This window comes from Mobula birostris, chromosome 15 (genome assembly GCF_030028105.1).
Source record: "Mobula birostris isolate sMobBir1 chromosome 15, sMobBir1.hap1, whole genome shotgun sequence".
Lineage (NCBI taxonomy): Eukaryota > Metazoa > Chordata > Chondrichthyes > Myliobatiformes > Myliobatidae > Mobula > Mobula birostris.
The window spans coordinates 69,742,315-69,814,403 of NC_092384.1; the positions used below are offsets into that span (position 1 = coordinate 69,742,315).

Sequence of the window (72,089 nt, forward strand, 5' to 3'; positions counted from 1 at the left end):
GGTGCTTACATCTGACGAGGTGGCATAATGACATATGCCATTCACGGTTGTCTTATATGTAACTGGATTATGTAAACAGACAAAAATGCTTAATCAAACAATATATTGCTGATGAAGTCCTGCCCTGATGAAGGGTCTCAGCCTGAAATTTCGATTGTTTATCCCTATTCATAGATGCTGCCTGACTAGCTGAGCTCCTCCAGCACACTGTATTACTCTAGATTTTCAGCATTTGCAATATCTCTTGAGTCTGTATTGCAATATATTTCTAATATTTATCAAATATTACTGACCATTTTTAATACATTACAAACTGGACTTCCAATTGACCTTCAGGCTTCAGTCTGGAATTCCGATCAACCTTTGGGCTTTGATCTCAAGTATCAACCCTGGACTCTCAAATGATGATGAATGAGAGCCCAAACCCCAGGCCTTGAATAGTGGACTCACCAATGATTGGACCCAGAAGACTCGGCTTTGAACTCTGATCTTGCTGTTGAGGTGTCTCAGAATGTCCTCACCAGTTAGCTGGCCCATCATCAAATCATGCCTTTTCCGCTGGTCCTCGAACACAGAGGCCTAAGTTTTGGCCTGTCCTCTAATTCCCCCACATCTCTGTCCCTAAGCTTTATCCTGACCACAGTTTCCCTGCCTGTCCCCAAAATAATTCTTACAAGCCTAAAAAAATCCTAAAAAATAGCTAAGCTCATTGAGGTTCATCGTGACCTCAATGGAGACTACAGCTCGGCACCATTTTGAGTTTCAAGTTGAATTGAATGAAGCCACTCAACACAACAGTTCTCAAGTCTACACACACCATTTTAGTTTCTGGAGCCTGGCCTATAAGTTAAGGCACTTGTTTCTATGTGCCCCACTTGCTCTGACCAACTTCCGTACAGCGAGGATACCTTCGTTTTCACTCCGACCAGAAGCTCAGGTTTCAGGTCCAGGAGTTCATCTATAAAAAGTTTGTAAGCCATCTTATCTCAAAATGGCTTGAGTTTCCAGCTTCTTTCCAAATCCATACCTTGGCTTAGATTTAGGGGTAAGCCTCTCATAGGGCCTGGCACAAGTTCAGGAATTGCCTGCTGCTAGAAACAGATTTAGTATATGCAAAAAGGAATTTCACAGAGACCAAAAGAAATAATTATACACAGCTCATATTTCACATAGTTAATATGATCCCATGCAGTTCACAGGGTTCAGATACTCGATCTGTAAGTATCCACCATAAACACTTTGGATTAGAGAGAATAATTGTCAAAGTCAGGCGGACTGATGCAACTACATGAGTATTATCCTTCATGTTCTTTGGCATGCCCATATTCTCAGATAGATTTCAAATGGTTAGAGAGAATTCTGAGAAACCTACAATTTTAGAATACATTGCAAAGAACTCAAAATATCCCATCTCAGAGCACAAGAATCCAGGCAACACTCCAGTATGGTACAAGGAACATTATGCTGTCAGGGTGTCTTCTTTCATATGGAATGTCAAACCCAGAACCGTTCTGCTTTTTTGGGCAGATTAAGAGATCTTCTGCCTGTATGTCAGTTGCATTTAGTATCCTGGGTGTTACTTACCTCCCAACCTTTAGCACTAAACCCATTATCTAGTTGCTAGCACACTGCTGTTGGTGTGAATCAGCATTGTGTAAATCAAAAAAGAAAAGTTGTCGGTGCTGGAAATCTGAAATGATGAGTTTGGGTCCAAGTTGTCCCTCATATCTCCTTTAAACTTCCTTCCAATATATTGGAAAAAGATGATGTATAAATATAATTAATGTGGTAGACCTAATGGGTGGTGGAGTGGAGATGCATTTCTACAAAAGGTGTAAGGTATCCCTTCCCTCCACAAGCCTGTAGGCTGTCTCTGAGCAAGGTATAGCAACTGCTCAGCTCCCTGATCAGGGTTACGTGAAGCCATGGGAGCAGGTGGTGGATGGTCGTATGAGCAGCCGGTGCATATCACATTCCTGGCTATGCGACCACTGACACCAGGCAGACAATCTCTGAAGAGTATTGACGATGGATGGGGACATCTGGCTTGTAAAGACACTGCCCAGAAGAAGGTGATGGCAAACCACTCCTATAGAAAAATTTGTGAAGAATAATCAGTTATGGATAGAGAAGGAAAACTGTGATTGCCAACATCATACAACACGGAACATAATGATGATGAATAGATCTAAATTGTTTCCCTTTTCCACAGATTCTGACTGACCTGCTGTGTGTTTCCACCTTTATTCATGTTAGTTGCTGTGTTTCCAGTGGTAGCTCCATATGAATGGCAGTGATGGAAATCAGGGCAGCTGAACTGCACAAAGAGACGGAAAGCAGATAGGGCTGACATGTTGGAAATAGCCTGGAGAATGAAGGTCAGACGTGGCCTTTGCTACACTTTCAAAAGGAGTAGTATAGAGTTAAGCAGACAGCGCAATTGAATAATTGTTTCACAATGACAGGAATCTAGTTCCAATCCTGGACTTGGATGCAGTCCATCTGGAGTTTGCATAATCTCCCTTGGATAAGTGTTTCCTGCCGGTGAACAAAGAATATAGAACATCAGAGCACAGTACAGGCCCTTCAGCCCATGGTGTTATACTGACCTATTAACCTACTCTAAAGTCAGTCTAACCCTTCCCCCTATGGATTCCATATCTTTTTTTCTTTTCAGTCATTTCTTAAATCTCCCTAATGTGTCTGCTTTTAAATCCCATCCCTGACAGGGCACTCCTGCACCTACTACTCTCAGTGTAAAAAAACTTACCTTGGACTTACCCTCTATACTTTCCTCCAATTATGTCCACTGAAATTAGCATTTCTACCCTAAGAAAAAAGTCTCTGGCTGACCACACAATTTATGCCTCTTATCATCCTATATACCTCTGTCAGGTCAACTCTCACCTTCTTTCACTGCAAAGAGAAAAGCCCTAGCTCACTCAACCTATCCTCATAAAACATGCTCTCTAATCCAGGCAGCATCCTGGTAAATCTCCTCTGCACCCTCTCTAAAACTTCCACGTCCTTCTTATTATGAGGCGACCAGAACGGAACACAATATTTCAAGCGTGGTCTAGTGGTCTTATAGGGTTGCAAAATTGCTTTGGGCTGTTTTCTTCTCACAGCCAAGGAATATGCTGGTTGTCAGGTTAATTTGTCGCTGTAAGTGTTCCCTACTATGCAGAATTGCAGTATCTAAAAGAGCTTCAGATTCAGAATTGGGTTTAATATCATTGACATATGTTATGAAATTTGTTGTTTTTCTGCAGCAGTGCAGTGCAATGGTGGTGAGGAAGAAGCTGTTCCTGAAACACTGAGTCTGTGCCTTCAGACTCCTGCATCTTATGTCTAATGGTAATAATAAGAAGTGAACATGTCCTGGGTGATGGGGGTCTTTGATCATGGCTGCTGCCTTTTTGAAACATCACATTTTGAAACTGGCGAGGTTAGTGATGATGGGAATGTGAGGAGATTTAAATGGGACTAAAGTAGGCTTAGTGTAAGATGGGTGCTCATTGATCAGCATAGACTCAGTGGGATGAAAGGCCTGTTTCCATGCTGTACTGTATGACTCCAGAAGGTGTGGAAAACTTCAGCAGAAGTCAAGTTGCAAGACAGAATAATTTTTTTTTTTTATTAAGTGCAATCGTGAACAATAGCCAGATCAGAAATGCTGATCAAGTCAACTACTTAAAGAGAACTCTGATAGGCCAATCAGATGGTTCACTGCTGCTCAGCGACAGAACACACAAAAAAATTGTGTACAATGAATACACACAAGCACAAAGGTAAGAATACGCAAGTGAAATTAGTCAATACTTTATCAGACTCAAGCGAATATAGAACATCGAATGGTATGGCACAGGATCAGACATTTTGGCCCATCAATTGAAAAGCTTCTTAAATGCCATTCCACTACCAAGCCTGACTGCACGTTCCAAGCATTTACCACTCTCTGTACTGAATAGAAGCTGCCTTGACATCTCTTTTAAGCTTTCCTCCAATATGTTGGGAAAAAATGTATGTGCAATTAATATAGTAGCTACAGTTTCCTTAAGTGACCACTTCAGTAAGTACCTCAGCATCATTTGCCACAAGTGGGACTTCCTGGTAGCCAAACACTTTAATTCCCATTCCCATTCTGATGTGCCAGTCCTCTTGTACCAAGATGAGGCTACCCTCAGGGTTTGGGAGCAACATTCTGTCTGGGTACCTTCCAACCTGATGGCATGAATATCAATTTCTCCTTCTGGTAAACAAATTCCCCCTCCTCCCCTTCCTCTGTTACCTACTCCAACCTTTAACTTCTTCTTACCTGTCTATTACTTTCCCTGAATCTTCTTCTCATTCCCTTTCTCCTATGGTCCACTCTCTTCTACTCCAGATTCTTTCTTCTTCAGCCCTTGACCTTTCCCACCCACCTGTCCTCACCTGTCACCTACCAGCCAGTCTCTTTCCCCTTCCCCCAACCTTTTTATTCAGGCGTCTTCCCTCTTGTTTCTCAGTGCTGAAGAAGGGCCTCTGCCCGAAACATTTACTGTTTATTCTTTTCCACGGATGCTGCCTGTCAGCCGGTGGTGTAGCAGCATCCACACTGGACTTTAAGATGAGTTGTCCCGGGTTCGAATCCGGCCAGGTCCTTGCACACTTTCCATCCGTGCAGTGTTGAGTGTTGAACTGGCAACCTGGCTTCGTAAAAAGCAGACAAATGCTAAAGAAACGGTAAGGTTGCCGCCCAGTGCGCCACTAGATGTGGAGAGGAACAACAAAACAATGGAGGCTACCTGACCAGCTGAGTTCCTCCAAAACTTTGTGTGGGTTGCTTTGCATTTCCTGCAGGTTTTCTCATGATTTTGAAGTTACAGGTCTGCGTCAAGAATATGATTCCTATTTGTCTTTAGTAATGAATATAAGAACAATGTATTGTACAAAACATGAGAGAGGGGAGCAGGAATAGTTTTCTTCCCCATTCATTAAGATAAAGGCATATTGTATTGGTGCTACTTTCCTGCACTAATCATATATCCCTCGCTTCAGTGCAAGCAATATGCATCCATCTCTGCTGTGAACATGCTCAGCAAATCACCCTACTAACCCTCTTGAGTAGAGATTTCTGCAAATTCACTACCTCTGGTTGAAGAGATTTCTTCTCAGCTTTGACCTGAAATGCTGGCCTCTTATTGTGAGACAATAGCCCCTGGTTCTCAACATTCAAGCCTGGGGAAACATCAATTCCTCATCCACCCTGCCAAACCCCATAAGGATTTCGTGTGTTTCAATGAGATCTGTTATAACTAGATGGAAACAAATGCAGTATGGAATGTGAGTTTAGTTATATTTGAAGCACGTTGGAAAGATGATCCATTGGGATCATCAGTGCCAGGGGAAGATACTGTTAAGCTTAGTTTATAATTTAGGGTTTGCACTCAAAAGGGCTTAAATATGAATTTACACTCAGTGAGCACTTCCTTGGGTACCTCTTCTACCTAATAAAGTGGCCACTGAGTGTATGTTTCTTCTGCTGTAGCTCATCTATTTCAAGGTTCAACATGTTGTAGTTCAGAGATGCTCTTCTGCACACCACTGACATAGTGTGTGGTTGTTGGAGTTATAGTGGTCTCCCTGTCAGCTTGAAGTAGTCTGACCTTTCACATCAGCATGGCACACTCAGAACACACTGGAGGAACTCAGCAGGTCGGGCAGCATCCGTGGAAGAGATCGGTCGACGTTTCAGGCCGGAACCCTTCATCAGGACTGAAGAGGGAGGGGTCAGGGGCCCTATAAAGAAGGTGGGGGGAGTGTGGGAAGGAGAAGGCTGGTAGGTTCCAGGTGAAAAACCAGTAAGGGGAAAGAGAAAGGGGTGGGGGAGGGGAGGCAGGGAGGTGATAGGCAGGAAAGGTGAAGAAAGAATAGGGGAAAGCACAATGGGTAGTAGGAGGCAGAACCATGTGGGAGGTGATAGGCAGCTGAGGGAGGGGGCTGAGTGACATAGGGGTAGGGAGGGAGAGGGAATTACCGGAAGTTGGAGAATTCTATGTCCATACCAAGGGGCTGGAGACTACCTAGACGATATGAGGTGTTGCTCTTCCAACCTGAGTTTAGCCTCATCATGGCAGTAGAGGAGGCCATGTATGGACATATCTGAATGGGAGTGGGAAGCAGAGTTGAAGTGGGTGGCTACTGGAAAACACAACACGCTGGCAATCAACAAGGCAATTTTGCCTTCAGAACTGCCACTGACTGGATGTTTTTTACTTGTTTTTCACACCATTCTATGTACACTCTTAAAAACTGCTGTGCATGAAAATCCCAGGAGATCAACAGTTTCTAAAATATTCAAACTACCTGTCTAGCAGCAGTAATCATTGCAGTCAAAATCACTTAGAGCACGTTTCATCCCCATTCTGATGTTTGGCCTGATCAAGAACTGAACCTCTTGACCACGTCAGCATGCTTTTATGCCCTGAGTTGCTGCCACATGATTGGCTGATGAGATAGTTGATTAATAAGCAGGTGTACAGGTGTGTATAATAAGTCGCTATTGACTATATTTGCTCGCATGTATATGTATCTTTGAAAATAATTAGTTAATTATAAAATTTCACATGTATATAACAGATGTGTTTTTTTTAACTTCCTTTTCTAAAAGGGAATTCAGTATAATAGACATTCGGTGTGTATTCCCCTTTCAAATCTATGTATGCTGTGGTATGACTTCAGATATATCCGTGAGACTGACACTGCTGGGGTTGCGAGTTGATTGTCCACATTAAAGAGTGTTTGATTAATAAGTGGAAGTTAAATTTAAAAATTGCAATTGCTTATACCGATGGTCTCTTAGGTTTTAGAGACATTCCCTCTTCCCCACCCTCCCTAGTGTTTAACAAACTTTTGTCCCTTCCTAGTTCTGACAATGGGTTTCCACAGTGAAATGTTAGCTCTGCTTCTTTTCCCACAAATGTAGCCTGACCTGCTGAGTAGTTTCCAGCATTTCTTCTGGGTAAAATGGCCCAATTCTGCTCAGATAAATTGTCTTCTGTTTTAGATTAGATTATGAGAACACTCAGTCCTCTTTTATTGTCATTTAGAAATGCATACATGCATTAAGAAATGATACAGTGTTTCTCCAGAGTGATATCGCAGAAAACAGGACAAACCAAAGACTAACACTGACAGAACCACATAATTATAACATAGTTACAGCAGTTCAAAGCAATATCATAATTTGATGAAGAACAAACTATGGGCATGGTTTATATAAAAAAAAAAAAAAAAAAAAAAAAAAAAGTCTCAAAGTCCCCAAGTTGATCGACTCCCGCGTCCCCGATAGCAGGCAGCAAAAGGGAGAAACTCCCTGCCATAAACCTCCAGGCACCGTCAACTTGCCGATGCCTTGGAAGCAGCCGACCACAGCCGACACTGAGTACGTCCATCCGAAAACTTCGAGCCTCCGACTAGCCCCTCTGATACAGTCTCCCGAGCGCCTTTGACCTCACCCCGGCCACTGAAACAAGCAAAGCCGAGGATTCGGGGCCTTCTGCTCCGGAGATTCCGGTTACCACACAGTAGCAGCGGCATCGAAGCGGGCATTTCAGAAGTTTCTCCAGATGTTCCTCTGTACTCTCACGTCTGTCTCCATCAAATCAGAATTGTGCACGGTGCCCTACTTGACAGATTACAGATATCATTCACCGGAGAAGCCGCACGCGCTGCCGTTGCGCCACCATCTTCTCCTCCTCCTTTTAATATGAATTTTACAGTTCCATCCAGGTCAAAGGTAGAGGACAGGCTAAGAGTGGTCTATCGGACCTCCAGGTTTGGGGATTCATCTCAGGGCTAAGTACCCTGACTGGTGAAACAAAATTGTTACAGAAACAGCAATGAAGAATCATCTACATCTGAGTACAATGGTATTCCTGAATCTCCACCCAGGAGTTGCATGACTGACAGTAGTGAAAATCACAAGGAAGCTACTGACATGATGAAGGAAGCCCTGAACACTGCCAGAGTGGTGTAACAGGCAGTAACTAACTAATAACATTATATTTCAATTCATATTTTTGAAGACGTTACACAGTAGTACAATACATTTTCTATGAAGAAGTTGAGTCTGAAGAGACCACGAGAAGCAAAATCCTATGAGATAACAAGGAGCATTAGAAATAGGAGACCCGATGATTTTAAAGGGAGTGTGGGAAACAGGGCCCAGCCAAGTCTAAAGGGACAGCAGAAAATGAGGCTCTAATGAGTTCAAAAAGGCACCAGTGAGTTCAAGGGGAGCATTGGAAATGGGGTCCCAGTGAATCTATAGTGAGTATGAGAAATGTGACCCCAATGAATTCAAAGGGAAAATGGAAACAGGTCCCAGGGAATCTAAAGTGGGTATGGGAAATGTGACCCCAATGAGTTCAAAGGGAGCTTTGGAAATGGAGCCAGTTTACCTCTATATGAAACAGACAATGAACTATTGAGATTCCCAAACAATCAGATTACAGGCTGAGGGTAGCAGACACCAACAGAATCAACAAACTCATTTGTAAGGCCAGTGATGTTGTGGGGATAGAACTGGACTCTCTGACGGTGGTGTCTGAAAAGAGGATGCTGTCCAAGTTGCATGCCATCTTGGACAATGTCTCCCATCCACTACATAATGTACTGGTTGGGCACAGGCGTACATTTAGCCAGAGATTCATTCCACTGAGATGCAACACTGAGCGTCATAGGAAGACATTCCTGCCTATGGCCATCAAACTTTACAACTCCTCCCTTGGAGGGTCAGACACCCTGAGTCAGTAGGCTGGTCCTGGACTTATTTCCTGGCATTTACATATTATTATTTATAGTTTTATATTACTTTATTTGTACTCTATTCTTGGTGCAACTGTAATGAAAACCAATTTCCTTCAGGATCAATAAAGTATGACGATGACTATATTGGAATTTAAGAGTCATATTCCAAGGGTACCTGTTGTGGCTTAGTCATTAACCTTGTGTTCCCTAATCAATAGTTTGTGGATTAAAATTCCAGTCATAAGCTGTTGCCATGAAAGTTACTACACACCAACACACGACTGAGGGAGGACACCATTGGAGGGGCCTCCTTCTTGAAATTAAAGCAAGGCCTTTTCTAACCTGTGAGATGAAAACAAAAGATCTAATGTTAGAAGAGCAAAAAAAAAATCCTCTACACAGTCTTACTGTCTATTTTTTCTATTTAAGAAATACAGTATGGTAACATGCCCTTCAAGCCCAATGCCCAATTACACCAGTGTGACTAATTGACCTACTAATCTGTACGTCTTTGGAATGTGGGAGGAAACCAGAGCACCCAGAGGAAACCTGTGCAGTTATGGGGAAAACGTACAAACTCCTTACAGGCAGCAGCAGAACTGAACCCAGGTCAACATCATTAATAGTATTATGCTAATTGCTATGCTACTGTATCGTCCTAAATATCTTTGTCTCTCGTAAACAACTAAGAAAGATCATTTGCCCATTGCTGCTTTGGGAGCTCTTACTGTGTACAATTTGACGGTCATAATCCCATAGTTCATCAGTCACCACCATCAAAGAAAAGATTTCATTGGTTGTAAAGAAACCTCTCACAAATGATGAAATTTTTATGTTTTTTGGTAGGAAGAGGAAATAATGAGATAATACGTGTAATATCCACAAGCCTGCTTTCTTTGATGTGTGACAGGATGCCAAATTTCAAGCTCCCAGAAAGATTGCATCCAGAAACTTTTCATTTCTAGTGGGTGAATTTTCCATTTGTTGTTTCTAACTGCCCTGCTCCAGCAGAAAATCAGCAATTTCTTTCCTCAAGGGAGGCTTGGGGTTTTGGAGTTCAGCGTTCAGTTGTGGCATCCTCTGTAAGCAAATTTATATGTAGGCAAGTTTGTACGTTCCTTCCCATGTGCCTGTGGTTTTCCTTCAGGTGTTCTGGTCTGCCCCTCAGTCCAAAGGCGTACCGGTTAGCAGGTTAATTGGTCCATAAGACTGTAAGACTATAATATATAGGAGCAGAATTAGGTTATTCAGCCCATCTCCTCATGGTTGATCTATTTTTCCTCTCAGCCCCAATCTCCTGCTTTCTTCCTTCATGCCCCGATCCATCAAAAATTTATCAACCTCTGCCTTAAATATACATAACAACTTGGCCTCCATAGTGGCCTGTGGCAACTAATTCCACAGATTCACCACTTTTAGGCCAAAGAAATTCCTCCTCATCTCCATTCTAGAAGGACGCCCCTCTATTCTGAGGCTGTGTCCACTGGTCTTAGACTCGCACACCATAGGAAATATCCTCCCCACATCCACTCTGTCAAGGTCTTTCGGCATTCAATAGGTTTCAGTGAGGTCACCCTTCATTCTTCTGAATTCTAGTTAATACAGGCCCAGAGCTATCAAGCACCCCTCATATAAAAAGTCACTTAATCCTGGAATCATTTTTGTGAACCTCCTTTGAACCTTCTCCCTTGTCAATGCATCCTTTCTAAGAAAAGGGGCTCAAACCTGCTCACTATACTTCATGAGGCCTCCCCAGTGCTTTATAAAGTCTCAACATTACATCCTTGCTTTTATATTCCAGTCCTCTTGAAATGAATACTAACATCACATTTGTCTTCCTCACAACAGACTCAACCTGCAAATTAACCTTTAGGGAATCCTGTACAAGAACTCCCAAGTCCTTTTGCATCTCAGATTTTTGTATTTTCTCTCCATTTAGAAAATGTTCAACCTTTACATTTCTTCTACTAGAGTGCATGACCATAGTTCCTGACACTGTATTCTATCTGCCATTTCTTTGCCCATTCTCCTAACCTGCTTACGTCCTTCTGTAGCCTCATTTCCTCAGAAATACTTGCCCCTCCACCTATCTTTGTATTATCTGCAAACTTTGCAACAAAACCATCAATTCCATCCTCCAAATCATTAACATATAACATTAAAAAAATCAGTCCCAACACAGATTTCTGTAGAAAACCACAGGTCACTGGCAGCCAACCGGAAAAGTCTCCCTTTATTCCTACTCTTTGCCTTCTGTCGATCAGCCACTGCTTTATCCTTGCTGGAGTCTTTCCTGTAATACCAGGTGCTTGTAGTCTCTTAAACAGCCTCATGTGTGGCACCTTGTCAATGGCCTTCTGAAAATCCAAATACACAACATCAGCTGATTCTCCTTTGTCTATCCTGCTTGTTATTTCTTCACAGAATTCCAATAGCTTTGTCAGGCAAGATTTTCCCTTGAGGAAACCATGCTGACTATGGCCTATTTTATCATGCGCCTCCAAGCACCCCAAAACCACATCCTTAACAATCGACTCCAGCGCACACATGTGATTAAATGTGTATGCGTGAAACGACAAGTGTGAATGTATTTACTTATACAAATGTGTTTGTACGTGTGTTTTAAAGTGAAGGAGGGTGAATGCGGCAGGTATGGGCCGATGGGTCTAGTGAGAATAACAGCTTGATGCACTGAAAGGCCCATTAATTTATTTACTTATTAATTAGTTAGAGGTATGGCATGGAACAGACACTTCCAATCCACTGAATCGCACTGCCCAGCAACCCACCTACTTAACTGATCACAGGACAATTTACAATCGCCAATTAACCTACTGACCAGTATGTCTTTGGACTGTGGGAGGAAACTGGACCATCAGGAGGAAACCGACCGTCGCACTACCATACTCTTTCTGTGCGGTAGTGCTCTGGGACTCTATGACAGACACTAAGAATCAAACACTCTGTGTCCTGCAGCTCTGACTGAGGACAGAACGTAGTTCAGCTGCACTAAAGGCTTCAGTCCTGAAGTATCATCCACTGACGCTCACTCCCACCTGCCGATCACTGAGAGGTAAACAGGGTTGGCTCAGTGCACTGTAGACCCTCCTTCAGCAGGGGATCACTGACAGCAGAGTTGGAGGGTGTAGTTGAGTGTCGGGGAGGAGATTGAAAAGGTGACGAGGGAGGAGATATAGGATGGGATGTCAAGAAGGGGTGAGGAAAGTACCCCTACTAAAGAAGATATTCACCCATGCCCAATAGGATCTTGGGTTCACATGTAATTGGTTCAAAATTCATTCAGACAGAATCAATTTTGTTTGGAATATTGAGCTCAAACTAAAGGGAAAACATCAACATATTGATTTAAGAGAATTCCATTTTGACAAAAGGATGAGTGTAAATCAGTAAAAGAGGGCAATAGATTTCCATCTTATTTGGAGCTAGAATGTGATTGAGTAATCATTGCCCTTTACTAAGCCCAAATGACTTACATTCCATTCAAAGGCAGTTTTACATGATGCCTATCTGGAGTGTAAGAGGCTGTTCCAGTCTGCACTGCACATTAAGGTCAAAGGTTCAAGTGCCACTCCAGAATCTTAAGCACATAATCTGGTTTGACACTTCAGCTAAGTACTGTCAGTGGTGCTGTCAGCCTGCTCTATCAACGTGAGTGCTTTGACAAAGAGTAGGGGAGTTGGAAATGAGATGCTATTGCAACATCTTGGGCATCTCATACTTAAACCACAACACAAACGAGCAGGTCCGCAAGACCATCCAGCACCACATTGGCCCCCATGAAGACCTTCTCACAACAGTGAAGAAAAGAAAGCTGAGATGGTACGGCCACGTAACAAGATCTAGTGGCCTTGCAAAGACCGTTCTACAAGGAACTGTGGAGGGGAAAAGAAGGAGAGGCAGACAGAGGAGAAGATGGACAGACAACATTAAAGAATGGCCAGGGAAAATATTTGCGGTGACCCAGGCTCTGGCACACAACCGTGACAGATGGAACAGACTGGTGCAAAGCTTGACATGACGGCTCCCGGATGACTCCACCAGGAGTTAAGGGCGCAAGGCAAGGCAAGTGGAGTTCTCACAGGGATCTTGGCAAATACTTAACCTGATCACAAAGTTTTCATTCCAATAGCTAACATTACAATATGCTACTGTACTCCACCTACAAATTTCAGACTCTTGTAGTAAACTAAAGCAAATTTCAGAAGCGTGTTGATACTATATCATGCAGATGCTGGAAATCTTAAATATTCTCACCATCTGGCAGCATTAAGGAGCCAAAGCCCCAACCTACTATGGAAATTCTCTTTTCTCTCCTCTCTCATAGGCAGGAGTTACAAAAGTCTGACAGCACGTATGAGGCTCAAGGACAGGTTTTATCCCACTCTTATCAGACACTTGAACAGAGCTCTTGTATGATGTTTGGACGCTTTACCTCATTGTTGAGCACAGAACAGTACAGCACTGGAACAAGTCCTTTGGCCCACAGTGTTGTGCCAAACCAATTAAATTAGTAATCAAATAGCCAACTAAACTAATCTCATCTGCCTAGACAACTTCCATATCCTTCCATTTTCCACACATGTGCCCATCCAAACGTCTCTTCAGAGTCCTTAATGTATTTGCCTCTACTGCCACCCCAGGAAGTGCATTCCAGACACCCTCCAAACTCTGTATAAAAAAACTTACCCCTTACATTTCCCTTGAAATTACCCTCTCTCACCTTAAATGCATGCTCTCTGGTATTGGACATTTCAATCCTGGGAAAAAGATATTGTCTGTCTACTCTCTCTATGCCTCTCATAATCTTATGAACCTCTACCAGATCTCCCTTAGTCTCCGCCACACCAGAGAAAACAACCCAAGTTTGTCTAAACTCTCATTATAGCACAGGTGCTCTAATCTAAACAGCATCCTGATAAACTTCTCCTGCACCCTTTTCAATGCATTGACATAATGGGGCAACCAGAACTTTGTGCAGTACTCCAAATGTGGCCTAATTAGAGTTTTATAAAGCTTCAATATAACTTCATGACTTTTGAACTCAACCCCTTTGCCTTCCTAACCATGTTATCAACGTGCATAACCACGGTCAAGGAGCTATGTGCTCATCAGTACTGTTAAGGGTCTTGCACTTAACAGTGTACTCTCTCTTTACATTTGATCTACCAAGACACAACACTTCACACTCGGCTGGTTAAATTCCATCTGCCATTTCTCCACCCACATTTGCAACTGATCCATATCCTGTTGTATTCTTTGCCAGTCTTCTACTATCCACAGTAGCATAAATCTTCATTTCATCTGAAAATTTACTAACTCACCCATCCACACTTTCTTCCATGTTATTAATATACATCACAACCAGCAGAGATTCCAGTGCGTATCCCTGCAGAGCACCACTAATCACATACCTCCAACTAGGATATGTCTCTTCAACCACTACATTCTATGAAAAAGCCATATACAAGGTATACATATCTTGTATACCTACACTGCACATTTCCAGAGTTTTTACACTTTATTCTCCACTGTAATTGTTTTACCTTATTCTCGCTCAATGCACTGTGTAATGATTTGATCTGTATGAACAATATGCAAGAGAAGCTGTTTACTGTATCTTGCTATACATGATAATAATAAGCCAGCACTAAAATTTTCCAGCCTCTGACATACTTTTGATTTAGGGTTACTTCCAGGATCAAGTTTATCATCAGTGACATATGTTGTGAAATTTCTTGTTTTGTGGCAGCAGTTAAAAGCAATACATACAAAGACACCGTAAGTTGTAATAGGAAATATTAAAAAATAGGTAGTGTAAAAAGAGAGCAAAAATGGTAAGGGAGTGTTCATGGTTTCATGAACCATTCAGAAATCTGATGGTGGAGAGGAAGAAACTGTTTCTAAAAGCTGTGTCTTCAGGCTCCTAAGCCTCCTCTCTGATGGTAGTAATGAGAAGAGGGCTTGTTCTGGGTGCTGTGGGTCCTTAATGATGGAATAACATAGAGGAATCACCATTTGAGTATGTCCTCAATGGTGGGGAGGTCATTGTACACGATGGAGCTATTTGAATCTACAGCGCTCTGCAGCTCTTTTCCAATATATTGGCGCCTCCGTGCCAGATGGTGACGCAACCAGTCAGAATGGTCTTCACAGTACACTGTAAAAATTTGCAAGAGTCTTTGAAGATACACCAAATTTCCTCAAACTCCTAATGAAATTCAACTGATAGGGTGTGCCTTCATCATAATTGTATCAACATGTTGAACCAGGCTAGAACTTCAGAGACGTTGACATGTAGAAACTTGAAACTGCTCACCCTTTCCACAACTGGGCCTTCGATGAGGATTGGTGTGTGTTCTCCTGACTTCTCCTTCCTGAAGTTCACAATCAATTTAAGAAAATATACCTGATATTTACAGAAGGTGGCATCCCAACACAAATGCTGCCCTGGTATTTGGAAGGTTCTTTTGTGGGTTACTTTAGAGTTCAATGGTTCAACGGTACAATTTAATATCAGAGAATGTATACAGTATACAATCTTCACAGTGATCCATGAAGCAGAGAAAAAACAAAGAATGAATGATAGAGAAGTACAGACTACTGTTCAAGCAAGCGGGGGCAAGAATTCAGATTTCTGGATCATTGGGACCTCTTTTGGGACAGGCGTGACCTGTTTAAAAAGGTTAAGAAGGCATACGGTGCATTGACCTTCATCAACCGTGGGACTGAGTTCAAGAGCCGAGAGGTAATGTTACAGTTGTATAGGACCCTGGTCAGACCCTACTTGGAGTTCTGGTCACCTCACTACAGGAAGGATGTGGAAATCATGGAAGGGTACAGAGGAGATTTACAAGGATGTTGCCTGGATTGGGTAGCATGCCTTACGAGAATAGGTTGAGTGAACTCGGCCATTTCTCCTTGGAGCGACAGAGAATGAGAGGTGACCTGATAGAGGTGTATAAGATGATAAGAGGCATTGATTGTGTGGATAGTCAGAGGCTTTTTTCCCAGGGCTGAAATGGCTAACACAAGAGGACACAGTTTTAAGGTGCTTGGAAATAGGTACAGAGGAGATGTCAGGGCTAAGTTTTTTACGCAGGGAGTGATGAGTGCGTGGAATGGACTGCTGGCGACGGTGGTGGAGGCAGAAGCAATAGGGTCTTTTAAAAGACTCCTCGATAGGTACATGGATGGAACTTAGAAAAATAGAGGACTATGGATAACCCTGGGTAATTTCTAAAGAAAGTACATGTTTGGCACAGCATTGTGGGACGAAAGGCCTGTATTGTGCTGTAGGTTTTCTATGTTTCTAAGTGATCCCATAAAACAATGAGCAGTGATGTTAAACCCTACACCCAGGAAGTTATATGGAAGAGGGTTCTGGGATAAGCATGGGGAAGGGATTTATAAATATGTCTGAGACGTTTGGAAATGTAATATTACGAACAAAATTTAAGCTACCTAAGTCAATTGCAGAGGCAAGCTCTAGTTTCATTCATCATTTTATGGTGATTATTTCTTTGAAGCCTTGTCTCTACCGCCTGCGAAATTAAAACTCTTTGCAGCTTCTGCTGCTCATGGTTCATTACAAGTTTGGCAATAGCTGTAGTAACAATCTGATTGAGATCCACGGGCACATGTATTTCATCCATTATTTGTACTAAGATTAACTCCTCATAAAGGGTATTGGCTCACAGTACGTGTTCTATTCAGGAAACCCTGTCAACCTGTTACAGCAGTCTTCGCTGTGTGCGACTGCAACTTGTTTAGTGTGTATTCAGGTTTGAAGCTGACTGAATGGAGTTCGATGTGAAAGGAAGAGGAATTTTCAATAACATAGTGCCATTCATATGCTAGGCAATGCTGAAGGGGTGTACTTTCAATGCTGTACATCCAATACAATGCTTTTGAAATGCAGCCATTGTCAAGGTACAAGGATTTGACGAAAAAGAAGGCCATTTGGCTCCTTGAACCTGCTCCATTCTCTATCAAAATCACTGATGATCTACCTCAGTAGGATTATCCTTCATCATCATTATTTTCACTATCTTACGCATGAAGAAGATGCATGCTAGCTGGTAGGATACTACACCATTATATCCAAGACAATTTCAAGTAGCGGTGCCTCATGAAAGGTAGTGTCCATTATAAAGGACCCCTGTCACTCAGGACATGCCCTCGTCTCATTGCTGTCGTCAGGTAGGGGATACAGAAACCTGAAGGCCCACACTCAGTTTTACAGGAACAGCTTCCTCCCCTCTGCCATACGATTCCTAAATGTATATTGAACTCATGAACACTGCCTCACTTTTATTATTTCTGGTTTTGAATGATTTTTAATTTAACTATTTAATATACATATATATAGATAGATATACTTTATTGATCCCAAGGGAAATTGGGTTCCGTTACAGCTGCACCAACCAAGAATAGAGCATAAATACAGCAATACAAAAACCACGAACAATCAAACAACAACATGCAAACTATGCCAGATGGAAATAAGTCCAGGGCCAGCCTATTGGCTCAGGGTGTCTGACCCTCCACCTCCCGTGCTGCAAAGTTCGATGGCCACAGGCAGGAACAACCTCCCATGACACCCAGTGCTGTATCTCGGTGGAATATGGCCGGATTCCACAGCTAAAATTTCAATACCCAGTCTACAAACATGTTCCTCGATCATAATATGACCAGGATTGCACCATCCGTTGTTAACCAGAACAGCAAGCCCCCAACTCCTTTACGCTTACCACTGTCAGTGCACTTCCAGTCAGCCCGTATGGTTTGGAAGCAATCCTTGGAAAAGTTTTGATCGGGTATGTCCTCGTGCAGCCCCGTTTCAGTAAAACACATCACACTGCTCTCCCGAACTGTTCTCTGACTCCTGGCTAGCGCCGTTCACTCGTCCATTTTGTTACCTACCGAACTCCTCTTCTCCATAAGTCTCCGTTGTCTCGACCTGGTCCTCTTTCCTCGCCTTTGTGATCCCCCTCTGCATGCTCTGTGTGCGGTACATACTGTAATTGATTTACTTATTTATTTTTTTTCTGTATTATAGTGTATTGTATTGTATTGCTGCCTCTAAGTTAACAAATTACACAGCAAATGCTGGTATATTAAATCTGATTCTGATTCTGGTATGGAGGGGCCACTGCACAGGATCGGGAAAACGTTGCAGCAAGTTATAAACCCAGCCAGCTCCGTCAATGGCACTAGCCTCTCCAGCATCAAAGACACCTTTAAAAGGCGATGCCTCAAAGGTGCCATCCATCACTAAGGACCCCCATCACCAAGGACACGCCCTCTTCTGCTTGCTACCATCAGACAGGAGGTGCAGAAGCCTGAAGATGCATACTTAATGTTTCAGGAACAGTTTCTTACCCTCCAACATCAGATTGCTGAATGGACAATGAGCCCATGAACACTACCTCACTATTTTTTAGCTCTCTTTTTGCACTTCTTATTTATTTTTTTATGTATACTTCTTATTGCAATTCATAGATTTTTATTATCAATGTCTTACATTGTAATGTTGCCACAAAGCAACAAATTTCACGACATATGCCTGTAATATTAAACCTGATTCTAATTCTGATTCTGAAGAGATTTCCCCAAATCTCAGTCCTAAGTGTACAGTCCTTTCTTCTGAGACGGTGAACCCTTGTTCTAAACCCCTTAGCCAGGAGAAACGTCCTCTTCAATCAACCTGTAAAGAGCAATGAGAATTTTGAATGCTTCAATAAGATCTTCTTCTAAACTCTAGAAAATATAGAGACACGAGAACTCTGCAGGTTAGGTAGCATCTATGGAGGGAAATATATAATTGCTGTTTCAAGCCAAGAAATCCTGATGAAGGATCTCAGCCTGAAATGTAAACTATTTATTCCCCTCTATAGATGCTGCCAGGCTTGCAGGGTAGCTGCAGCAATTTTTTTTGTGTGCGTTGCTCTACAAAATACAGGCCAGGTCAACCATTGCCAACCCTGGAACTTGTCTAGTAATATTTTTGCTGCACCGCCTGCATAGCGAGCGTATTCTTTTTTAGGCAAAAATATCCAAAACTGTACGCAATATTCCAGATGCAATCTCTATGAAAAAATATGCTGCAGTGTTACATCTTTCGATCATATACAACATAGGACAGTACAACACAGGCCGGCCCTTTGGTCCATGATCTTGTGCTGATCTAAGTAAACCAATGACTTCTAATTGATCTAATCCCTGTTTCCCATACAAAGACCATCACTCTCCTTCTCTGCATATTTAAGTGTTTATCTAAAAGTCTATTAAAAGCTTCCATGCTCTGTGGCTCTACCACCACTCTGACAGTGTATTCCAGGTACCCAGCACTTTCTGTGTAAAAAAACTGCTTCACGCATCTCCTTTGTTCTTTCCCCCATTATCTTAAATACATACCCTGCAGTACTAGACATTTCAGTACTCGGAAAAGCATATTGACTGTCTCCTTTACCCATGCCTCAAATACTTTTAAAAACTTCTATCAAATCTCCCCTCAGCTTTTCAACATTCCACAAGCTCCAATGAGGCCTCCCCTTATTCTTCTGAATCCGGGATAGTTGCTGGGAATGTGGGAAAATAATGTAGGATTAATGCAAATAGTTACTTGTTGGTTGGTGTGGACAGATTGTTTCTGTGCCTGTTCCTGCTTCTATGAAATGCGGTGGTTATTACAAGGCAAATGATGAAGAATAGAAGGATCTCAGCCCAAAATATCGACTGTCTGTTCCCCTTCATAGATACTGCCTGACTTGCTGAGTTCCTCCAGCATTTTGTGTGTGTATTGCTGAACAGATCAGCTGTTCATAGTATTTGTTGTAGCATTTAACATGGTAACAGGCCCTTCTGGTCCAATATGCCTGAACCTCCCAATTAAACCCATGTGACCAATTAACCTACCAACCCGTACGTCTTTGGAATGTAGGAGAAAACTGGAGAACCTGGAGAAGACACACATAGTCACAAGGAGATCATACGAACTCCTTACAGACAGTGGTAGGCATCAAGGAGAACTCTGTTCTCTTCTTCAAAATACTGGAACAGGATCTTGTCTGCTCCAGTGGTCATTACTCCTTCTCTACTGCACTGGAATATCAGCCTATATCATTGCGCCTCACCACCTGTAATGGACCAAGCCCCAGGCTGTTCAGCTGAGTCCCAAGCTGTTAACAGTATAGGCCCCTGTCACACCTGCAGGAGATCACAATGGAACTAACCAAAGCAATATAAAACTGTTCTAAACAAATACCTGGAGAAAATTCAAAGTTCACAGTAAATTTATTATCAAAGTTTTTATATGTCACCATATACTACTCTGAGATACATTTTCTTGTGGTCATTTGCAGTAAATACAAAGAAACAATCAATTGTACATATGATTTTGTGTTCTATCGCTGAGCAGCAGTGAACCATGTGATTGGCCTCTCAGAGTTCTCTTTGGGAACTAGTTGACGATCAGCATTTCTGATCTGGCTATTGTTCACGATTGCAATTAATAAAAAAAAAACAAAATAGAATCAATGAGAAACCACACGTAACAAAGACAGACAAAAAACAAAGTACAAACGTTTGTACAAAAGACAACAAATTTTGCAAATACAAAAAGAATAAAAATAATAATAAATAAGTAAACAATAAATATCGAGAACATGAGTTGGAAAGTCTTTGAAAGTGAATCCATAAATTGTGAGATCAGTGCTGGGATGCATGAAATCATCCTCTCTGGTTCAAGAACCTGATGTTTGAAGGGTGATAACTGTTCCTGAACCTGGCGTGAGAGTACTGAGGCTCCTGTAACCTTCTTTCTGATGGCAGCAGCAAGAAGAAAGCATGGCCTAGATGGCGGTGGTCCTCGGTGATGATACTGCTTTCCTGCGACAGCACTCCTTATAAACGTGCTCAATGGTGGAAAGTTCGATCTATGTCTATCCTTATTTAAATCTCCACGTGGTCCAAAACTGCTTATCTTGTTATAATTACCACCATTTAACATTAATAATACATGCAAGTTTCAAAAGCCAATTACACTCATACTCCCCAAAAGGGGAGATTGATGCCTTTGTTTTACACAGGAGATACTGGAATATCGTGGATCTTTTTAAAGAGGCATTGATTACTCTCAACCATTCACTTGAAGGATTAATTAATTTATGAACTTGTCATTGCAATTGATCGATTGAACCATCCTCCTCACTGGATTTCATTATGGCCTGTGAAAGCAGATTCACCCATTATTGTGTTTTATCTAATTGTGCTTCATACACTACAAACATAGTTCAAAGGTTTAAGACTGCTGCCCCTCAAGGCATTGGCCATGAAAAGAAAATTTAATTAGAAAAGTGACATTATTCGCAATGGCACACTCAGATCTGTTAAAAATGGTTGACCCAATGGCTGATGTCGTGTAGAGTTGGTGCTGTCTCATGCGAGGAATTATCACTGAGTAATATATTTTAATATTTAAAGAATTTTGCACTCTTATTTAAGCAACAACTGCACAATAAATGAAAGGTTAAGTTGCCATGTTTTATTATATTAAAGTGGCCTTAACTGCTCCTGCATCTGGAATACTTTTGAACAGGAACTAGTATAGAACAAGCTGAAGTAAAAATCAGAATCTGATGCAGAACTACTTGATTTAGCTCTGGAATTAATTATAGAACATAGAACACAGAAATCTGCTGCACATTACAGGTCGTTCAGGCCACAATGTTGTGCTGACCATGTAACCTACTTCAGAAGCTGCCTAGAATTACCCTACCACATAGCCCTCTATTTTTCTAAGCTTCATGTACCTAAGAGTCTCTTAAAAGACCCTATTGTATCATGTCCATTCATAATTTGCATGAAGTTAGATTTGTTAAGCTGAAGATACTTCTATATACTCTATGAGTTCCCTCTTGTTCTGAATGCTATTTGCTTACTTTTATTGCTTGTACATTGGGTGTTTGGCAGTCTTCTTTCTTATGGGTTCTTTTGAGTTTCTTTGTTTTGTGGCTGTCTGTAAGGAGACAAATCTCAAGTTTGGGTAACGTATACATACTTTGATAATAAATGTACTCCGAACTTCGAAGTTATATATTCCAGACCAGAGGTACTTCTGTAACTTCAGTGAAATTCTTGGTTTAGCTGTGTGTGCAAACTTGCTGGTCACCATCATGATGTGCCTTGTCATATGATGTAGGCTTATCCTTGACCATGATTGTTCTTGGCAAATTTTTATAAAGAAGTCGTTTGCCATTGCCTTCTTCCAGGTAGTGTCTTTACAAGACTTGTGACCCCAGGCATTATCAAAACTGCAGAGATTGTCTACTTGGTGTCAGTGGTCGCAGAACCAGGACTTGTGATCTGCACCAGCCGCTCATACAACCATCCACCACCTGCTCCCATATCTGACCTTGATCGTGGGGGGGGCTAAGCAGATGTTACTCCTTGATCGGGGAAGCGAGCAGAAAGAATGAGCGCCTTACACCTTCTTTGGTAGAAATGTATCTCTACTTGTTGGTAAATCATTTTATTAATGTTACACATACTGAGGAGTAGTGAAAAACTTGGTTTTGCATCCCATCCATACAGATCCTATCATCACATTGGTGCATTGAGGTAGAACAAGGGTGTATATAGGTAGTTTGCCCTTTTTCTACTTTTCAAACAAACCACACTTTGAAAAAGACTTAATTAGTTGATACTTGTCAGAGTACTCTCATTTTAAAATCTAGGCTTTAACTTTGCTTTTCTTTCTGTCTATCTGAAGATTTTTTCCACCACTTTTGATTTACTTCTTTTCTCAGATCCTCTTATTCCACTTCTCACTTGGCTTTTCTTGCTTCATTTCCACTCTGTATGGAACCAGCCATTGTCCTATCTCCTGTAATCACATTGTCAAGTTTGCCACTGACTCAACAATGGTGGGTCTAATCACCATTGATGAGACAGCTTATAGAGAGGAGGTAGAAGAGTTTAGGGCCTCATGCCAGGCAAATGATGCCAATAAGACAAAGGATATGGGTATCGACTTCAGAAGAACTCACACCACTCACACCCCTCTTTACATCAGAGAAACAGCAGTGGAAACTGAAAGAAGTTTCAAACTCCTGAGGGCACATTATACACAAACTCTCATGGCCCCAGATCACATTATACATAATCTTCTCATTTTTTTTTCCAGTCCTGATGCAGGGTCTCAGCCTGAAATGTCAACTGCTTACTTTTTTCCATCGATGCTGCCTGGCCTGCTGAGTTCCTTCACCATACAGTGTCTATTACTTTGATTTGCAGCATCCATAGATTTTCTCTTGTTTGTGATACACAATCAGGAATGCTCACCAATGCCTCTGCTTTCTGAGGAGGCTGAAGAGAGCAGAACTATGCACATCAATGCTCATGTTATTCTAAGGGTGTGCAGTAGAGAACATCCTAACAAGCTGCATCACAATGGTGGGTCATTAGAGGTCATTAACTCAAAATAAAGCATGAGTCTGTAATGAGATCTTCAGTCCTGTGCAGGGAGCTGGACAGTATTGGGCTTCGAGATGTTTAGAGCACCTGAAATGGTTAATTATTGTTTAATGACAGTCATAAATAGTTTAGCGTTCCTAATGTTTTTCTTGAGCAACTCGCTTTTTGTAATGGAGTCTCCTGGTGCCTTCTGTATAAACTTATTAAGTTAATTTCTATAAGCTTGGGGGTTCCATATTACTTGTATTATTTAAGCAGATGCCTGATTAGCGCTAATTGCGGGGTCCTCGTTTTGAGAATGTTATGTCTTGAGGAGTTGCTTAGACGAGCCACCAATATTCTATTGGAATTCTTATGAGTAAACTTTGGTTGCTGTCCCTGCATTGGAGTCTGTCTTTCCTCCGCACATGAGTTCTGATATTGCCAGCACACATCACGACAAAGTCATATAAGACTGAGTTGAGGAAAGATTTCTTCATGAAGTGAGTAGTGAATCTTTGGAATTTTCTACCTTGGAGGATTGTGGTATCTCAGATATTTATGTTAAGATAAGAAGGGAGAATGAAGTGCATTTTTTACACAGAGGGTGGAGGTATTTTGCAATGAGAACCCTGAGGAGATGGTTAGATTCACATTGAATTATAATATTTCAATAGGTTTTGGACAGGTACATTGATAGAAAGACTAGAGATACTTTGATAAACTGTGCAAAAACAATTTTGGACTCAAAGAGTCTCCCCTGAGAAAATAAGACGATTATACTCGATGTTCCTACAGAATGGCTACAAGGTGAACAAAATCAATTGGGTCCTTAAAATGGCTAACAGAAAGACCAGGAAACCTAACAACGAGGAGGAACCCATCACTACCACCTATCTTCCTTAGATTTATAATTTAAATTTTTAATATTTACTATCGATTTGTACTCCATGGAGCACGAAGAGCAGAATCAAATATCGTTGTGATGATTGTAAGTTCTAGTATCAATTGTTTGGCGACTATAAAGTATAAAGTATTTCCATGGTTTCTGGAATGATCACTAGGATCCTGTTAATCTGGTGATCCTTCCAGATTAACACCACCAGGAAACCCATAAGGAAGTTCAAATCACAGCATATGTGGGTCAAAGATGATCTGGGACTCAGCTCTACTGGTGTTTACAGGATTCCCTGTGAATGCGGAGCAGCGTATATTGGACATATGGGATGCATGGTGGAAACCTGTATTGAGGAGCACAGGAGGTGTACCCCTTTGAGTTAGCTGGAGAAATTGGTGGTAGCAGAACACTGCAATCACAATGGCCATAGGATTGACTTGGACAGCACAAAACTACTGTGCCACGCAAATGGCTTTTGGGATCACCTAGTAAAGGAAACCGCTGAAATAAAACTAGAGGAAAAGAATTTTAACAAAGATGAACGTCTTGCTTTAAGTAGGAACCAGAATTCGATTGTAATCAAGGTGGGAGAGCAGAAACTTGATTGGATGAGGACTAACCAATCAGAAGGGATGGACTACAGAGGTATAAATACCACTGGACTGGACATGCCCAGGCATCATCCCTGATGAAGATGACAAAGTTTGTCATTGAAACTTAGGTTAAAATCGAAAACTGTATCCAGATGGAAGCCTAAGAAGAGTTTATTCATCATATATGCTGGGAAAGCACTAGATCGCTTTTCATGTAATATTAATGTTGTGAATCTGAAGCCAGTTTCTAAAAGATAATCTCCAAGTGGACCACAACCTTGACATGGTTTGAAGGCTTGCATGCCTCAATGACCCAGAGAGCTATGCTGGTTGGAATCAGGGCCTTATCTTTTGGCTCTTGGTAGGGTCACCCCTGCCAAATAGTTCAAAGGGTAGAGACCAGACTAAGAGTGGCCTATTGCTTCTCCAGTTCAGGGGCCCTTCTCAGGGCTGACTGGTCAAACAAAACTGTTGTAGAAATAACAATGAGGAATCTTTCTATATCCATGTGTGATGGTATACCTGAGTTTCCACCATGGATTTGTATGGCTGACAGTAGTGAAAACTGAGAGGAACCCCAGAACACTGCCAAAACCAAGACCAAAATTTGTCTTGGTCAAGGATAGATAGAGATAGAAGGCCTTTGATGCTGCCCTAAACGCCAATAAGTAAGTCTGAAAGGTCAAACACTAACAATTACAACAAGCCAAGTCTACTACATATTCAGTCTTCCCTGTGCTGGATCTAGTTAACCATATACCAGACAAGCTTCAATATAATAGCCAACAGGATGCAAATAGTAGGTGGTAACTTAAGGGTGGATGATATCACCTGCAGGAGGGAGAAGGATGTGTGGTTGCTCACACATGCCATTGACATCACAGGCAGGGAACATCACTGTAGTCTTTCAGAAAAAGTGATAAGAGAGTTTACATTAATTAAGGAAGCAGTATATTTATACAACTAATAGTGAAGTTTGGCTCATAACATAGTGAGTAAATAGCCACATAATGGTTAATATAACTAAACTGACGTGACTAGAAGTTCAAGGTCGCATAAGCTCCCAGCATGAAGAAGAGAGTGAAGTCAACCTAAGTTTATCGTCGCATGAACAAATGCAGTGAGGTACAAGATCAATGACAAACTTGCCTGTAGTAGCATCAAGGGCACACAGGTACAGAAATTACACAGAATATCAAATCGTCAAGATTATTGTCATTTAACTATGTACATATATATAACATGTAGAACCACGTTTTTATATATATATAAACGATAAAATGTTTCTCTGAACCAGTGTGTAAAGCACAGTAGTACACATATCGCATGATAACATATGATATCTTATGAAGGTAAGGTTAAAATCCACAGAAGCATCACACATAAATAACAAACTAAAGTGCATTAATATTAATTATTGTAAGGTACGGAACAGATTAACCAGTGACACTTCGAATATGATGCGGAAGGGAGTTCAGAAGCTTAATAGCCTGGGGGATGAAACCGTTTCTCATCCTGACTGTTCTTAATTTTGTGCATTGTAGTCTTCTGCCTAATGGTAGAAAGTCAAAGAGGATGCTGGATGGATGGGTGGGATCCTTGATAATACTAAGGACCCTGCAAGTGCAGCGTTCCTGATAAATGTCTCCGATGGAGGTTAGGGAGATCTCTATGAAGCTTTCAGCTGTTCTCCTAGTCCTTTGTAAGGACATCTGGTCAGAATATCAACTGCTCCCAGACCAGATGGAGATGCAACTTGTCAGGACACTCTCAGTGGTGTTCCTGAAAAATAAAGTTTATGATTATGAGGACACGCAGTCCCCTTTTATTGTCATTTAGTAATGCATGCATTAAGAAATGATAAAATGTTTTTCCAGAATGATATCATAGAAACACACGGCAAACCGACTTAAAAACTAACAAAAACCACATAATTATAACATATAGTTACAACAGTGCAAAGCGATACCGTAATTTGATAAGAACAGACCATGGGCACAGTAAAAGTCTCAAAGTTTCTCGAAAGTCTCTCGGTAAACCTCCAGTGCCACCAACTTGCCAGTGCAGCGTCCTGGAAACATCTGACCACAGTCCGATTCCAAGTCCACCCGAAAAACTCTGAGCCTCTGACCACCTCAACACCGAGTACCGAGCACCATCTCTGCTGAGAACTTCGACCCCGGCCCTGGCAACGGGCGATACACAAAGCTGAGGATTTGGGGCCTTCGTCTCCGGAGATTCTCCATCGCACAGTAGCAGCAGCAGCGAAGTGGGCATTTCAGAAGTTATTCCAGATGTTCTTCTGTGCTTCTTACAGCTGTCTCCATCAAATCTGGATTGTGCACGGCCCCTACTTACACATAATTGATATTCATTCAGAACGGCTGTGTGCGCTGCGTCGCACTATCATCTTCTCCCTCCCTCCAGTTGAGATCATTATTCAGAAATTAAACTTCTCTATTATACACTACCTATTGGTAGTGTCTGTGATGAGAACTTGGTGTGTTAATAGAGTAGACCAATGGTTCCCAACCTTTTTAATGCCATGTATCAATACCATTCAGCAATGAGTACATGGACCCCTGGCATAGACTGAAGGGACATGAAGTTTGTACTTTTTCATTGATTCTATTGTGTATCTTTGTATTTACTATGAATGTCTGCAAGAAAATTATATTCTCAAAATGTATTGCTTATTTATTACTATTATTTCTTGCTTTTCTTTCTTTTTGTATTTTCACAGTTAGCTGTCTTTTGCACACTGGTTGTCCTTCCCATTAGTGTGTTCTTTCATTGATTCTATTATGGTTATTGGATTTATCGAATCTGCCTGTACGAAAATGAATCTGAGGGTTGAGTATGGTAACATAAACGTACTGATAATAAATTTACTTTGAACTTTAAACTTTGGCAACACAAAGCATTATTATTCCATGACAGCTCCTGATCTATCTCATCCTACTGTCTGGAGAGGATGAGGGAAGATTAGGCAGTGATCCTGAGCAATATGTCTCCAGGATGCCAGTGAAGGGCTTGGAGTAATGGTGGAAAGTTGAGAAGAGTCAGAGAAATGCCTTGTCCAATTTGACACAAAGATACAATGAAGTGGGGAAATCCTCAAGCTTTTAAAATCTTCATCAATATAATTCAACTGCTTAATGCAAAAGGAAAGAAGGCACTATTTTCTCTCTCAGAGTCCACAATCTATTCACTAATATTGAAATCATAACATGGGCCCAGCTCAACCAGTCACACAGTTAAGAGACTTGTTGCAATATAGTTTGAATACCTGTATTAAATTTGCTCAAAAATTTCAAAACATTAATTAGTTATCTCCTTATTTATTTATTTGTTTATTTATTTATTATTATTGAAGGACTCAGTGCAAAACAGGCCTTTCTGGCCCTTCGAGCCCCACCACCTCGCAACCTGTCTATTTAACACCAGCCTAATCACAGAACCATTTACAATGACCAATTAACCTACTAACTTTGAACGATTGGAGGAAGCCAGAGTACCAGAGTAGAAACACACACGGTTCATGGGGAGAACATACAAAATCTTTACAGACGCCCCCAGAATTGAAATCCAAAGTCCGGAATACCCTGATCGGTAATCACGTTGTACTAACCACTACGCACCATTCCCTTTTCTCAAAATCAAGCAAAGAAAGGAGTGAGATCCACAAGGAAAGGAGTGAGATCCACAAAGTTTAAGTGCTTCTTAGATGGCTATAAAGATGATAAAGATTAGCTTTATTTGTCACATGTACATCGAAACATACGGTGAAATGTTTCATTTGCGTAAATGACCAGCAAAAGTCAGAGAATGTGCTGGGGGCAGCCCACTGACGTCACCATTCTTCCAATGCCAACATGCATGCCCACAGTTTACTAGCCTGTACAGCTTTGGAAGGTGGGAGGAAACCAGAGCACCTGGAGGAAACACGAACAGCAACAGGGAGAATATACAAACTCCTTACAGACAGTGGCAGAAATTGGCTTGGGTATGGACACATCCACTAAATTCCAAACAATTGGTTTATTGATCATTACAGGACATCTCTCTGGTGCTTCCCACTCCTTCCCCTCTCTCGTCTCCTTTTCCCAACCATGATTCCTCTCTCCCTGCTCCATTCCCACTCTCAGTTCACAATAGAGACCCATATCGGAATCAGCTTTATCATCATGAAATTTGTTTTTTTTTCAATGTACATCCTAGTGTAATTTATAGTTTTGTTTTCAGATTAGGTATCGCAATGTACTGCTGCCACAAAACAAATTTCATGACATTTTCCAGTGATATTAAACCTGATTCTGATATCTTCTTATCACCCCCCACTCCTGCCCCCCCCCAAGGTAGTAGGTGTGCCCAGAACAATATGCAGTCTTAAACAGGAAATGTACACAGTATTTAACATAGAACATACAAAATAGAATAGTACAGCACGTTACAGGCCCTTTAGCCCACAATGTTGTGACGACCCTCAAACCCTGTTTCCCATATAAGCCCCGACCTTAAATTCCTCCAAATACCTGTCTAGTAGTCTCTTAAACTTCACTAGTGTATCTGCCTCCACCACTGACTCAGGCAGTGCATTCCACGCACCAACCACTCTCTGAGTAAAAACCCTTCCTCTAATATGCCCCTTGAACTTCCCACCCCTTACCTTAAAGCCATGTCCTCTTGTATTGAGCAGTGGTGCCCTGGGGAAGAGGTGCTGGCTATCCACTCTATCTATTCCTCTTATTATCTTGTACACCTCTATCGTGTCTCCTGTCATCCTCCTTCTCTCCAAAGAATAAAGCCCTAGCTCCCTTAATCTCTGATCATAATCCATACTCTCTAAACCAGGCAGCATCTTGGTAAATCTCCTCTGTACCCTTTCCAATGCTTCCACATCCTTCCTTTCTATAAAGGTAATTGATAAGCATACATAACAATGCAGCTATAGGTGAAGCCAAGAAAGTGGGGGATGGTAAGTGGGTGGGGGAGGGGTGAAGTAAAAAGCTGGGAGGTGATAGATGAAAAAGGTAATGAGCTGAAGACAGAGGAATCTGAAAGAGGTGAGAATTGACCATGTGAGAAAGGGAAAATGAGGAGGGGCACCAGAGGGAGGTGATAAGAAGGTAAGGAGAAGCAAAGTGGTGAGAAGGGAGCCACAATGGAGAATGGACAAAGAGAAGTAGAAATTACCAGAAGTCAGGGAAGTCAATGTTCATGCCACCTGGCCAGAGGCAACCCAGGCGAAATATAAGATGTTTCCCCTCCAACCTGACAGTGGCCTCATTTTGGTAGTGGAGGATGCCACGGACCAATATGTCAGAATGGGGATTGGAATTAAAGTACCTTTTGGACATTGTCATTCTTTGCATTGCATTTAGGAATCTATGATATTCACTTGAAAGAAAAAATGGGCACATTCTATTGGACCTCAACAAAAAGACAAGACCACTGTCAGAATATCATTGCCTCAAACAGCATGGAATTCCAGAGGAATAAAGAGTTGATATTTTGGGCCAAGACCCTTCAGACTGATGAAGGATCTCGGCCTGAAACAATCTCAGCCTCCATAGATGCTGCCTGATCTGCTGAGTTCCTTCAGTATTGCTCTGGATTTCTAGAAGCTGCGGAATCTCTTGTGTTTATGGATGTCCCAACTGGATATTATACTCCAGTTTCTGGATTTGTGCTTGAACACAGAATTCTCTGGTACAGAACAACTCCAAATAGAACATAGCCAGCAGATGGACACTCCTGTGCCTAGTGTCACTTTATGGACATACAATCAATCTGTATACATAAGCTATGTTATGTATTTATTGTGTTTCTTTTCAATTATTGTGTCCTTTATTGTTTTTTTTGTGCTGCATTGAATTTGGAGTAGCAATTATTTGTTCTCCTTTACACCTGTGTACTGGAAATGGCATTACCCTAAATTGAATGGTGGTTGACTGCAGATTTCTGCAGCATTCATGTACTCAGGGTCTCAATCTGCAGTGTCACCTGTTTACAGCCACCAGGAGAGAGTCATGTGCTCCACCGGAGGTGGTGTGGTGCGACGTCCAGGCTGGAGTTGGTGCTCCCCCCAGTGTTCACTCAGCAGAAGACAAGCTGTATTGTGGATGGCTGCAGATTTCCATGCCATTTATGGACTCAGTACCCGGACTGTTTTTTTTGCATGGCTGTATTTTTCTGGTATCTTTTATGCGTGGTGTGTGCTCTGTGCTGTGTGTGAATGTTCCAACTGTGTGTTGAACCTTGGCCCCAGAGCAGCATTATCTTGTTTGGCTGTATTCATGGGTATTAATGTATGATTGAATGACAATTACACTTGAATTGAATTGAATTGAATTTAGAATCTTGAATTTTGAGTTTGAAAGGGGAATCGATGAATTGGGCCAAATCCTCAAGTAATTAATACTATGAACAGAAGAAATAAACAGAGAAAATTGGTAAGGTTGAAAGGGTACTTATTCCATTGCAGCTCTACTGTGCCAAAAATATAGTAGTTAAGTCTGCAACAATAAACCCTCTTTATGCGCAAGATTTTAAATGCCTGAGTAGCTATTTGGACAGCTCTTGATATACAAAACTTTTCACAAATTGAAGTGTTGATTCATAGAAAAAAAAATAGGTGCAGGAGTAGGCCATTCGGCCCTTCAAACCAGCACCGCCATTTATTATGATCATGGCTGATCATCCAACTCAGAACCCTGCCCCAGCCTTCCCTCCATACCCCCTGACCCCCATAGCCACAAGGGCCATATCTAAATCCCTCTTAAATATAGCCAATGAACTGGCCTCAACTGTTTCCTGTGGCAGAGAATTCCACAGATTCACCACTCTCTGTGTGAAGAAGTTTTTTCCTAATCTCGGTCCTAAAAGGCTTCCCCTTTATCCTCAAAATGTGACCCCTTGTTCTGGACTTCCCCAACATCAGGAACAATCTTCCTGCATCTAGCCTGTCCAATCCCCTTAGGATTTTATACGTTTCAATCAGATCCCCCCTCAATCTTCTAAATTCCAATGAGTACAAGCCCAGTTCATCCAGTCTTTCTTCATATGAAAGTCCTGCCATCCCAGGAATCAATCTGGTGAACCTTCTCTGTACTCCCTCTATGGCAAGGATGTCTTTCCTCAGATTAGGGGACCAAAACTGCACACAATACTCCAGGTGTGGTCTCACCAAGGCCTTGTACAACTGCAATAGTACCTCCCTGCTCCTGTACTCGAATCCTCTCGCTATAAATGCCAGCATACCATTCGCCTTTTTCACCGCCTGCTGTACCTGCATGCCCACTTTCAATGACTGGTGTATAATGACACCCAGCTCTCGTTGCACCTCCCCTTTTCCTAATCGGCCACCATTCAGATAATAATCTGTTTTCCTATTTTTGCCACCAAAGTGGATAACTTCACATTTATCCACATTAAATTGCATCTGCCATGAATTTGCCCACTCACCCAACCTATCCAAGTCACTCTGCATCCTCTTAGCATCCTCCTCACAGCTAACACTGCCACCCAGCTTCGTGTCATCCGCAAACTTGGAGATGCTGCATTTAATTCCGTCATCCAAGTCATTAATATATATTGTAAACAAATGGGGTCCCAGCACTGAGCCTTGCGGTACCCCACTAGTCACCGCCTGCCATTCTGAAAAGGTCCCGTTTATTCCCACTCTTTGCTTCCTGTCTGCTAACCGATTCTCCATCCACATCAATACCTTACCCCCAAAACCATGTGCTTTAAGTTTGCACACTAATCTCCTGTGTGGGACCTTGTCAAAAGCCTTTTGAAAATCCAAATATACCACATCCACTGGTTCTCCCCTATCCACTCTACTAGTTACATCCTCAAAAAATTCTATGAGATTTGTCGGACATGATTTTCCTTTCACAAATCCATGCTGACTTTGTCTGATGATTTCACCGCTTTCCAAATGTGCTGTTATCACATCTTTGATAACTGACTCCAGCAGTTTCCCCACCACCGACGTTAGGCAAACTGGTCTATAATCCCCCGGTTTCTCTCTTTCTCCTTTTTTAAAAAGTGGGGTTACATTAGCCACCCTCCAATCCTCAGGAACTAGTCCAGAATCTAACGAGTTTTGAAAAATTATCACTAATGCATCCACTATTTCTTGGGCTACTTCCTTAAGCACTCTAGGATGCAGACCATCTGGCCCTGGGGATTTATCTGCCTTCAATCCCTTCAATTTACCTAACACCACTTCCCTACTAACATGTATTTCGCTCAGTTCCTCTATCTCACTGGACCCTCTGTCCCCTACTATTTCTGGAAGATTATTTATGTCCTCCTTAGTGAAGACAGAACCAAAGTAATTATTCAATTGGTCTGCCATGTCCTTGCTCCCCATAATCAATTCACCTGTTTCTGTCTGTAGGGGACCTACATTTGTCTTTACCAGTCTTTTCCTTTTTACATATCTATAAAAGCTTTTACAGTCAGTTTTTATGTTCCCTGCCAGTTTTCTCTCATAATCTTTTTTCCCCTTCCTAATTAAGCCCTTTGTCCTCCTCTGCTGAACTCTGAACTTCTCCCAGTCCTCAAGTGAGCCACTTCCTCTGGCTAATTTGTATGCTTCTTCTTTGGAATTGATACTATCCCTAATTTCTCTTGTCAGCCACTGGTGCACTACCTTCCTTGATTTATTCTTTTGCCAAACTGGGATGAACAATTGTTGTAGTTCATCCATGCAACCTTTAAATGATTGCCATTTCATATCCACCGTCAATCCTTTAAGTGTCATTTGCCAGTCTATCTTAGCTAATTCACGTCTCATACCTTCAAAGTTACCCCTGTTTAAGTTCAGAACCTTTGTTTCTGAATTAACTATGTCACTCTCCATCTTAATGAAGAATTCCACCATATTATGGTCACTCTTACCCAAGGGGCCTCTCACGACAAGATTGCTAATTAACCCTTCCTCATTGCTCAAAACCCAGTCCAGAATAGCCTGCTCTCTAGTTGGTTCCTCGACATGTTGGTTCAAAAAACCATCCCGCATACATTCCAAGAAATCCTCTTCCTCAGCACCTTTACCAATTTGGTTCACCCAATCTACATGTAGATTGAAGTCACCCATTATAACTGCTGTTCCTTTATTGCACACATTTCTAATTTCCTGTTTAATACCATCTCCGACCTCAGTACTACTGTTAGGTGGCCTGTACCCAACTCCCACCAGCGTCTTCTGCCCCTTAGTGTTACGCAGCTCTACCCATATCGATTCCACATCTTCCCGGCTTATGTCCTTCCTTTCTATTGCGTTAATCTCTTCTTTAACCAGCAACGCCACCCCACCTCCCCTTCCTTCATGTCTATCCCTCCTGAATATTGAATATCCCTGAACGTTGAGCTCCCATCCTTGGTCACCCTGGAGCCATGCCTCTGTGATCCCAACTATATCATAATCATTAATAACAATCTGCACTTTCAATTCATCCACCTTATTATGAATGCTCCTTGCATTGACACACAAAGCCTTCAGGCGCTCTTTTACAACTCTCTTAGCCCTTATACAATTATGTTGAAAAGTGGCCCTTTTTAATGCTTGCCCTGGATTTGTCAGCCTGCCACTTTTACTCTTCTCCTTAGTACTTTTTGCTTCTACCCTCACTTTACACCCCTCTGTCTCTCTGCACTGGTTCCCACCCCCTGTTGTGAACTAACCTCCTCACGCCTAGCCTCTTTAATTACAGACCTGTTAGCTCGGTGGTTGGGAAGTTGTTGGAGTCGATTGTCAAGGATGAGGTTACGGAGTACCTGGAGGCATATGACAAGATAGGCAGAACTCAGCATGGTTTCCTTAAAAGAAAATCCTGCCTGACAAACCTATTACAATTTTTTGAGGAAATTACAAGTAGGCTAGACAAAGGAGATGCAGTGGATGTTGTATATTTGGATTTCCAGAAGGCCTTTGACAAGGTGCCACACATGAGGCTACTTAACAAGATAAGAGCCCATGGAATTACGAGAAAGTTACATACGTGGATGGGGCATTGGCTGATTGGCAGGAAACAGAGAGTGGGAATAAAGGGATCCTATTCTGGTTGGCTGCCAGTTACCAGTGGTGTTCCACAGGGGTCCGTGTTGGGGCCGCTACTGTTTATGTTGTACATCAACAATTTGGATTATGCAGTAGATGACTTTGTGGCTAAATTTGCTGATGATACAAAGATAGGTGGAGGGGCCGGTAGTGCTGAAGAAACAGAGAGTCTGCAGAGAGACTTGGATAGATCGGAAGAATGGGCAAAGAAGTGGTGAATGAAATACAATGTTGGAAAGTATATGGTTATGCACATTGGCAGAAGAAATAAACTGGCAGACTATTATTTAAATGGAGAGAGAATTCAAAGTTCTGAGATGCAATGGGACTTGGGAGTCCTTGTGCAGGATACCCTTAAGGTTAACCTCCAGGTTGAGTCGGTAGTGAAGAAGGCGAATGCAATGTTGGCATTCATTTCTAGAGGAATAGAGTATAGGAGCAGGGATGTGATGCTGAGGCTCTATAAGGCGCTGGTGAGACCTCACTTGGAGTACTGTGGGCAGTTTTTGTCTCCTTATTTGAGAAAGGATGTGCTGACCTTGGAGAGGGTACAGAGAAGATTCACTAGAATGATTCCAGGAATGAGAGGGTTAACATATGAGGAATGGTTGTCCGCTCTTGGACTGTATTTCTTGGAGTTTAGAAGAATGAGGGGAGACCTCACAGAAACATTTCGAATGTTGAAGGGCATGGACAGAGTGGATGTGGCAAAGTTGTTTCCCATGATGGGGGAGTCTAGTACGAGACGGCATGACTTAAGGATTGAAGGGCGTCCATTCAGAACAGAGATGCAAAGAAACTTTTTTAGCCAGATGGTGGTGAATCTACGGAATTTGTTGCCACGGCCGGCAGTGGAGGCCAAGTCATTGGGTGTATTTAAGGCAGAGATTGATAGGTATCTGAGTAGCCGGGCATCAAAGGTTATGGTGAGAAGGCGGGGGAGTGGGACTAAATGGGGGAATGGATCAGCTCATGATAAAATGGCGGAGCAGACTCGATGGGCCAATTGGCCAACTTCTGCTCCTTTGTCTTATGATCTTATAAGTATTGTACAAAACTGCTCCCAGACAATCATTTGCTTTACCTTCAGACTGAGCCTTTCTCTTACATGTGGAAGAATTGAGCATTCAGAGGTCATTTCCAGGGATTAAATGTTGGAAGCTAAAGAGCATTCGAATGAGGCAGGGAGAAGGAGGGGGTTGGAGACGGAGGAAGGATGTTGACTGTTATATCTAGAATGGCAGACCCACTAAAAGTTCAAAGGCAGCCAAGCATATTTATAGCTATTTATTTGGAAAAAATCAATGACTCTGTCTCTTTCAGAGATTATTTCAGCTCGGTAGTTACTGGAGAGATTCCCATGGCAGATTTTCCTTCTGTGGCCAAGTGGTATGGCTTTGAATGTGCTCTTGGATTGCTTATACTGCTTGCCTCGGAGACATGACACAAGGAGTCATTGTTGATGAGATGGTTGACTTCATACAGTTGGCTTCTGGTATCTCAGTTTAGACCTGCTGTTGGAGCCGTTTCACGAGGATGCAAAGACCACGTAATTGGAGTCATAGAGCTGTACAAACCCCTTTGGCTCACCACATCTATGTCCACCATCGTACCTACCCATAATAATCCTCCTTTGATTCTGTATCTCTCTATGCCCTGTTGATTTAAGTACCTGTCCAAATACCTCTTAAAATTTGTTTCTGGCTCTCCCTGCTTCCACTACCTCTTCTGGTAGCTCATTGCAGATACCAACCACTGTGTGAAAAGTTTACTCCACAGATCCCTGTTAAACCTCCTTCCTCTCACCTTAAACATATATCGCTTAGTTTCCAACACCTCCTATGCGAAACAGACACAGGCTATCTACCTATTCTATACTTTTATTTATTTCATATACCTTTATTACATCCGTCACTCAAGAGAAAACAGGCCCAGCCTATCCAATAGAGTCATAGAGAGCACTAAAACACAGAAACATGCCCTTCAGTCCATCTCGTCTGTACCCGAACTATTACTCTCCCTTAGTCTCGTTGACCTGCATCTGGACCATAACCTGTATAGCCCTCCCATCCGTGTACTTATCCAAATTTCTCTTTGGTTCTGTTCACCTACCTACAGGAAATGATATTAATAAGATTGAGGTAGTGTAGAGAAAATTTACAAGGATTTTGCCAGGACTTGAGCATCTGAGTAAAGGAAAAGATTGATTAGGTTATAACTATAATCCTTGGAGTGTAGAATAACGAGGGAAGAGCTAACAGAGATTTTAAAAATGAGGGATGTACTGTAGAGAGGATCAATACATACTGGCTTTTCCCCCTCAGGTTGGGAGAGACTAGAACTAGAGGTTATAGGCTTAAGATGAATTGTGAAATATTTAAGGGGAACCTGAGAGGGAACTTCTTCACTCAAAGGGTGATGTGGGTGTGGAACGAGCTGCTAGCAGAGGTGGTGGATGTGGGATTGATTGCAACATTTAACAGAAGTTTGAATTAGTACATGGGTGGGAGGGGTATGGAGAGTTATGTTTGGGTATGGGTAGATGTGACTAGGGATGAAGCTAAAGATTTAAGATTAGCTTTATTTCTCACATGAAGGTCATAGCATACAGTGAAAGGCACCATTTGTGCAATGACCAACGAATCTGAGGAAGTGCTGGAGGCAACCCATAAATGTCACCATGTTTCTGGTGCCAACGTAGCATATCCACAACTTACTAACCCTAACTGGTACATTTTAGGAATGTGGATCATCCAGAGGAAACCCACAAGGTCACAGGGAGAATGTAAAAACTCCTTAGAAACAGCGGTGGGAATTGGTGCTGCAAAATACTGCACTACTATTCTGCCCAGTTAGCTACCATGCTGCTCAGTTTTCAACCATGCCACCCAGGGAGAAATACTGGTCGGCATGGACTAGATGTGGCCAGCTGGTGCTGTAGTGGCATCTGCACCGGACTTCAAGGCAAGTGGTCTCAGGTTCAAATCCAGCCAGCTCCTTGCACGCTTTCCATCTGTGCTGGGCTGTGCATCAAACTAGCAGCTCGGCCTCATAAAAACAGATAGAAGTGCTAAAGAAATGGCAAGGTGCCACCTAATAGCCACAAGGTGCAGGAAGGAGCAACAATGGACTAGATGGGCCAAAGAGCCTGTTTCTGCACTGTGATACTCTATGATTCTACGACAAATTATCCTTCCTCTTATGAATGCAACCACCAGGGTGATGTACCCTCGTAAAATTGGTTCACGGCCCCTGAGAGCTCGAAACCTGAAGGTCTTTAGTCTATTTCATTGGAAGCCTTTCAATCTATCCGAATGATTTGGATGGGGGGACCAAATTCGAAGTTCAAAGTAAATTTTATTATCAAAGTGCATATATGTCACCGTATACAACCCCAAGATTCATTTTCTTGTTAGCATTCTCAACAAATCTATAGAATAGTAACCACAACTGGAAAAATGAAAGATCAACCAGAGAGCAAAAGACAACGAACTGTGCGAATGCAAATACAAATAAATAGCAATAAAATAATGAGAACATGGAATGAAGAGTCCTTGAAAGTAAGCATCCTGATGTATGTATTTTTGCTGTCTAGATGTTCCAGGATTGAGTAAAGAGCCAATGAAACAACAGGTCTGCTGTGGGCCTATTGCTCTGGTAAAAAAATTGGAGTGGATCCAAGCCACCTCTTAATTACACTGGTGTAATTGAAGCCTGCTTGAAGCAAGTGCAGTATATCCAAGCCTGCTGCCGTCGCAAAGCTAGGTGGCAACATGAGTTATGGAGAGAATGCAAAGAAGCAGTGAGGGTTAGAGACAGGCTAAGTGAATAGTGGAAGACTGGACATGTGAAATGTCAAGACCATTCTCTTATGTGTAAGATTAAGAAGGGCTGAGTATTTTTAAAACTGGTGTTTTAAAATCAGAATCAGAATCAGGTTTAATGTCACTAGCATATGTTGTGAAGTATGTTGTTTTGTGGCAGCAGTGCTGTCCAATGCTTAAAAGCTATAAATTACAATAAAAATACATACATATATAGTATATGGTTTCTCATGATTTTATTGTATTTGTTTATTTTCCTGTGAGTGTCTGCAGGAAAATGAATCTCAATGTTGGATATGGTATACATACTTTGATAGTAGATAACTTCTAATATATGAAATTTAAATCAAATAATAAATGCAAAATCAAAGCAAAATTACTGAGGTGGTATTCATGGGTTAGTTCACTGTCTGTTCAGAGATCGGATGGTGGAGGGAAGGAGCCGTTCCTCGAATGATGAGTTTGTGTCTTTGGGCTCCTGTACCTCCTCCCTGATGGTAGCAATGAAAAAAGGGCATTCCTGGGTACTGGGTGTCTTTAATATTGCAAGTCACTTCTTTGAGTCATCCCCTTTTGAAGCCGGCATCAATGGAGGCTAGTGCCCATGATGGAGTTGACCGAGTTTGCACTGCCTTTATGATGTGTCATAAACTTTTGCCAGCTCCACCATTAAGGTCTCGGATCGCTCTTAGTTTAGAACCTGCCCCTTGACTTCATTGCCATGGGTTACCCCACCAGGAGCTAAATTCCAGGCAGCATTACTCTCGGGATATCAGGATACATTCCACCACAATAGGGTGACAGTTTTCAGAGAAGATGTCCTATGTAGGTGCTGCTGGCAAATAGGAAGACAAATGGTATGTTGGCTTGTATTGTAAAAAGACTGGAGCACAGGAGAAACAAGGTTTTTTTTATGGAACTCTTACAGCATCGTATATGGAATATTACGTACACTTGGCCTTGCTACCTAGGGAAGGATATTCTTGCAATACAGGAAGTGCAACAAAACTTCACCAGACTAATTTCTGCATTGGAGATGTTGCCCTTTGAGAAGAGATGCAGCGGATTGAGCCTGTATTGTGTTGAGTTCAGAAGAATGAGGAATTACTAAACTTGAAAGATGAAAAATCTTTACATTATTCCTTGGAGAAACCAAGAGTAGATTGAGTGAGCACTTTACAGAACATCTTAATTTAGTCCATACAGTTGATCCTGTGCTCCCAGTATCCTATTGCTTTCATTCTCCATCATATTTCTTCTCTGACCTCAAACTTCCTTCTGTGTTGTAATGAATCACATAAGTGCTATATAGCCTGTAAACCAAGTGTGCCCCACCTGGAGTCCACAGACCCCCTGTTTAATGGTATTGGTCCATGGCATTTGGGAACCTCTGCAATAGACTCACTTTCAGGAACTCTGCCTTTGTTATGTGTGGTTTTTCATGAATTCTATTGTATTTCTTTATTTTTATGGGTCCCTGAGAGAAGATGGATCTCAAGGTTGTATATGGTATGCATACTCTGGTAATAACTTTACTTTGAATAAACTGTGGGTGGTATGGTAGTGTAGTGGTTAACACTACACTTTATAGTACCAGTCAATTCCTACCTCTGCCTGTAAGGAATTTGTATGTTGTTCCCCTGTGACCTTGGGGTTCAAATCCATACATCCCTCAAGGTCGCTGCATAGGTTGATAAGATAGTTAAGAAGGCCTATAGGATGATAGGATTCATTAATGGGGGATTGAGTTCAAGAGTAGAGAGGTCATGTTGCAACTCTACAAATCTCTATTGAGACCACACTTAGAGTATTGTGTTCAGTTCTGGTCATCTCATTATGGGAAGGATGTGGAAGCTATGGAGAGGGTGCACAGGAGATTTACCAGGATGTTGCCTGGATTGGAAAACAAGTGTTATGAAGCAAGGTTAGCAGAGCTGGGACTTTTCCCTTTGAAGCGTAGAAAGATGAGAGGGGACTTAATAGCGATCTACAAGATTATGAGAGGCATAGATAGGGTGGATTGCCAGTTCCTGTTTCCCAGGGCACGAATAGCAGACACCAGAGGGCATATGTACAAAGTTAAGGGAGGGTAGTTTAGGGAAGACATCAGGGGTAAGTTTTTTACACAGAGGTTTGTGGGTGCCTGGAATGATTTGCCAGGGATGGTGGTGGAAGTTAAAACATTAGGGGTATCTAAGAGCCTCTTGGACAGGCACATGGATGAAAGAAAAATAGAGGGTTACTGGGTAGTGTAGGTTTAGTACTTTTTTTAAGGAATATATGGGTCAGTACAATATCGAGGGCCGAAGGGCCTGTATTGTGCTGTAGTATTCTAGTGTCTAGTGTCTAGTGTCCAGACTGCGTGAGTTTCCTCTGGGTGCTCTGGTTTCCTCCCACAGTCCAAAGATGTACTGACAACATGCTGGAGGAACTCAGCAGGTCGGGCAGCATCCGTGGAAACGATCAGTCAACGTTTCGGGCCAGAACCCTTTGTCAGCCCGAAGGGTTCCGGCCTGAAACATTGACTGATCGTTTCCACGGATGCTGCCTGACCTGCAGAGTTCCTCCAGAGTGTTGCGAGTGTTGCTTTGACCCCAGCATCTGCAGAGAATTTTGTGCCAAAGATGTACTGGTTGTTAGGTTAATTGTGTCATGATTAGGCTAGGATTAAATCAAAGGATTGCTGTAGTTGAAGGGTGGAAAGGGCCTTTTTCATGCAGTATCTCAGTAAATAAATTTGAACTTTGAACACACATTATCAATTCTGAACCCAACAACTTCAGACTCCAGTATGTATCAGAACTGGTGTCTTCCTTTATTTCAGATTTCCAGTAACTGCAGTGTTTTACAACTCAAAATTTCAGCATTATTTTTCCTTCTTCTCAGACCTCAACCACTTCTTAATTGAGGCAAATACATTCCAAATGAGGTGCTATAGAAATGAAAATGGCAGCCATTGTTGAGCTGGATGTATGCAAAGGATTTCTTGTGGAACAACAGCTAGTTATTGTATCCTGTCCAAAAGTGCAGGAAAAATGCCAGTGAGTTATCTCTCACCACTAAGAAACTTTCTGGCTTACCCCTCTCTCTTTCTCCACCTGCAACATTAAAGAGCTTCCTGCAAAGTTCTAAAGTTATATAAAAACACACCACCAACAGCAACAGTAAAGACATTTAAGCTGTATGCCTGCCAGCTACCACAAAATCACTCTGGATGTTACAGCATGACGGCAGACGAGAAGCCACGTGCTGCAAACTCTGGGCTAGGAAGCAATGCCAAATGATAGGCAAATGAAAGATGCCCATATTTGGTCAGAAGGAGAGAAATGGGCCCAAATGCCTGGGCCCAGGAGATCACTTTCCAATGTTGGTTTCCTCTAGTGGCTCTGATATGATGTTTGCCCTTAATTTCTGTTCCCTGTCATCCAGTGCGTAAGTGATACAACATCTCTGTGGATATAATGATTAATGCTTAAGATGTGTCTGAAACTCGAGCTAAACATTAAACCCATGTACTTTTACCCTGCCCTTCAGGCATTTCAATTTTGCGTGCCAGTGATGGGATGACTTAACCCCTTCCTTTCTTCACATGTTCACCATTATAAACTCGGTGGCCACTTTATTAGGTACGCCTGTACACCTGCTTGCTAATGCAAATACCTAATCAGCCAACTATGTGGCAGCAACTTAATACATAAAAGCATGCAGACATGGTCAAGAGGTTCAGCTGTTGTTCATACCAAATATCAGAATGGGGAAGAAATGTGATTAGAGTGACTTTGACCATGGAATGATTGTTGGTGCCTGATGGGGTGGTTTGAGTATCTCAGAAACTGTTGAGCTCCCGGGATTTTCACACACAACAGTTTCTAGAGCAGGAGGTTCCCAATCTAGGGTCCTTAGATCGCTTGCTTAACGGTATTGGTCCATGGTATAAAAACAGTTCAGAACCCCAGCTCTAGAGTTTACAGAGAATGGTAGAAAAAGCAAAAAAGAAACACCCAGTGAGCCGCAGTTCTGCTGGTGAAAGTGCCTTTTTAATGAGAGATGTCAGAGGAGAATGGCCAGACTGGTTCAAACTGACAGAAACACGACAGTAACACAAATAACTATGTGTTAAACAGTGGTGTGCAGAAGAGCATCTCTGATGGTACAACATGTCGAACCTTGAAATGGATGGTCTAAGAGACCTAAGACCATGAACGTACACTCAGTGGCCACATTATTAGGTAGAGGACGTACCTAATAAAGTGGCCACTGAGTGTATGTCCGGTTTAGGAAGCTGAAATCAGACAGGGCCCTTGAGAGATATAGAAGAAGCAGGAAAGGTCTTATACAGGGAATCAGCAGGGGGGGTGGGGGGCAGTGTAAAAGGGGCCATGAAACATCCCTGACCAGTAGGACAAAAAAAATCCCAAGGTACTTTACACATGCATTAAAAACAAGAGAGTAACAAGGGAGAGGGTAGGACCACTCAAGGACAAAGGAGGGATTATGCCTGGAGTCAGAGGAAGTGAATAAGATACTAAATGAATTCTTTGCATCGCCATTCACCAGGCAAGAGGAATGTGGAGAATATTGAGATCAAAGTACAAAGTAAAATTTATTATCAAGGTATATATGTCACCATATACAACCTTGAGCATTTTTGTAGGCATACTAAACTATAACAGGATCAAAGAACAACTGCCAAATTAGGGCTTTCAACTAGAGAGCAGAAGACAACAAACTGTGCAAATGCATAAAGAAGTAACAATAATATAATTAAATAAACAATAAGTATTGAGAACATGAGATGACAAGTACTTGAAAGTGAGTCCATTGGTTGTAGGAACATTTCAATGATGGGCAAGTGAAATTGAGTGGAGTTACCCTCTTTGTTCAAGAGCTTGATGTTTGAGGGGTAGTAACTGTTCCTAAACCTAGTGGTGTGAGTGCTGAGGCTCCTGTACCTTCTTCCTGATGGCAGCAGTGAGAAGAAACACGGATGCTACTTTCCTGTAACAGTGTTTCTTGCACATGTGCTTAATGGTTGGGAGAGCTGTACCCATGCTGGACTAGGCCATATCCATTACTTTTTGTAGGATCTTCCATTCAAGGGCATTGGTGTTTCCATATCAGGTTGTGATTCAGCCTGTCAATATACCCTCCACCACTCATCTATAGATGTTTATCAAAGTTTTACATGCCACGCAGAATCTCTGCAAACTCTTCAGGAAGTAGAGGCAGTGCCGTGTTTTCTTCATATCAGGAAGGATTATGCTAATATCAAGAAAAAAGAAGTGTTGCGTCTTCTGAAAAGCATTGAGGCGGATGTACCAAGGACCTGATGGAATCTACCCTGAGTTATTGAAAAAGGCAAGAGAGGAGATTACAGATTTCTTTATATCATCTTTAACCACAGGTGAGATCCTGGAGGACAGGAGAAAAGCCAAGATTGTTTTTTTTTTGTTTAAGGAAGGGAATGGGGGTAAATTGGGAAGCTGTAAGGCAGTGGTAGGGAAATATGGTAAAATAGATGTACTTTGACAATAAATTTACCTTAACTTTGACTTGAGGAAGTTTCCTAGGAATTGCATTTACTCGAATTTGGGAAAAGTATGAACTTGTTAGAGATAGATGGTAAGCCTCTGTGTGGGGGAGATTATATTTTGCAAACAGGATTGAGCTCTTTGAGATAATAAATATGATTGATCAAGGCAGGGCTTTGGATGTTGCATACATGGAATTTAGTAAAGCTTTTAATGAGATGGCCGGTCCAGAAGATTAAGGGATATGGAATTCATGGAGTCTCAGTAGATATAATTCAATGTTGGCTTTGCCATAGAAGGCAGAGGGTAGTGGTAGAAAGCTATTATTCTGACCAGAGTTGTGTGACTAGTGGTGTTCTGCAATGATCAGTGCTGGGACCTCTGTTACTTGTCATATAATCTGAAGACAACAGGAAAATTAGTGGGCGTATCAATGGTGAAGAAGGTTTCAAAAGATACAGCATGATATGCAGTTGGAAAAATGGACAGAGAACTAACAGAGAAGTTTAATCCAGAAAACTCTAAAGTTATATACTTCGGGAGGTCAAAATACAATGCAAAAGTATACAAAAGGTGGTAGGGCCTTTCGGAGTCTTCGTGTACAGAGGAAGTCCATTGCTTCCTGAAAGTAGTAACACAAATGGATAGATCACTAATGAGATGTGGGTTTAAGGAGCATTGTGCAAATTAATTTTATTAGAAGCTTAAAGCCTCACAGAATCTAGCTAGCTTCAAGAATTCTTAGGACACAGTTTCCCAATTACAACCAAAGCAGTAGTTTTGGACCGAATGTGGGTTTTGTTCCAACTGAGCAATCTCAAAATTCCTCACATAGACTCAGCAATCTTCCTCAGCCATTTTTCTGTCAAAAGTATTGACATTTGCCTCTTCAGTGAGAACATTTCAAATGAAGCAATCAGAAATACGCAAAAGGTCAGTAATGAGAGTTCATCACTGTTCAGTTTTAAGTAAAGGGAGACACGTGCTCTTAATAAGTCTGAGTTTTTTTTGAGAGAAAGAATCCAATAGTTCTATCATAAAAATATAAGTTAGACACTTTAATGATTACAGTGTGAGATAGAAGGAATTGAATTCCTGGTTGTTTCTGACAAAGGACTCCTTGTTTTTATTGCCCTTGACTTTTTTATTCATCAGATTAAAACCTAGTTAAATCTGCCCTACCCGCCAGCTGTCTCCTTGCTGAAGCAGCATGCCTTTCTTTCTCCCTTGTCTTCCCTTCCCATGTCCACATTTCACAGAACATAGAACACTACAGCACAGTACAGGCTATTTGGCCCCTCATGTTGTGCTGACCTTTTAACCTCCTCTAAGATCAATCTAACCCTTCCCTCCTATATAACCCTTCATTTTACTATCATCCACGTGCCACATTAGGGATGTCTAAGAGTTTCTTAAGTGTCCCTAATGTATCTGCCTCTACCATCACCCTCGGCAGGGTGTTCCACATACCCCCTGAGTGAAAAAACGTACCTCTGACATTTTCTCCTATTACTTTAAAATTATACCCCCTTGTACTAGCCATATCTACCCTGGGAAACAAAAGTATCTGGCTATCCATTTCATGGCTGTCTGAGGGAGTTTTCTGGACATTATTCGTACTTTGCTGTTTCCTACTTCAGAACAATGAACAATGAGTGCATTTCAAATGGAAGGTCACTGGTGATTAAGCATTTTAACACAACCTGGGGCCGTTGAAGACACTTTATAAGCAGAAATCATTCTTTCTTCGTAAAGGTTGAACCTGCTCCAATAAAATGTCTTCCTCTCAGTGACAAATCTGCAGCACGTTGCGAGTACTTTCTATTTTTAGAACGCAGACACCGGGTCTAAGCTCTTGCCTTTCTTCTCTAAATCCATGCAGTCTAATCTGGCATTAAGGGGCTGGAAGTTAAAGTGAGACAAGATATTAGTGCTAACATGAATTCGGGAGAGGGGAAACAGTGGGAGTTCTTCCTTGGGTAACGATCCCCTATCAAGGCACAAGAATCACCCAAGGGTAACACCCATCTTTCACCTTCCTGAATCTTAAGAACCTTCAGACAGGCAGTTCCTTCTTCTCTCAACTAAAATCTCAACTATACCATAAACACAAGAGATTTTGCAGATGTTGGAAATCCAGAGCAACACACACAAAATGTTGGAGGAACTCAGCAGGTCAGGCGGCATCTATGAAGAGGAATAAACAGCCGGGCCGAGAACCTTCATCAGGACTGGAAAGGAAGGGGAAAGATGCCAGAATAAGAAGATGGGGGGGGGGGGCGCAGCAGGTGGAGTGGAAGGAGTACAAGAAGAATTTGATAGGTGAAACAGCAAGGTGGGTGGGGAGGAGGGGATGAATTAAGAAACTGGGAGGTGATAAGTGGAAAAGGTAAAGGGTTGGAGAAGAAGGAATCTGATAGGAGAGGAGAGTGCACCATGGGAGAAAGGGAAGGAGGAGAGGCACCAGGAGGGGTTATAGCCGGTGGGGGGGGGTGAGAGGTGAGAAGAAGAGGTAGGAGGCCAGAGTGAAGAATTGATGAAGGGGGAAGGGGAGGGGAAAATACCAATTGTTTACCCCATTATTGTTCCCTTTTGCTTTACAACATCAAGGCATTTAATTACTTACCCGCCACTCTATCAAGGAACACATCAAAGTTGCTGGTGAACGCAGCAGGCCAGGCAGCATTTCTAGGAAGAGGTACAGTCGACGTTTCAGTCCTGACAAAGGTTCTCGGCCTGAAACGTCAAGTGTACCTCTTCCTAGAGATGCTGCCTGGCCTGCTGCGTTCACCAGTAACTTTGATGTGCGTTGCTTGAATTTCCAGCATCTGCAGAATTCCTCGCGTTTGTGTTTTTAAAAAAAACTCTATCAAGGATCTTTATTCATCCCTTACTTAGAACTAGTCAAACAGTTCATCATTTTGTACTTTTGATGTGCTTCTTCATTCAAAGTATTTAGCAGGCTATGGGGAGGGGAGGATTGATAAGCCCTGCTTTTCTGTGAAGAGGCTTTTGAAATGTAAACTCTTCTTCCTTTCCTTCCTAAATACCTTTAAGATTTTCTACAGCCACTGTAGAAATGCTTCAAACTGCATATTTCTAAATGTCCTTCAATTCTGAAGAATGTCATTAAGAAGAAACGATTCCCTCAATAACAAATATGCTGCTTTGGATATTGTTGGGTGGAATGATCTGGTAGAGGAAATTCACAGCAATCAATTCTCTGAGTCTGGTTCTGTGACTCAAAATGGAAGTAGGTAGATAAGGAGAGCATTAGTGACAGGGGATAGTCAGGGAAATAGACAGGACGTTTTGTGGATGGGAATGAGATTCATGATGGTGTGCTGCCTCCCAGTGCCAGGGTTAAATCAAGTCCATAACTTTCTTAAAGGAGAGGATGAGTAGCCAGAGGTTGTGGTCCATGTCATTGCCAATGAAGGTGCAGGTGAGAGGACTTCAGGTTTTTGTATTATTGCGCTCTCTTTCAGGAAAGCTGAGACCAATACAGATGGGACAGTTTGCGCTTGTACTGGAGTGGGACATACATACTTGCAGAAAGGTTTGCTAATGTTGCTCTGGGAAGTTTAAACTCGAGTTGTGAGGAGATGGAAACCAGAATGCCTGGACAGATAGGGCAGTGGTTGTGGGGGAAAAAAATGTTGTTAAATATAAATACAAATACAGGAATCGAAAGGTTGAGCATGGTAAGGATAACTTTCCAAGGTGCATCTACTTCAATGCAAGGAGTATTGTAGGAAAGACAAGTGAGCTTAGAGCATGGATCAGCATGTGTAATTACGTAATATGAAAAGAAATCTTGTCTCCGTTCCTCCCTTCACACACTATCTAACATTGAAGATTGCCAGTTTGTTCTGCTGAGTTAAAAAGATTATGTCAATGCCAACTTTGCAAGTAAAAATACTTGGCAACAAATCACTATCTGAGGCAGAAAGAGAAAGCATATGGAGGTGAGACAGAACAGGAGGAGAAATCAATACTTCCCAATGCTTCTTATCAAGAGCTCTTGACAGAACGGGAGAAATTAAGTATACAAGAGAATCTGTTGATACTGGAAACCCAGAGCAACACCACATAAAATGAAGGGGAACTCAGCATGTCAGGCAGTATTGATGGAGGGGAATAAACAGTTAATGTTTAATAATGTTAATACTAATGGTGTCAAGTAAAGGGCTGATGCAGCTCACTGCTCCACTTTGAGCTGAACTAACAATCTGTGGACTGGACTGGCTTTGCGGACTTGGTCAGAACATCATTCGCTTGCATCCATTGCTTGCACGATTTAGTTTTTTTCTCCCTGCTCATTGAGCGTTTGATGGTCTTTTTTTAATGCATTCTTTTGGGTTTCTTTGTCTTATGGCTGACTGTAAGGAGACAAATCTCAAGGTAGTATAATGCATACATACTTTGATAATAATGTACTTTGAACTGTGTTCTGGGCAGAGACCCTTCATCAGGACAAGTTGTAATGAGAGGTGAGTGTGGAGAGAGTAAGAGGAAATTGAGTGATGAGGTTAGGTTTAGAAAAGATTAAAATGAAACAAAGGGACACAGCTTTATAACACTTTACAACAGTGTAAAGGTTGAACAAGTTGGGACTTTATTCTTTGGAGCATAGAAGGTTAAGGGGGGACTTGATAGAGGTATTTAAAATTATGAGGAAGATAGATAGAGTTGACCTGGATAGGCTTTTTCCATTGAGAGTGGGGGAGATTCAAACAAAAGGACATGAGTTGAGAGTTAAAGGGCAAAAGTTTAGGGTAACTTGAGGGGAAACTTTTTTACTCAGAGAGTGTTAGCTGTGTGGAATGAGCTTCCAGCAGAAATGGTTGAGGCAGGTTCGATGTTACCATTTAAAGTTAAATTGGATAAATATATGGACAGGAAAGGAATGGATGGTTATAGGCTGAGTGCAGGTCGGTGGGACTAGGTGAGAGTAAGAGTTCAGCATGGACTGGAAGGGCCGAGATGGCCTGTTTCCGTGCTGTAATTGTTATATGGTAAACATAAAATCTGAGGGAAATTAGCAGGTCAGGCAGCATCTATGGAGAGGAACAGACAGTCAATATTTCGAGCCAAGATCTTTCGTCAGGACAACACAAGAGAATCTACAGATAAGAAACACAAAATGTTGGAGGAACTCAGCAGGCCAAGGATTATCTGTGGAGAGGCCTCAGCCCAAAATGTCAACTGGTTGTTCTTCTCCTTAGATGCTCCTGACCTGCTGAGTTCCTCCAGCACTTTCTGTTTGTTGCTTTGGATTTCCAGCATCTGCAGAACCTCTTCGGTTAGGGTAAAGAGAAAGAAGTAATTAGCTGAAATTATTAAATTCAATATTAAATTCTGAGGTTGTAGAATTGGTAGATGCAGATACATTAGGGACATTTAAGGAACTCAGAAAGGCAAATGAATGAAACAAAATTGGAGGGCAATGTGGGAGGGAAAGGCTCAGTTGATCTTGGAGTAGATTAAAAGGTCAGCATAACATTGCAGGCTGAATGGTCCATACTTTTGTCCTGCTCTATGTTCTATAATCCACATGGAACATGGTCACACATTCATAATGTGATATACCAGATTAGATTAAGTATCAATAAATTCCTGCTTCATCTGGTCTGTAACAGATGAAGTGTAAGAGCAGACGATGCATCTCTTGTGGTTGTTTGGAACAGAGCGTTGCAAAGGGAAGTGGATATTGGAGATAGAAGAAAGGACCTAGGAGAAGTGGAGGGAATGCTGTGTCTGGTGGTGAACACCCGAAGTAAAGGACCAGACCCTGGGTCCTGATCTTGATGACCATTTACACCCCTGAAATGCTTGTTAACATCTCACCATGCAAAGAGTTTGCCGGATCTCAGTATCTGAACACCATCTGTAGGCTTTCAAAGAAAATAAAATTCAAGACAATTATTTAAAAATAAATTAAAAAATAAAGTTAATCAAAAACATTAGGACCAGATGGCACAGCCTAATAATACAAGAACATTCATTTATAACAGAGATGAAGAGGAATTTCTTTACCCAGAGGGTGGTGAATCTGTGGAATTCATTGCCATGTCACTGCACACAGTCCTGTGCAAAGGTCTTGGGCACATATGTATAGCTAGGGAGACTAAGACTTTTGCACAGTTCTGTAGTAATTTTATGTATTGTACTGTACTGCTGCTACAAAAAAAAACAAATTCCATGACATATGTGTATGAGGATAAACCTGATATGGGTCTCTATAGTGGACTGAGAGTGGTAAAGGGACTGGGAAAAGGAAATTATGGTTGGGAAAAGGGGAATGGAGATGGAAAGAAGTAGGAAGCACCTGAGAGACATTCTGTAATGATCAATACAGTATACCAATCGATTGGAATCAAGTGATCTTACCTGGCGTCTCAGGGCTGGGTGTGTCTGTACCCATGTCACCCACCCTACTCGAGGACTCCTCTGCCACCTGTCCCTCATCCCTCCTGTGGCGCACCACCATGACCATTCCTAACATCTTTTGCTCCCACCAGATTTACAAATTTGCTCTCTGCTCCACGTTGAGAAATACATTACTCTGCAAAAATTTCAGGCGCCCTAGCTATGGGTATTCTGTATATATGTGCCTAAGGTGTTTGCACAAAACTGTATATTTAATGCTGACAGGTTCTTGATTAGTAAGGACATCAAAAGGTTCAGGGAGAAGGCAGGAAAATAGTGTTCAGAGGAAAAATATACGGCCATGATCCAATGCTGGAGCAGATTTGATGTGCTGAAGGGCCTAGTTCTGCACTTATGACTTATGGTCTTACTAAACTAAAATAAAGCTTAGTCAGCTCCATCATAGGCACTAGTCTCTGTAGTATCAAGGCATCTTCAAGGATCCATGCCTCAAAAAGGTGGCATCCATTATTAAGGACCCCCATCACCCAGGACATGCCCTCTTCTCGTTGCTACCATTGGGAAGGAGGTACAGACGATTGAAGGCACACACTCAATGATTCAGGAACAGCTTCTTCCTCTCTGCCATCTGATTTCTGAATGGATATTGAACCCATGAACACTACCCCACTGTTTTTTATTTGTATTTTTGCACTATTTATTTAATTTAACTATTTTATATATATATATATATATCTATATACCATAATTCATGTTTCTTTTTCTGTATTGCATTACACCGCTGCCACAAAGACAACAAATTTCATGACGTATGCCGGTGATATTAAACCTGGCTCTGATTCTGTTAAAGCTGGGTACTTTCCTAATCAGCCAGTCGTAATGAATGAGGCCCCTTTTTGTATTCCAGAGAGGCAAATCCCCTGCAGAATGCCGGGACTTCTCGGCTGTCCGTGGAGTCTGACCAGCAATAGGGTATGGAGACAAGTTTAGAACCATTTTCTATCCAATAGTGTTCAACATCCAATGGGACCCCACAAATCTCGTAGGAGCGGTTGAAAGCTATGAAAATTTTATGGCTTAGGGTGTGTGTGTCAGGGAAGCATCACCTCTTCAATGTACGGTGCTGGCAAAGTGCACTTTACATTGTAAAAAAAAACTGCTGTATTTCAAAATTAATTCACGATCCCTACACAGTCAAATATTCAGGCGTGAGGCATGATTTATTTCTTTTATAGTGAAGAGTCTATAGTGAAATTTTGTTTCAAGTATCTCTCTTCAAAATAATATTCCATTGTGGAGTTAGATGTGGCTGCTAGGTTAGTCTCCAAATATTTATTAAAACTCTACTTGTATAATCACACGCATAAAATCTTCCACAATCCAGTAAAATTGGAGAGTGTAATGCAACATAATGGTTTCTACTTTCCATTATAAAGCATTCCCTGACACATTTAAGAGTGCTGATTTCATGGAACTTTTGTTTAAATAATCACAAAGAATAAACAATTTAATATGGGTGTTTGGTTCCACATCTGCGAGTCAGGTGACTTAAAATCACTTTACATGATTAAAACTAAAAAAAACGCATTGATTCATTTAACGTTTTCAGTGGTGTACACAAGTCGCTAAATTAATTCTTTTTGAATTGAACACCTTGAAACTTTTCAAACCCGGCAATTTGCAGATCTTTTAATCTCAGTAAATTGGTGCACCCAGTTTTTAGCATCAGAATCAAGTTTAATATCACTGGCATTTGCTGTGAAATTTGTTAACTTTGTGGCAGCAGTACAGTGCAGTACATGATAAAAAAAACTGTGAATCACAGTGACTATCAAATACATCAAATAGTTAAATAAGTGGTACCAAAATAGAAATGAAAAAGTAGTGAGGTATTGTTCATGGGTTCAATGTCCATTCAGAAATTGGACAGCAGAGGCTGTTCCTGAATCATTAAGTGTGTGCCTTCAGGCTTCTGTACCTCCTTCCTGGTGGTAACAATGAGAAGAGGGCATGTCCTGGGAAGTGGGGCGTGTGGGGTGGTCCTTAATGATGGACGCTACCTTTTTGAGGCATCGCTCCTTGAAGATTTCTTGGATATTATGCAAGCTAGTTCTCATGATGGAGCTGACTAATTTTACACGTCTCTGCAGTCCACTCCATTCCAGACTTTCCTAAAAATGGGTGAATTAAATTCCAAAGCAATGTGGGATTTAATTTTAACAAAGAAGGAAAATATGTGTAAGTGTTGCAGAGCATTACTCAAGAGCATTTTAATCAATAACTTTTAATCAATAAATTTGCCAATTTCTACCTGGATTGCCCTCATGTTGATGGCTGATGAAATCCAGAATCTCAATAGCATTTCTCCAAACTCCCATCTAGAACTTAACCAAAGACATCCAACAGTAGATGATTCTTGGCACGTAGGGTTGAACGTTTTTATGATTGTTCTATTATCCCGTTCAATACTTCAGCCTTGATAGCACTTCCAATCATCTCACAAGCCATGCTAACAGGGCCAAAAGACATAAAATAAGTTGGGTTTCTTTTACATCTACAGAAAACTTTGTCATAGGACATTAATTTTAATAAATATTTGCAACGGGAATGAATTAGCTTGGAATGACTGCACTCACTTAAAGTTGCCGTGTGGGCTTTGAGTGACGTTACCCTGTCACTCTTGGGACCCAGGAGGCTTGAATGAAAGTCCCCTCTCTCTCACACAGCTGGTGTTTGGATGGCCTGAATCCAGCTCCCAGTGGGTGTGGATCTGTAGGGAATAATATTTAATTTGGCAGGAGTGCAGTGTCTCGTTTTTTGGGGTTAGAAAATATTGAGGCAGGTTTCAGAAATAGCAAGGAAATAAAGTTACTCATGGATGACCCAAACATTCAACAGGCTGGCAATACAGATCAGTCTCAATGTGTATTCAAGTTCCTTTTGTTAGACTCGCTGCCTTCTTTTTATTCCACTGTAAGCATCAAATTTGTTCCTCTTCTGCCTAATTTAAGAACTAGTGCAAGACTACCATATACAGGGGAGAAACCCCTGATTCTGTTGTCAATACTGCTCTCTCAAACATCTTTTTCATCCCTGTGTCTCCCTCGCCTCCAACATGGTAGCTTAGATTTGTCAGTCCATGGCTTCTTTTTCTGTCGCAATGAGGCCACACTCAGGTTGGGGGAGCAACACCTTACATTCCATCTGGGTAGCCTCCAACCTGATGGCGTGAAAATCGATTTCATGAACTTCCGGTAATTGCCCCACCTTCTCCTTCTCCATTCCCCATTCCCCTTTCCCTCTCTCACTTTATCTTCTTACCTGTCCAACACCTCCATCTGATGCTTCCCCCTTCCCTTTCTCACATGGCTTCTGTCGTCTCCTATCAAATTCCTCTTCTCCAGTCCTTTAACTCCTGGTTTCAACTATCACCTACTAACTTGTACTTCTTCCTCTCCTCTGCCCCCCCCCCCCACTTTCACACTCTGATTTTCATCTCTTTTTTCCCAGTCCTGATGAAGGGTCTCGACCCAAAACTTTGACCGTTTACTCTTTCCATCGATGCTGCCTGGCCTGCGGATTTCCTCCAGCATTTTGCGCGTGTTGCGGTAGCTTCGTGGTTAGCTGATCACTACAACATCAGCGATCACAGATGCAATTCCCACCACTGTCTGTAAAGAGCTCATACGTTCCCCTCATGACTGCGTGCATGCCCGGGTTTTCTCCAGCAGTATGTGTTACGGGGAGCGATTTGTGGGCATGCTACTTTGGCGCCAGAAGCATGGCAACACTTGCAGTCAACCCAGCATAGTCCTAACTGATTTGATTTGGCACAATTGGACCATTTCACAGTGTGTTTCAATGTAAGTGTAACGAGTAAAATTAATCTTTCTCTTTATCATTCGGACTAACCCGGTTAGAAATGTAAGTTGCGTTCAGTCTGAAGGACCAGAGTGCCTAACAACCATTCAGCTTCCTTCTTACAGCAGTGAAATCCTTGCACTTCTTCCCAGTTTCTTTCGATCACTCAATGGCGTTTTTAATCAGCATTTAGCAAAATTGTGTACTTTCAGTCGTTAACAAAAAACTGAACTTACGGCCACACATTTTAATTCCACATCCCATTCTCATTCTGATATGTCTGTCCACGGCCTCCTCTACTATCATCATCATGTTCATCCATCATTGACGTCGATGAAGACCTCGACACCATTATGATGGTGTCGAGACTAGCGCGTGATTTGGATTTAAGTGAGGGAGAGCTGTGCAGCGTCAGCCTCACTCTCTCTTCCCAATTCCCATCTGGATCCAGTGGCAGGACAGAGTCGAGACGGCTGGAGATGGGACTAGGCTCAGTGGATGACCAGGACGTCTTCTGTGTCTTGTCCTGCTCTACACGTTCCACGACGCTTGCAGAGACCGCCTTCGTGACCGTTGGACCTTCCATTGGTCTCGTCCGCTCAGTCCGCCGGGGTCTGTCTTCACATGCTGGGATAGGCAACTCCCTATCTCACCGAGGGTTTGAGACCCGTCGGCTACCCTCACCTCGTTTAGCCGGCTTGTCGAAGCCGTTGCCCGGGGTGTGGCCGCTGTCGCATGCAAACAGCTACGGGGAGCCACAGGTGAGAGCTGAGTGCCAGGTGGGGACCAAAGGTGGACTAACCACCCTGAAAAGGACGCGACATGTTCCCCCACCAGAGGTGCTACCCCTCCCTGACACCCCATACACCCCCATCTACTATAAAGATGAAGCCACACTCAGGTTGGAGGAACAACACCTTATATTCCATCTGGGTAGCCTCCAACCTGATGGCATGAACATTGACTTCTCAAACTTCCGCTAATGCCCCACATCCCCCTCGTACCCCATCCATTATTTATATATACACACATTCTTTTTCTCTCTCCTTTTTCTCCCTCTATCCCTCTCACTATTCCCCTTGCCCATCCTCTAGTCTTTTTCCCCCCTCCCCCTTTTCTTTCTCTCTAGGCCTCCTGTCCCATGATCCTCTAATATCCCTTTTGCCAATCACCTGTCCAGCTCTTGGCTCCATCCCTCCCCCTCCTGTCTTCTCTTATCATTTTGGATCTCCCCCTCCCCCTCCCACTTTCAAATCTCTTACTATCTCTTCTTTCAGTTAGTCCTGACAAAGGGTCTTGGCCCAAAACATCGACTGTACCTCTTCCTAGAGATGCTGCCAGGCCTGCTGCGTTCACCAGCAACTTTTATGTGTGTTGCTTGAAATTTCAGCATCTGCAGATTTCCTCGTGTTTGCGGACTTATGAGATTAATTTACTTCTATAAAGTGCATGTTAAAACTGGTAATAACACTTACAAACCAAGTCATGCTGCTCTCTTTTCCTCAATAACACCTCCATTCTTTTTAATGTAATTGTGTACGTACGTGATTTTCCATCTTATCCCCATCTGGGTATTTATTCTTTCTGTTTTTTCTTCCACTGACCAGCACAACCTATCGACAAATTGGATAAGTTGCTCAATCATCTACACAAGCACTTCCAAAGCTATTTTTAAAGCACAACGAATGAGAAAATTAATTCTTTATACTTGACATTTATAGCCAGTACAGAGTTTTATTGCCACTATTTTCAGTTTTTTGTATATTTCTAATGTCCATGCATGTGGGTGTGTAAGTGAGTGCGAGAGGTAGTGAGTGAGCTTAGAAAAAGTATGAGTGTGCAAGAGAGTGAGTAATCGTGTCTGAGTGTGAGATAGCGGAAATGACAGTGTGTGTGTGAGAGCTAAGTGTGTGCACAAGTGTGTGAGAAGGTGAGTATGAGAGGGAATGTGTGCGTGAGAGTGAAAGAGTGCATGTGTGTGGGAGCGAGAGAGAGAGACTGTAAGCTTTGTGTGTGTGTATGCCAGCAGCTATTACGAATAAAATATTTTACAGGGCTGGGTATTACAGTATTAATTAATTTCAAGATCAACAGAGATACCAAGGATTTTACTCGATGGGTCATAAATAGTAACAGCTGAAGTGAGTTGTTAGCTGTCGATACCACAAGATGCGATGGAGCTGCAGCTAGCAAGCAGTTTGCAACAATGCAGCAGGCAGCAGTTTACATCTGTGGTTCCTTTCAAAATATTTACTTGGGCCAGACGGATGTTAAATGTTGACAGAAAAGCATGACGCCAAATTGTGACCACAGGAAACGGAACAGGGTATGCTCACATACACAAATTATGTTTGTAACAGAGGCAGTCTTTTACCTCCTGCCTCTATAATGGCAGGTTGCTTATGGAGTATCTATGGAAATGAATAAAAAGTTGACATTTTAGGGCTAAACCTCTTTTTCAGCACTGGAAAGAAAGGAGGTTAGCTGGAAGGTGACAGGTGAAGCCAGGTGGGTAGGAAAGGAAAAGGGCTGGAGAGGATGGAATCTGATAGGTGAGGAGAGTGAACCATAGGGAAAAAGGAAGGAGGAGAGGACCCAGGGGGAGGTGAGAAGAGGTAATTAGCCAGAGTGGGGAACAGAAGAAGAGTAGAGTGGGAGGGATTATTTTACTGGAAGGAGAAATTGATATTCATGCTGTCAGGTTGGAGGCTATCCAGACAGAATATAAAGTGTTGCTCCTCCACCCTGAGGGTGGCTTCATCTTGTCAAAATGAGAATGGGAATTGGAATTAAGATATCTGGCTACCAGGAAATTCTGCTTTACAATTTATTAATTTACAATGGGCCTCACCAGTGTAGAGGAGGTCACATCAGGGGCATAGGTTACAATAGGCGACCCCAATAGTTCGCAGGTGAAGTGTTATCTCACCTGGAAGGACTGTTTGGGGCCCTGAATGAAGGTGATGGAGGAGATGAATGGGCAAGTGTAGTATTTTGGCTGCCTGCAGGGTTAAGTGCCAGGAGGAAGATTAGTGGGGAGGGACAAATGGCCAAGGGAGTCACTGAGGGAGCGATCCCTGTGGAAAGTGGAGCGAGGGGGGAGGTAAAGATATGTTTGGAGATAGAATCCCTTTGGAGATGATGGAAGTTTCAGAGAATGATGTGTTGGATGCAGAGGCTCATGGGGTGTTAGGTATGGTCAAGAGGAATTCCATCATTGTTAAAGCAGTGGAAAGATATTGTGAGGCAGATTTTTGGGCAATGGAGGAGATGCAGGTGAGGGCAACAGCAATGATGAAGGAAAGGAAATCCTATTCTCTGAAAAAGAAGAACTCTAATGTCTTAGAATGGAAAGTGTCATCCTGGAAACAGATGCAGCGGAGAAAAGGAAATGAGAAAAGGGAATGACATTTTTACAGGAGACAGAGTGGGAAGAGGCATCGTCAAAATAACCATGAGAATCAGTTGATTTATATAAGGTGTCAGTTAGCAGTCTGTCTTCAGAGATGGAGACAGAGAGATTGAGAAAGCAGAGGGAGGTGTCAGAAAATAAGTGCGCATGCACCGGTCGTGCATACAGCCTGGTACAGCCGTTCTGATCTATTCTTTTACTTTCTTCTTCTTACTTTTTAATTTACGTTATTTTTTGTATTTTTTTTCTCACGGTAACACGTCGAAGCTGCACCCTCTCTAATATGCTGGTAGAGAGTGTTTTATTTGGGTTTTCTTCAGCGCTGGAAATGGTTACATCCCGACAAGCGGGACAGAAGCAAGGTCGCATTGTGTATTCCACGGACCGGCAAATTCCGGCCGGCTTAGCGAACAGAGCGGCAGACACCCCTGCTGAAATCCCGGAGGAAAACTCACAGAGGATTCAGAGGGGGATCACAAAGCCGAGGAAAGAGGACCGGGTCGAGACAACAGAGACTTTTGGAGAAGAGGAGTTCGGTGGGTAATACCGTTCCGCCTGACTGGAAGTGCACCGAGAGCAGTAAGCGTGAAGGAGTGGGGTGCTTACTGATCTGGCTAACAACGGATGGTGCAATGCGGGGTATATTACGATCGAGGATATTGAACTTTTTGCTGTTGGACTTCGGCCACATTCCACCATGATACAACACTTGGCGGCACGGGAGGTCGTTCCTGCCTGTGGCCATCGAACGTGCAGCTCCTCCCTTGGAGGGTCAGACACCCTGAGCCAATAGACTGGTCCTGGACTTATTTTCCTTCTGGCATAGTTTGTATTTTGTTGTTTGATTGTTGGGGTTTTTTGTATTGCTATATTTACGCTCTATTCTTGGTTGGTGCGGCTGTAACGAAACCCAATTTCCCTCAGGATTAATAAAGTATACCTATCTATCTATCTATCTATCTATCTATCTATCTATCTAAAAGGACCAAGTGAATTTAAAGGCAGAGTGGAAGTTGGAGGCATAGCTGGTGAAATTGATGAGGTTAGCATGGGAGCATGAAGCACTAACGGGAAAGGATTAGAACCTGGACTGTTCTACGTAGCCAAGGAAAAGGTAGGCTTAGCTAGGGCCCACGTGTGCACCCAAGACTACCTCTCAAGTCTGGAGAAAGTAGATGGTAGCAAAGAAAAACATTGTTGAGTCTGAGGACCAGTTCTTCCAGACAAAAACGGTAGGGGTAGAGGAGGACTGGTTGGTTATTTTATTGAGAAAGACACAGAGAGCTTTAAGGTCTTCTTGATGGGGGATAGGATTGTACAGGGACCGGACATCCATGGTGAAAATGAGGTGCTCAGGACCAGGTAATTGAAAGTTAGTGAGGAGATGAAGAGCTTGAGAAATGTTGTGGACGTACATGGGAAGAGGCTGAACCAAGGGAGGTAGACTGGAGTAGTGGCATGAGGATGTGGGTTCAGTGGGGCAAAAGCAGCCAGAGACAATGGGCCTACCCGGACAGTCAGGTTTGTGGATCTTGGGTAACTAAAGTTCTAATTCTGACAGCCCTGGATGCCCCGCATTGCAGTCTCTGCGGCCTCCTGCTTGGACTTTGATTCGATTTGATGCCCCAGACAGTGGATCTTGCTGACTCCAACCCCAGTTCTAATAGTCCGGGATGCTTCCAGACCCATGACACAACTGTCGAGGTCCATCGACTTCCAGGGCTGTTGGAACTGGAAATTGGCTCTGGGGATTGGGAAGCATGCTTGGGCAATGGCACCATTGTTGTCAGCCAAATCAAAGGTGGTGACAAGTCAGTGTATAGGAGGGAGATTGAAAATCTGACTGAATGGTGCCGCAACAGCAACCTCTTACTCAATATCAGCAAGACCAAGGAGATGATTATTGACCATTGATTATTGAGAAAACCAAAGGTGCATCAGCCACTCCTCATTGGAGGATCAGAGATGGAGAGGGTCAGCAAGTTTAATTTCCTTGGTGTTATCATAGCAGAGGACCTATCCTGGGCCCCGCACTTAGGTGCAATTATGAAGAAAGCACAGCAGTGTCTCTGCTTCCTTAGGTCTTTGTGAAGATTTGGCATGACATCTAAAACTTTGACAAACCTCTATAGATGTGTGGTGGAAAGTATATTGACTGGCTGCATCACAGCGTGGTATGGAAACACTAAGAGCATTGAACAGAAAATCCTATAAAAAAGTAGTGGATACAGCCCATTCCATCATGGGCAAAGCCCTCCCCACTATTGAGCTCATCTACATGGAGTGTGGTCACTGGAAAGCAGAATGCACGATCAGGGACACCCACCACCTAGGTCGTGCTATCTTCTCACCGCTGCCATCAGGAAGAAGGTACAGGAACCTCAGGTCTCACACCACCAGGTTCAGGAACAATTATTACTCCTCAACCATCAGGGGCCTAAATGAGAGGGGATGACTTCGCTTGCCCCATCGTTGAAATGTTCCCACACCCCATGGAATCACTTTCAAGGACTCTTCACCTCATGTTATCAATATTCATTGCCTATTGATTTATTTTTATTATTTTTTCTTCCTTTTTATATTTGCACAGTTTGTCTTTTGCACACTGGCTGTCCACCCTGTTGTCGTGGTCTTTCACTGATTCTATTCTGGTTATTGGATTTATAGAGTATGCCTGCAAGAAAATACATCTTGGGATTGCATATGGTGACACACATGTACTTCGATAATAAATTTACTTTGAATGTTGAACTCTTGAACATAACTTTACTTAACAAGACAGTGGGACTAGTTCCCTTGTGAAACCAAACCGGCTGTGAACTCACTTCCATGAATGTCAGCTCTGAATGATAATTGCTTACTTTTATTGTTTGCACAAATTGTTTTCTACTATCCTTCGGGGGTTTGATGGTCTTCTTTATTTTTTAATGGGTTTTATTGGGTTTCTTTGCTTTATGGCTGCCTGTAAGGAGATGAATCACAAGGTTGTATTTAGTACACATACCTTGATAATAAATGTACCTTGAACTTGGACACTTATGGACTGTCCCTGTACACCCTGAGTGTTTACTGGTTGCTAACACAAACAGTGCACTTCACTGTACATTTTGATGCACATGTGATAAACTAACGGGCTGAATGTGGCTCCCTGACAACACATTCAAATCTGCTTTGGCAAGGGACAGATCAAGCTTGCCGAATACTGAGAGCCCCTAATTGCATAGACAAGTGGGCAATGGAAACTGCTTGTTGACAAATGTTCTATTCAATGTAACTTCACAGTCCACGAAGTGTTACTTTATTAATGACACACCTCTGTGGTGTATTGCTGTAAGCTATCACCGCAAACAATGAAGAGGCAAGCGAAGACAAGGCCAACTGGAGGTTTGACCCGCGCAGGTGCGAGGCAAAGTCGGAGCATGGCATGTTCGACGAGAAGTGGTCAGTGTGAGGTCGAGACAGTGTCAGAGTCAGGGATGGAGTTGGAGCGAACAATTCAGAGAGGAGTCAGTGCAGAGGAGTTTTGGAGCCCGTCCACTTAAACCGGGAGCAAGTTTCGATCGATCAAAGCACCGAGCAGATTCGGAATAATCAAGAATGGTGTCGGACTGGGGTACAGACCCGAAGAATATTGCTGTGGCGCCGCCTGGGTCCCACTGAGTTGACCCAGTATTTGGGACGATTTAAATGCAGGCCATGATAGACTGAAAAGGCAGAGTGTTGAGACCAGAGATTCGGGCTCTGATTCATTTCACTCTCCCGCAATGTTTACTCCTCTCTCCATGGCACTGAGGCTGTGAGACTGTTCTGGCTGCTATGTGCTTCATGCCCCACTGTGTGATGAACCGAGACTGAGGATATGGGCCTACTTCGGCTGATCTGGGCTCTGGCTCTATGGACTCAATTTGACTCAGAATGCTGTTGCTTGCTTGTATTGTTTGCACGAGTTGTATATTTTTTCCTCTCTTTCTCTGCACATCGGGTGTTGGTCTTTTTTTATAATTGGGTTCTTCTGGGTTTCTTGCTTTGTGGCTGCCTGTGAGCAGATGAATCTCAAGATTGTGTAATTAATACCTTCTTTGATAATAAATGTATTCTAAATCCTTGGATATGTCTGTATCTGTCTTGGGGACCATGAGCAAACAGGTTGCGTCCTCCCTGTATTGAATTTCGACCATCTCTTCATTCTATTTTATTATCAGCAGCTCCCTCTCAACCTCTGGAATTTAATGGCAGTGGAAACTCTGTTGATGTTTTGCAGAAGATATTTTTGTTTTTAAACATGAAGTGTAAGCATATAAGTATTTATTTAAGAACTGAGTGTATAGCACATATATCCTTGCTAAGTCTGCAGCTCAGTGGAGACTTATTGCATTAATAAAGTACATTTTGTTGATAGCTCTATTTCTGCTATTAACACATGCAAGTAGCAATAGAAACAAAAGATTCCGAATAAGCATGAAATCCAGAGCAATACACACAGGATGCTACGCTGATAAAGGCTCTTGGCCTGAAAAATTGACCATTTATTCCTCTCCATAGACGCTGCCTTACCTGCTGAGTTCCTCCAGCATTTTGTGTGTTGCAAGCAGCAACAAGTGAGCTTGTGTCCCCGTTGAATACGAGCCTTGAACCACGGTATCATTGGGTGAGAAGAATCCTCCAGCTGCGCTAAAAGCTTCTGCAGGTCCTCATGGTCTGCACTGATGATATGATTTCTCAACCAATTTGTAGTGCCCACAGGGAAAGATTGCGGATGTTTGGACTTGGAGCAACACACAACCCTCTGAGGGAGCTCAGCGGGTCAGGCTTCACCTATGGAGGGCAAAGAATTTTATTTTATTTAGAGATACAGCTCAGTAACAGGCTCTTCCAGTCCAACAAGCCCACACCACCCAATTACACTCATTGACCAATTAACCTGCTAACTCATAACTCCTATTAGATTCTTTCTTTTCCAGCCCTTGACATTTCCCACCCACCTGGATTCATCTATCAGCTATCCTCCTTCTCCTCCCCTCAACTTCTTGTTCTAGCATCTTCCCCCTTCCCTCTCAGTCCTGAAGAAGATCTCAGCCTGTAACATTGACTGTTTACTCTTTTCCATAGATGCTGCCTGACCTGCTGAGTTCCTTCTCCATTTTGTGTGCGTTGCTAACCCATAGATCTTTGGAACGTGGGAGGAAGCTGGAGAATCCTGAAGAAAGGCACATCTTCATGAGGAGAAGATACACACTCCTTACAGACAGAGGTAAGGATTGAACCTGGGTTACTGGTGCTGTAATAATGTTACACTAACAGTTATGCTACCGCGAATTGTGGATATTTGGAATCAAAGCCCTTGGTCGGTGTGACAGCAAAGAAGTGAGATGAGTCAGTATAAAGATGACAAGGAGAGTGGTGTTTGCCGGACTGAGGAAGGATGAATGATGTCAGACAGGCTGTACCAGGTAGGGGAGGAGAGCGGGCTCGTATTGGGAGACAGTAGCAGGTGGATGATAGGTGGAGGCCGACAAAGACAGACAAATAATGATGGGGGAAAACGGACTGAGCTGGGAGTAGGAGAGTGGTAAAAATGAAGACAACTGCTAGAGAGAGACAGGCAGGAACACAAAGGGCTGCCAAGCTGGGATCTGGTAGGTAAAGGAGTTGAAAATGGGAATTATTAGACTCCTTTCTCACTACTCCCCTTCTCTTCTTGCTATCTCCGTAGTCACTCTCAGACTGATGCAGAGTATTAACCTGAAATATCAATTCTATTTACCTGCCCTCCACCCACAGATGCCTGTCAATTCCCTGAGCTCCTGCAGTAGACTATGAATACAAGAGATTCAGCTGACCACTCGTAGTACTGCTCACAGGCAGTCCAGTCCTTCGGTGAAGTCTGTCTGGCTGAATTGATGACAATACTCGGCAGCTTTCTCTCCAAGTACTTGTAGTGGAGTGTGCACACTTCCACGAGATCACCCCAGGATTCATCCTGTAGTTACACTGAACAGCTAGTTCTATTTGAGATCAAACAGTGAGTGACCCACAGACGCATCATTTGCTATTTCTTCAAGCTATTCAGTATAGGTACAGCCTTGTAATCACCAAGATGTTTGGAGCACCTTCATCCATAGTATCATATTCCCTGCCGCTTACATGAGGCTATGTTGGTCTTTCCCACCTTATGGAGGCGTGTGTCTTACATTCTCAGTGAAGCAACACAATATGAAGTGATACACATGAAATGCCGGAAGGGAGGAAGGCAGGCACATCTATCCAACCATTTTTCCTCCTTCCTTTCCAGTCCTGATGAAGGGTCTTGCCCCAAATAAGCAAATGTTTATTCCTCTTCATAAACTCTGCTTGACCTTCTGAGATCCTCCAGCATTTTGTGTGTGTACTCTGGATTTTGAGCATCTTCAGAATCTCTTGTGTTTAATATGGTGCTGCAGACAACAGAGAAGAAACTGGCATTACCAACCTGTTTTCTTTGGCAGATACTTTCACTCAAGAATTACACCATGACCAAAACAGACTCACATTATTAAACACCATTGCCCCACTAAACAACATTCTACATTTCTCCTTTGAAGCTATCCTCCATGTTAACAGATTTTACCTAAATTCTTTTACCAGTCTGCCTGCGGGCTGAACATTCCTGTGGTATCTGAACTGATTTGGAAGTTGCACTTCACTGTCGGTGATTTCAGCCTCACCATAAATTTGCCAACTGTTTCCATATGTGATTACTTATGTCAAACCTGAAGTTTTCAAAAAATTCTGATTGCACTGGGCTGAAAATTCCCTTCAAGATTTTCATTTATGAAGTGCAACCTACAGTTAACAATGCAAGTAGACTCACCAACATCTCAGATATCTGCTCCTGCCTCCCAGCAGCAATGTGCCCTTCTGATAGATACATGGGCACTTTGCTCCATTCTCTGTCATATCTTGGGCCTTACAATGTCATTCACTCTCAGCACTGTTTCTACTTATTCCATTTAAAGGAATAAATTGCATTGTCTCATATCTACGGGCACACCGATAGTGTAGCAGTTAGTGCAACATTATTACAGCTTGGGGCGTCGGAGCTCGGACTCCAATTCTGAACGTTTGTACGTTCTCCCCATGACCGAGTGGGTTTCTTCTGAGAACTCCAGTTTCCTCCCACAGCCCAAAGCTGTACCAGTTTGTAGGTTTAATGGTCATTTTAAATTTCCCTGTGATTAGGCTAGTATTAAATAGGGGGGTTGCTGGGCGGTGTGGCTCATTACACCAGAAGGCCCTGTTCCATGCTGTATCGCTAAATAAATAGATTGCCAATGAGAGACAAACTGCCCAAACTTGCCCATACCTCACTAGCTGTCCAAGGTAACCAGCCCAGCCACTTCCCCTCATGATTACTGATCTACTCAGAAAATTCTGTCTCTAAGTTCTTTGTACTTGTTAACACTCCTGCTGCCCTCTCAGGTGGTAACAGTCCAGACTCAATGTGGCATCTATAGGCTTGTTAGCATTTCTGCCTGCAAAGGCAAATATCAGAGATAAATTTATCAACAGAGCATCCTTTATTGAAAGTAGTAAATATTCGGCTAAGTCGCAATGGCTGATCCAATAACATATCCAAGTCTTACCACATTGTACAGTCAGTTCTTAAAGGGACACAGAGTAAAGTACTTCACTGGCATTAAATACTGGTCCTGTGAATAACATCTAAAACACACACACACACACATACTCAATCTCTTGTGGCTTCAATCTAACAAACTAATTTGTGTTATGAATAACACATATTATTATGAATTAATAAATAAGAAATTTACTTTTTGAAAAATAAATTGCAGATGTTTAAAGAAACCACACCATATTTCTTAAAGTTCAAAGTACATATATGTCTCTATACACAACCCTAAGATTAATTTTCTTGAAGGCATACTCAATAAATTTATAGAATAATAACCAAAACAGAATCAATGAAAGATCACCCAACTTGGTCATTCAACCAGAGTGCAGAAGACAGCAAACTGTGCAAATACAAAAAGAAAGAAATAATAATAGTAATAAATAAACTATAAATATTGAGAACATTGAAAGTGAGTCCATATGTTGAGGGAACATTTCAATGATGAAGCAGGTGAAGTTGAATGAAGTTATCCCCTCTGGTTCAAGAGCCTAATGGTTGAGGAGGAATAGCTGTTCCTGAATTTGGTGGTATGATCCCTGAGGCTTCTGTACCTTTTTCCTGATGGCAAAAGTGAGAAGAGAGCTTGGCCAGGGTGGTGGGCATCCCTGATGATGGATGCTGCTTTCCTGCGACAGTGTTTCATGTGGCTGTGCTCAACGGTGTGGAGGGTTTCACCAGTGATGGACTGGGCTGTATCCATTACTTTTTGTAGGATTTTCCGTTCAAGGGTATTAATGCTTTCATACTAGGCTGTGATGTAGCCAGTCAATACGCTCCACTACAACAAGTGTTACAGAGAGTGTTTGCTGCAACCGATTAGTGCCCCATCCACTGGCACCAATGTTCCTTGTGGGTCATCCGTTGGGACATTGCATCCAGGAGGAAGCTGGAAGAAAAACTATTCTCCAATCACACAAGTTTAAGGTGAAAGGGGAAAGAGTTAATGGGAAGCTGAGGGCCAACTTCTCCCACACAAGAGAGGGCAGCATGGTAGTGTAGTGGCTAGCACAAAGCTTTACATTACCAGCGACCTAGGTTCAATTCCCGCTGCTGTCTGTCAGGAGTTTGTATTTCTCCATTTTCGGTTTCCTCCAGGTGCTCCTGTTTCCTCCCACGGTCCGAAAATATCCGGTTGGTAGGTTAATTGTGAATTGCACGGTGATTAGGCTAGAATTAAAATGAGAGATTGCTGGGTGGTGCAGCTTGAACAGCTGGACGGGCCTATTCCATGTTGTATCTCATTACATAATAAATAAATGTATATGGGATGAGCTGTCAAAGGAGGTGGATGAGGTCAGTAAAGTATCAACATTTTAAAGGCACATGGACAAGTTGAAAGGTCAAAGTAAATTTATTATCAAAATGCCTATATGTCACCATATACAACCCTGATGTGAGCACGTGGCCAAGTGGTTAAGGTGTTCGACTAGCGATCTGAAGGTCGTGAGTTCGAGCCCCAGCCGAGCCAACGTGTTGTGTCCTTGAGCAAGGCACTTAATCACACATTGCTCTGCGACGACACTGGTGACAAGCTGTATTGGTCCTAATGCCCTTCTCTTGAACAACATTGGTGTCGTGGAGAGGAGAGACTAGCAGCATGGGCAACTGCTGATCTTCCATACAACCTTGCCCAGGCCTGCACCTTGGAGACTGAAGACTTTCCAGGCGCAGATCCATGGTCTCGCAAGACAACCCTGAAATTAATTTTCTTGCAAACATTCTTGCAAAAACAAAGAAACACAATAGAAACAATGAAAAACTACATACAAAGACTGACAAATATCCAACATGCAAAAGTCAAACTGTGCACAAGCAAACAAATAAACAGATAAATAGATGAATAAATAACAATGAGAAAATGAATTGTAGATTCAGTGAGCCCTTGACCTTCAGCAGCCTGAAGTGTAATAACTGTTTGGGAACCTGGTGGTGTGGGACCCAAAGCTCCTGTACCTCCTTCCCTCCTTCCTGATGCCAGCAGTGAGAAGACAGCATAGATTGGATGATGCGGGTGGGGGGGGGGGTTCTTTGCTGATGGATGCTGCTTTTTTGTGGCAGCACTCCTTGTAGATGTGCTCAATGGTGGATACATTAGATGGGAAAGGTTTGGAAGAAAATGGATCAAGTGCAGGTAAATTAGACTATGTTTCTGTGGCCACTTTGGCTAGCACAAATAAGCTGGGCTGAAGGGACTCTTCTCAGGTTGCATGACTCTAAATGTCTGTAGTGGTGGACAATATTGGGTAGCTTGTCACTCATCAGAAGATTCAACCATAAAGTCATGAAAGGCAGTACAAATTAAAATGATGTTGAAGGATGTATGGGGACAGTGGGCACATGGTCGTTCTGGTTTCTACAGACAAGGATACAGGATTCAATGATGGGATTAGTGAAGTTTTCCCCTTTGGTTCAAGAGCCTGATAATGAGGGTTAGTATCTGATCCTCAGGACCCACACCAACAGTTCAGGAACAGTTATTACTCCTCAACGGTTAACTCTTGAACCAGAGGTGAGAAATTCACTTTTCCCATCACTGAACTGCTCCCTGAACCTATGCACTCACTTTCAAGGACTCTTCTTCTCATATTCTCAATATTTATTTATTATTTATTTATTATTATTTTTTCTTTATTTTTGTATTTGCACAGTTTTTTGCTTCTTTTTACACATTTGTTGTTTGTCTACTCTGTTGGGTGTGGTCTTTCATTGATTCTATTCTTCTACTTACTGTGATTGCCCACAAGAAAGTGAATCTCAGGATTGTATATGGTGACGTATAGGTACTTTGATAATACATTACTTTGAACTTTGAACTTGAACTTTGAGTAAAACTGAAGACAAATAGCTGTAACAAACAACTTCTCTTTTAAAACTGGGAGTGTAGAAGCTGGAATCTACAGTTAGTACTCTTGAAAATGGATTGGTGTTCTCAAAACAAATTCAAGTTCCACCTGAGCTGTCAGATTTCCAAATAAATAATTACATTTGGAATTAAAGGAAATGACCAGTAATGTTGACTATGAACCTACCAGGTTATTGTCAACAAAACTTTTCTGGTTTAACAGTCATTTTCATAGAAAGAAATCTGCTATCGTACTAACCTTGTCTAGCCTATCTGTGAACACAGGTCCTAACCCCTCCTCTGCAGAAAGGAAAGGCATATGCATTTTATGGTATGTTTTAATGTATTGCACAGTACTGCTGCTGCGAAACAACTAAGTTCGTGACAGAATAACAATCCTGATGAATGGTTTTGGTTCAAAATGTTGACACTTCATTCCTTTGCATAGATGCTGCCTAACCTGTTGAGTTCCTCCAGCACTTGTGTTACTCCGGGTTTCCAGCATCTGCAGAATTTCTTGTTTTTTTAAAAAATTTCCTGACATATGACAGTGATAATAAACCCAATTCTGATTTAAAATCCTAATTTTAACTACATCCACAGTCCATAACACGTTATAACATGGAATCAAGATGGCTGTGGCCGCATGTAGAAAAGATACTGGGAAAATAGATGTGAGAAGTTTTAATGAATATCCATCCCATTGAAATAGTAACTCTGTTACAGTCTCTTTAGATGCTGCCTAACCTGCTGGACATTTCAAGCCCAATCGGCTTTTATTTCAGATGTTCGGCATCTGCAATTGTATATTCTGTGAGTTGTGGTGAAAACAGTGGTTGTGCTGGTCACCTTGGAGAGACAGCGAGATGTGAGCAAGGTTGGGCAGCTTGTCACTCATTGGTTGGTTGGTTGGTTGGTTAGTTGGTTAGTTAGTTAGTTAGCGATTCAGCTCAGAACTGGCCCTTCGGACCTAATGAGCTGCACCATCCAGCAACCTACCGATTAGTAGGTTAAATGGTCATTGTAAGTTTTCCATTTTTCTCCCACAGTCCAATGATGTACCAGTCAGTAGGTTCGGCTAGTGTTAGATAGGTAGTGAAAGTAATTTCTGTCTGAGTCACCTCTGGGACGGTCACATCAGAATTGTATTGTCTTGAGAAGGGGATCATAACAGGATGCAGTGTCTGTGATCTTCTTCTCTTTGGCGATGAACATGTTGGCCAAGTTAGCATAGTGCCCATTGTCTAGGTCTGGCCAAGCACCAATAAGAGCATTCATAGATGACCTGACTGTAACAACAACATCAGTGCCAGCATTCAGATGGATCCTCCAGGGTCTGGAGAATCTCATTGCTTGGGCAAGGATGAGCTTCAGTCCTAAGAAATCCAGGTCCTTAGTACTTAAGAGAGGAAAGATGGTTGAGAAATTCTGCTTTAACCTAGGAGGCACCCAAATTCCAAGCATATCAGTGAAGCCAGTGAAGAGCCTTGGCAAGGTGTTTACAGCTCACTGTAGGGCAGAGCATTCATCAAAGCATCCGGGGAAGAGTGCTGCAGCAACGGTTGACTACTGTGGATAAGTCAGGACTGCCGAGTAAATTCTCCTTCGGATCCTGTGGTCTCTGCCAGTCTATGATACCCCACTGGCAACAGCTGAGATCTTTGAGAGAAACATCAGCTGGCATCTACGGGGGTGGCTGGGTCTGCCAAGGAGCCTAAGCAGTGTACAGGAAGGAGAAACAGACTGAAACTCCCCATCAGCAGTGTGAGAGATGAGTTCATGGTCACCCGTGCAAGAGAGGTGCTGCAATACCGAGAGTTCAACAACCCAATGGACTCACACGCTGGCACCGTGGTGTGGATGGGCAGGAGATGGAGGGCACAGGATGCAGCTGAGCAAGCTGAAGCACAGCTGTGCCATGGTGTGCTGGTGGGTTCAGTGCATCGTGATGGGCGGGCTTGTGCGGCTTCCCAACAGTCCACTCAATAAAGTGTAGGGAGGGGCGAGGTGCCAGTTTGTTCAGCAGGAGGTGTGTGCTGCTCTGGAGGAGCTGTGTGTCAGCAAGATTATTGGCATGCGGCAAGAAGGTGCATGGACAAGGTGGGACCAGGTAATGTGGTACAACATCTCATGGGGGGAAATTTGGTGAGCTGCACCCCACAGCATCTAGTTCCTGATCCAGTCAGTCTATGATGCTTTGCCAAGTCCAGTGAACCTCTACTGCTGGGACGAGGCTGAAACAGCAACATGCTCCCTGTGCTGAGGGAAGGGGACACTAGAGCACATCCTCAGATGCTGCCCAAAAGCCCCAGGGGAGGAGCATTACCGTTAGCACCACGGCCAGGTGCTGAAGACAATGGTTGACACCCTGTGCGCAGCCATCACCCAGGCCAAACACCATTGCCCAGCAAAGCAAGCAGCTGTCTTTATCATGGCAGGGGAGGAGGCTGAAACCCAATCCAAGGAGCATGCCAGCCTGCTAGGAATAGCAAGTGACTGGAAATTGAGAGTTGACCTAGTGAAATATCTCAGATTTCCTGAGCACATCTCCTCAACCATGCTTCAGCCAGACATGGTGCTGCTGTCAGAGTCACCTAGACAGGTAGTCATGTTGGAATGGACTGTTCCCTGGGAAGATTGGATGGAGGAAGCCTATGAGAGGAAAAAGGCCAAGTACCAAGATTTGGTGGTGGAGTGCTGCAGCAAGGAGTGGCGGGCACACTGTATGCTCTTGAAGGTGGGCTGCAGAGGGCTTGGTGGTCAATCCCTCTGCTGAGCATCTCAGGAGTCCAAAAGAGAAAAGCCATCAGGAGCTCCACAGAGGCTGCAGAGCGAGCCTCGAGATGGTTGTGGATCAGAAAAATTGATTCATGGCAAAATGCTACTCAGACACAAGTTGGGGCCTGATCAATCCGGGCAAGTGTGTCTGATGTTGAAAGACCCGAAGCACCCTGTGACCCCGGCTTACATCACTGATAATGCATCGCAAGATGTATCATTCTATCTATTATTGAGAGGGATGGCCACAAAGGTACTCTGTACTGGCAGCCCATTTCTCTTTCTTCTCTTGATAATCACCCAATTAGCTACCTCCTGCAACCTTGGGGTGACTACTTTCCTGTTGCTCCTATCTATCACTTCCTCAGTTTCCCGTGTGAGCCAAAGGTCATCGAGCTGCAGCTCCAGTTCCTTAACATGCTCTCTGAGGAGCTGCGGCTCAGTACACCTGGTGCCTATGTAGATATCCAGGAGGCTGGAGGTCTCTGTGAATTCCCACATCTCACACAAAGATCAAAATACACCCCCTGGAGCCACTCTCACTGCTCTAACTGTACCCTAATAGATGAGGAATGAATAATAAAGATAATGAAGAAGAAAATTACCAGATACTTATCTTGCCCAAACCTGATGAGCCAAAACTTCCCATTCTAACTCTGGTCCACTCACACAATTACCACTCCACTTGCTCCTACCTTGTTTTTATTCACCCTTTCTAATGAATCTCATTCATTGATTGGGCATAGTTCAAACTCCAAAAACTGCTACGAAGTACTGCTTTTTTTAATCTTCAATCTTGGATGTGTGTGAAGTTGCCACTTCTTATCGTGCTCCTGTTCACTGATTGGGTGCAGTCCAAACTCCCACGTGATGAATTAATGAATCTGAATCTGGGTTGTCAGCACCAATTGCTGTAACTTGTTTTTCCAAGTCAAAACTGTT

At 42.5% G+C, this 72,089-nt stretch overlaps 2 long non-coding RNA genes across 2 annotated transcripts; both read right to left on the reverse strand.

The window, feature by feature from the left end:
• Window positions 1–7,306: 7,306 nt before the first annotated feature.
• Window positions 7,307–53,349, reverse strand: LOC140210728 (uncharacterized). Its single transcript, XR_011889288.1, has 4 exons — window positions 53,219–53,349; window positions 52,894–53,091; window positions 17,565–17,815; window positions 7,307–7,852 (listed from the first exon to the last, which is right to left on the reverse strand). It is a non-coding gene; the product is annotated as an uncharacterized lncRNA (long non-coding RNA).
• Window positions 53,350–55,991: 2,642 nt separating this feature from the next.
• LOC140210727 (uncharacterized) lies at window positions 55,992–64,282 on the reverse strand. Its single transcript, XR_011889287.1, has 3 exons — window positions 63,620–64,282; window positions 62,410–62,670; window positions 55,992–56,056 (listed from the first exon to the last, which is right to left on the reverse strand). It is a non-coding gene; the product is annotated as an uncharacterized lncRNA (long non-coding RNA).
• Window positions 64,283–72,089: the final 7,807 nt, after the last annotated feature.